This window comes from Chenopodium album, chromosome 3 (assembly GCF_948465745.1).
Source record: "Chenopodium album chromosome 3, dcCheAlbu1.1, whole genome shotgun sequence".
Taxonomy (NCBI): Eukaryota; Viridiplantae; Streptophyta; class Magnoliopsida; order Caryophyllales; family Amaranthaceae; genus Chenopodium; species Chenopodium album.
This window is the reverse complement of record NC_137836.1, coordinates 38,344,039-38,416,127: the sequence shown is the minus strand read 5'-3', so window position 1 is coordinate 38,416,127 and position 72,089 is coordinate 38,344,039.

Genomic DNA, 72,089 nt, shown 5'->3' with positions numbered 1-72,089 from the left:
CGATCAATTGCTGTTTTGCTTGTTTTAGTTAAAACATTCGTTTGGATTGATTAATTAGGTGGATTCTTAATTGATTAATCTTAATTTTTGTTTAATTCTTGGTGGATTTCCTGTATAGAATTAGACTTAAACATATCCCTTGTGTTTTGTTGATTTTCGGATCAATAATTCACATCACAATTTTTCCATTCAAAAAGCATTGTTTGAATGTGTTTGGCTTTCATTTGATTCTAAAAGCTTTTTTTGAATGCATTTGACTTTCATTCGATTTAAAAAGCTTTGTTTGAATGTGTTTGATTTTCATTTGATTTATAAAGCTTTGTTTGAATATAATTGACTTTCATTTGATTCAATTAGCTACGTTGAATGCATTTGACTTTCATTCGATTCAAAAAGCGTTATTTGACTGTGTTTGACTTTCATTTGATTCAAAAAGCTTTGTTTGAATGTGTTTGACTTTCATTTGATTAAATTAGCTTCGATGAATGCATTTGACTTTCATTCGATTCAAAACGTTTCGTTTGAATATTTTTTACTTTCATTTGGTTAAAAAAAGCTTTGTTTGAATGTGTTTGACTTTCATTTGATTAAATAAGCTTCGTTGATGCAAGTCTAAGCATGGAGAACTTCGAAGATTTGCTTATCATGCATCAAGATAGCTTGTCCCTAAACATTGATTCAAGCCAAGCATTGCATGGACACTTTCTTAGATATCAAAGCAAAGCCACGGTTTGCTTAGTGACTTTTCTTGGAGTCTAGTTCACTTTCTTGAACTTTCTTGAATTTTCTTTACTTAGATTTTGCTTACAAGTTTTTACCTTTCACTTGAAAGGGTTTTTCTTGGTTCAAGCATTAGGATCTTTAATCTTTATTTAGTTTTTTTTAAATCAGTTAGTTAGCAAAATAAATCAGTTTAGGCGTGTGCTTGTTCTCCAAGGAGATTGGCATATGCTTGTGCTCCAAGGTGCTTGCTCTTAAAGTAAGTTAGAATTCTAGTTTAATTAGGATTGAATTAGGAACTTGTCCTAATATTCCTAGGTAAACTAAGTCTTATAAATAGGGCTGTAACACACACGAATAAATACATAGATTAATATTCAGATTTATTTCTTAAGTTGCATACTTGAGTTTTGGTTGATTGCGATCAATTGCTGTTTTGCTTGTTTTAGTTAAAACATTCGTTTGGATTGATTAATTAGGTGGATTCTTAATTGATTAATCTTAGTTTTTGTTTAATTCTTGGTGGATTTCCTGTAGAGAATTAGACTTAAACATATCCCTTGTGTTTTGTTGATTTTCGGATTAATAATTCACATCATCTTTGGTATCAGAGCCAGATTACGCAACTTCGGTAAAAATTAAACTGGGAATAATTGGCTGGGAATTTTTACGTGATTCTTTTTGAATTAAACTCTAAAAACATCCAGCTATCACCATATAAAATTTCATAATTTTTAGTTGAGTAACGCGTTTTACACAGCCTCAAACATTTGGTGTTTGTGCACTGATTTGCGGATGGGAGTCCGGTTTTTGTGTTGCCTAGTTTTCCTTCAAGATTCGATCTTTTAATCAAGATTTTTGCATAAACTGACTTGGTTTGTGTAGGAATCATGAGTGACGAGGAGGTTCCACAAGTTCCAAGGGGATTAACCTTAGAACAGGCTCAAAATCTTAGAAGAGACAGGCGAATTGACGAGTTAGCAGCAAGGATGGATGAGATATTAAAAAGGCTTGATACTCTTGCTGGAGATTCTTCAAGGAAAGGGAATTCTAACCATAATTCTGGTTCAAGTGAGGAAGAACAACCAAGGAGGAACCCAAGGAGGCCACGAAATAATTATTCCTCAAGTGATGAATCACCAAGGCCTAGGAGGAGAGATCGACCAAAGGATGATGATAGGAACCTTAGATTAGATCTTCCCGAATTCAATGGGAGTATGAATGAACCTGAAAAATACTTTGAGTGGATTAGAAGGGCCGAGACACTCTTTGATTACAAGGAGTATGATGAAAGGAAAAGATGCAAATTGGCTGAATTAAAACTGACCGGTTATGCTAGTCTTTGGTATGATAATCTAAAGAAGAAGAGGCATAAGGAGGGGCGTGCAAGAATCTCAACTTGGGAACAACTCAAGAAGCACATGAAAAAAAGGTTCGTACCTAGTGATTATATTCAAGATGTTTATCTTAAGATGCAACTTTTTAAACAAAATTCTATGACTGTTGAGAATTATATTGGTGAATTTGAAAAGTTATGCATGCTATGTGGCTTAGAAGAGATTGTTGAGCATAAGATTGCTAGATTTATTTCGGGGTTGAATGATAATATTGCTGAAAAAGTTGAATTACAACAATATTGGTCCTTTGATGATGTTTGCAAGGTAGCTTTGAAAGTTGAAAAACAGATAAAGGGGAAGAAAGGGACGTACACTAAGCCCTTTGTAAAAGGTTTCACTAAACCTTTTGAGAAGAACAGCTTGGAGAAAAGTGGTTCTAGTTCGAACTACAAGGAGACTAAATCAAAATTTGAAGCTCCTAAAAAGCTTGTTGAAGATAGGAAGTGCTTCAAGTGTGGTAGTGTTGGTCACATTGCAACTAATTGTCCATCAAAAAGAGTAATGACTGCTCAAGAGTGGGAACAAGAACAAGCTAAGTGTGAGCAAGGTAGTGACTATGAAGAAAAGAACGAAGAGGAAAACTTTGAAGAAGAGGAGGGGCATATTGACGAAATTGATCCCGAGACTCATGGTCAAAGTTTGGTTCTAAGAAGGGCGCTACACTCTAAAACCGTACCTATGGAAAACAATCAAAGGGAGAAAATCTTTCTTACAAGGTGCAAGGTAGAAGATAGGTTGTGTGACATGATCATAGACATGGGGAGTTGCACTAATGTGGTATCTACTACTTTGGTAGACAAATTGAAGTGGCTTACTACTGAACATCCAAGCCCTTATAAGCTTCATTGGCTTAATAATTCGAGTGATGTTAAGGTAACTAAACAAGCCTTAATCTCCTTTTCAATTGGTAAATTTCATGATAATGTTTTGTGTGATGTTTGTCCTATGGATGCTTGTCATATACTATTAGGCCGTCCTTGGCAATATGATAGATTTGTGAAGTTTGATGGAAGGACTAATGTGTATGTTGTGAGAAAAGGAGAAAAAGAGAGACCGGTTGCTTTAAAACCTTTGATAAGCAACAAGTCTTCTAATGTTACCTCTAATTCGAAGAGTTCTTATTTGCTGCAAGATGGTTTTCTTTTCAAGGGAAATCGACTTTGTCTTCCTAAGTGTTCTATTAGAGAGCTAGTTGTTAGAGAAGCTCATGGGGGAGGAATTGCTGGTCACTTTGGCATTACAAAGACCTTGAGTATGTTACAAGAACACTTCTATTGGCCTAAGATGCTCACGGATGTGCAACTAGTTATTTCTAGGTGTGCAACTTGTCAAAAAGCGAAGGCTACTTTTCATCAAGGCTTGTATACTCCTTTACCTGTTCCAAATTCACCTTGGGAAGATATTTCTATGGATTTTATTGTGGGATTGCCGAGAACACAACGGGGGAAAGACTCTATTATGGTTGTTGTGGATAGGTTCTCTAAGATGGCTCATTTTGTTCCTTGTCACAAAGTGGATGATGCTATGAAAGTGGCGGAATTATACTTCAAAGAGATTGTTAGATTGCATGGAATTCCGAAAACTATTGTGAGTGATCGAGATACAAAGTTCATGAGTTTCTTTTGGAAGTCTCTATGGAAGCTTGTGGGAACTAAATTGCTCTTTAGTACATCTTACCATCCACAAACTGATGGACAAACCGAGGTTACTAATCGTACTCTTGGTGCGCTTTTGCGTGGGTTAGTGAGTAAGACACAAAAGGATTGGGACATCAAGTTAGCTCATGCGGAGTTTGCTTATAATAGATCACCTTCATATTCTACCAAACATAGTCCTTTTGAGGTAGTCTATGGAGTCAATCCGAAACTTCCAATTGATCTTGTTCCATTGCCTAAGGGTGAATTAATTCACAAAGATGCCGAGTCTAAGTTGAAGAGTATGCTGAAATTACATGCTCAAGTTCGAACAAGAATAGAGAAAGTAAATGACATGTACAAAGCTAGAGCAAACAAGCATAGAAGGCAACAAAGTTACAATGTTGGAGACTTGGTATGGTTACATTTGAGAAAGGAAAGATTTCCAGGAAAACGCAAGAATAAGTTGATGCCTAGAAGTGAAGGTCCTTTCAAAATTATTGAGAAGATCAATGACAATGCTTATAAGTTAGAACTTCCGGGAGAATATGGAATTAGTGCTACATTCAATGTTGGCGATTTGGCTAAGTATATTCCTGATGAAGAACTTCGAGATTTGAGGACAAATTCTTTTGAAGAAGAGGAGGATGATGCAAGTCTAAGCATGGAGAACTTCGAAGATTTGCTTATCATGCATCAAGATAGCTTGTCCCTAAACATTGATTCAAGCCAAGCATTGTATGGACACTTTCTTGGATATCAAAGCAAAGCCACGGTTTGCTTAGTGACTTTTCTTGGAGTCTAGTTCACTTTCTTGAACTTTCTTGAATTTTCTTTACTTAGATTTTGCAGTTTTTACCTTTCACTTGAAAGGGTTTTTCTTGGTTCAAGCATTAGGATATTTAATCTTTATTTAGTTGCTTTTAAAATCAGTTAGTTAGCAAAATAAATCAGTTTAGGCGTGTGCTTGTTCTCCAAGGAGATTGGCATATGCTTGTGCTCCAAGGTGCTTGCTCTTCAAGCAAGTTAGAATTCTAGTTTAATTAGGATTGAATTAGGAACTTGTCCTAATCTTCCTAGGTAAACTAAGTCTTATAAATAGGGCTGTAACACACACGAATAAATACATAGATTAATATTCAGATTTATTTCTTAAGTTGCATACTTGAGTTTTGGTTGATTGCGATCAATTGCTGTTTTGCTTGTTTTAGTTAAAACATTCGTTTGGATTGATTAATTAGGTGGATTCTTAATTGATTAATCTTAGTTTTTGTTTAATTCTTGGTGGATTTCCTGTATAGAATTAGACTTAAACATATCCCTTGTGTTTTGTTGATTTTCGGATTAATAATTCTCATCATTCGTGGAATTCAAAAAGCTTTGTTTAAGTAAGTTTCACTTTCATTTGATTTATAAAGCTTTGTTTGAATGTGTTTGACTTTCATTTAATTCAATAAGTTTCGTTGAATGCATTTTGACTTTCATTCAATTCAAAAAGTTTTGTTTGAATGTTTTTTACTTTGATTTGATTCAAAAAGGTGTGTTTGAATGTGTTTGGATTTCATTTGATTCAAAAGCTTTGTTTGAATATGTTTGATTTTATTTGGTTCAATTAGCTTCATTGAATGCATTTAACTTTCATTTGATTCAAATAACTTTGTTTGAATGTGTTCACTTTCATTTGATTCAAAAAGCTTTGTTAGAATGTGTTTTACTTTCATTTGATTTAATTAGCTTCGTTTAATGCGTTTGACTTTCAATCAATTCAAAAGGCTTTGTTTGAATACGTTTGACTTTCATTTGATTTAAAAATCTTTGTTTGAATGTGTTTGACTTTCATTTGATTCTATTAGCTTCGTTGAATGCATTTGATTTTCATTTAATTCAATAACCTTTGTTTGAATGTGTTTGACTTTTATTTGATTCCAAAAGCTTTTTTTTTTAATGAGTTTGTCTTTCATTAAATTCAAAAAGCTTTCTTTGAATGTGTTTGACTTTCATTTGATTCAATTAGCTTCGTTGAATGCATTTTACTTTCATTCGATTCAAAAAGCTTTGTTTGACTGATTTTTATTTTCATTTGATTCAAAAAGCTTTTATTGAATTATGTTTGACTTTCATTTGATTTAATTAGCTTCGTTGAATTCATTTGAATTTCATTTGACTTAAAAAGTTTGTTTAATGTGTTTGATTTTCATTTGATTCATAAAGCTTTGTTTGAATATGTTTGACTTTCATTTGATTCAATTAGCTTCGTTGAATGCATTTGACTTTCATTCGATTTTAAAAGCTTTGTTTGAATGTATTTGACTTTCATTTGATTCAAAATGCTTTGTTTAAATGTGTTTAACTTTCATTTTATTCAATTAGCTTCGTTGAATGCATTAGACTTTCATTTCATTCAAAAAGCTTTGTTTGAATGTGTTTGACTTTCATTTGATTTAAAATGCTTTGTTTTAATTGTTTTTACTTTTATTTGATTCAATTAGTTTCGTTGAATGCATTTGTACACAATTACAAGCCTGTCAAAACAGGCAACTCCAAACCTACACAAGACCAAATGGCCACACACACACACCAAGCTTCTAACTCCTTAATTGTCACCTTCTAAGAAGGGTTCAACTTAGAGAGAAAGGAGCAACCTTAACAGAAGCATACTGCTGCCTTCTAGGAAGGATAAAGACACACAACTGAAAAGGGAAATACAAAAAAAAAAAAACCACCCCAACAAAATCAAGACATTCCACTCAGAGCTAAATAAAGACTATCAATATACAAACATCTAAACTCCTAATACAAAACAAGAGAGCCTAACTTGGAATACTATTGCACAGTTCCTGGATCCATTTGCAATGCAATCTACTCCATTTCTTGTTTATAAGCTGCTTGGCTCTATCCATGCTCACTCTGCCAATAGCCTTACAGAGCATGGTAGGGTGAAAAACAGCCTTCTGCTAAAAAGCTGTATTCCTAGCAAACCAAATGTAGTACACAACAGCTGTCAAAATTGCAAGAACAGTCTTCTGCTTCACATTGTCTTTTACTTGTCTGAGCCAACTCTTCCAAACTGCATCAATGCTCAAATTCTAAATTGTCACCTGAAGCCATTGAGCAACTCTCAGCACACATTCTTGACTGCATCTGCAACTAAAGAACAAATGCTGTCTATTCTTAGTTTCAGCACCACACATCAAGCATTTATCTTCAACACAAGCATTATACTTCAAAAGCTTTTCCCTTGTTCTGAGCCTATCATGCATAGCAAACTCTTGTTTGATTCAATTAGCTTCGTTGAATGCTTTTAATTTTCATTCGATTCAAAAAGCTTTATTTGAATGTGTTTGATTTTCATTTGATTTAAAAAGCTTTGTTTGAATGTGTTTGACTTTCATTTGATTCAATTAACTTTGTTGAATGCATTTTACTTTCATTCGATTCAAAAAAGCTTTGTTTGAATGTGTTTGACTTTCATTTGCTTCAAAAATCTTTGTTTGAATGTGTTTTAATTTCATTTGATTCTATTAGCTTCGATGAATGCATTTGACTTTTATTCGATTCAAAAACCTTTATTTGAATGTTTTCAACTTTCATTTATTAAAAATGCTTTGTTTGAATGTGTTTGACTTTCATTTGATTAAATTAGCTTCGTTAAATTCAAAAAGCTTTGTTTAAGTAGGTTTCACTTTCGTTTGATTCATAAAGCTTTGTTTGAATATGTTTGACTTTCATTTGATTTAATTAGCTTCTTTGAATTCATTTGAATTTCATTCAATTGCAAAAGCTTTGTTTGAATGTGTTTTACTTTCATTTGATTCATTTAGTTTTGTTTAATGCATTTTGACTTTCATTTTATTCAAAAAGCTTTGTTTGAATGTTTTTTACTTTGATTTGATTCAAAAAGCTTTATTTGAATGTGTTTGGCTTTCATTTGATTCAAAAGCTTTGCTTGAATATGTTAGACTTTCATTGGGTTCAATTAGCTTCATTGAATGCTATTGACTTTCATTCGATTCAAAAAACTTTGTTTGAATGTGTTTGACTTTCATTTGATTAAAAATGCTTTGTTTAAATGTATTTAACTTTCATTTGATTCAATTAGCTTTGTTAAATGCATTTAACTTTAAATCAATTTAAAACTCTTTGTTTGAATACGTTTGACTTTCATTTGATTCAAAAATCTTTGTTTGAATGTGTTTGACTTTAATTTGATTCAATTAGCTTCGTTGAATGCATTTCACTTTCATTTGATTCAATAACCTTTGTTTGAATTTGTTTGACTTCTATTTGATTCAAAAAGCTTCTTTTTTAATGTGTTTGACTTTCATTAAATTAAAAAAGCTTTGTTTGAATATGTTTGACTTTTATTTGATTTAATTAGCTTCGTTTAAAGCATATTAGGTTCATTCGATACTAAAAGCTTTGTTTAAATGTTTTTTATTTTCATTTGATTCAAAAAAGCTTTTTATGAATATGTTTGGCTTTCATTTAATTAAATTAGCTTCGTCGAATTCATTTGACTTTCATTTGATTTAAAAAGTTTGTTTAAATGTGTTTGTTTTTATTTGATTCATAAAACTTTGTTTGATTATGTTTGACTTTCATTTTATTCAATTAGCTTTGTTGAATGCTTTTGACTTTTATTCGATAAAAAACGCTTTATTTGAATGTGTTTGACTTTTATTTGATGTTAAAGGTTTTGTTTGATTGTGTTTGACTTTCATTTGATTCAATTAGCTTTGTTGAATGCATTTTACTTTCATTCAATTCCAAAATCTTTGTTTGAATGTGTTTAACTTTCATTTGATTCAAAAAGCTTTGTTTGAATGTATTTAACTTTCATTTGATTCATTTAGCTTAGATGAATGCATTTGACTTTTATTTGTTTCAAAAAGCTTTGTTTGAATATTTTTGACTTTAAATTTATTCAAAAAGCTTTGTTTAAATGTGTTGGACTTTCATTTGATTCAAAAAACCTTTGTTTTAATGTGTTTCACTTTCATATTATTTATAAAGCTTTATTTGAAGATTTAACTTTCATTTGATTCAATTAGCTTCATTGAATTCATTTCACTTTCATTCGATTCTAAAAGCTTTGTTTGAATGTGTTTGATGTTCATTTGATTCAAAAAGCTTTGTTTGAATATGTTTTACTATCATTTGATTTAATTAACTTATTGAATGCATTTGACTTTCATTCGATTCAAACGGCTTTGTTTTAATGTGTTTGACTTTCATTTGATTTAAAAAACTTTTTTTGAATGTGTTTGACACATTTATTTTCGTTTAATGCATTTGAATTTTATTCCATTCAAAAAGCTTTATGTGAATGTGTTTGACTTTCATTTGATTCAAAAAGATTTTTTCTGAATGTGTTTGACTTTCATTTGATTAAATTAACTTCGTTGAATTCAAAAGGCTTTGTTAAAGTAGGTTTTACTTTCATTTGATTTAAAAAGCTTTATTTCAATATGTTTGACTTTCATTTTAATTTAATTAGCTTCTTTTAATGCATTTGACTTACATTCGATTCAAAAAGCTTTGTTTGAATGTGTTTGACTTTCATTTGATTCAAGTAGTTTCGCTGAACGCATTTTGACTTTCATTCGATTGAAAAAACTTTTATGTGTTTGTTTTTCATTTGATTAAAAAAGATTTAATGTGTATGAGTTTCATTTGTTTTAACTAACATCGTTGAATTCATTTTACTTTCATTCAATTCAAAAATCTTTGTTTGAATGTTTTTGACTTTCAATTAATTCAAAAAACTTTGTTTGAATGTGTTTGACGTTCATTTGATTCAATTATCTTCGTTGAATACATTTGACTTTCATTTGATTCAAATAGTTTCGCTGAATGCATTTTGACTTTCATTCGATTCAAAAAGCTTTGTTTAAATGTGTTTAACTTTCATTTGATTAAAAAAGCTTTGTTTGAATCTTTTTGCATTTCATTTTCTTCAAAATGCTTTGTTTGAATGTGTTTGACTTTCATTTGATTCAATTAACTTCATTGAACGCATTTGACTTCTATTCGATTTAAAAAGCTTTGTTTTGAAAGTGTTTGACTTTCATTTGAATGAAAAAGCTTTTTTTGAATGTGTTTGACTTTCATTTGATTCAATTAGATTTGTTAAAAGCATTTGACTTTCATTCAATTCAAAAAGCTTTGTTTGAATGTGTTTGACTTTTATTTGATTCAAAAAAGCTTTGTTTGAATGTGATCCGCTTTCATTTGATTGAATTAGCTTTTTTGAATGCATTTTACTTTTATTTGATTCAAAAAGCTTTGTTTGAATATGTTTGACTATCATTTGATTCAAAAAGCTTTTTTTCAAGAGAAAATTTGTGTGAGTCTTTTTCACATGAGTCCGGTTTATAATGCTTACTTTCATCCCATACCCACTCTCACTGCTCAACCCCTGCCGGCGGCCGGTGAGCTTCTCCCTCCTATTCCCTGGTGCCGGCGACCCTCCCCTACCCATACCCCAGCGTCGATGACCTTGCAGTGACATCAGAATCCTTGCCTTCGACAATTCAATTTTCACCTCAACTCCTCAACAAATGTAAAAGGAGAAGGATAAGATGATTGAAAGCTTTTGTATATCATACAAGCTTTAAAATTAGAGATCAAGATTTTTAATTATAACTAGCAAGAAGCTTAACACATTAACTTCAAATATGTTTTACCATATATAATGGGAAAAGTTTGTACAAATGTGTTAAACCACTAAGAAGTTGAGCAGATGTCAAGAGATCGAACATGGTGAGCACCTCGTTGGAGAAGTTTGAGACAAAAAGTTGCGCCGACGAAGCCTAAACCGCCGGTGACGACCATGGTCTTCCCTACAATTCCTTCAATCTCGCTATAATGCATTTCTCTCAAGAAATTCAACTAAATAGAGATAATAACGACAAAAGATGATATCTGATATATCTGATATTTATAAGCTAATTTCTGACAATTAAGACCTAATATATGACAATTATAATCTAATACCTGATAAGTATTTTTTAATATCTGACCATTATTATCTAATTTCTAACACTTACTATCTAATTTCGGATAATTAAGATTTCTTTTCTTTAAATTTTTTTTCCAGTTATATGACTGGACTCACGTGAGTCCGTTTTACACAATACTTTGTGTTCTTTGAATGTGTTTGACTTGCATTTGATTTATAAAGCTTTGTTTGAATTTGTTTAACTTTCATTTGATTCGTTTAGCTTCATTGAATGCATTTGACTTTCATTTGATTCAAAAAGCTATGTTTGAATGTTTTTAACTTTCATTTGATTTATAAAGCTTTGTTTGAATGTGTTTGACTTTCATTTGATTCAATTAGATTCGTTAAAGGCATTAGACTTTCAATCGATTCAAAAGGCTTTGTTTGAATATGTTTGACTTTCATTTGATTCAAAAAGCTTTGTTTGAATGTGTTTGACTTTCATTTGATTCGATTAGCTTCATTGAACGCATTTGACTTTCAATTGATTCAATAACTTTTGTTTGAATGTATTTGACTTTCATTTGATTCAAAAAGCTTTTTTTGAATGTGTTTGACTTTAATTTGATTCAAAAAGCTTTGTTTGGTTGTGTTTGACTTTCATTTGATTCAAAAAGCTTTGTTTGAATGTGTTTGACTTTCATTTGATTCAAAAAGTTTTGTTTGAATGTGTTTGAATTTCATTTGATTCATTTAGCTTCATTGAATAGTTTGACTTTCGTTCGGTTTAAAAAACATTGTTGGAATGTGTTTGACTTTCCTTTGATTCAAAAAGATTTGTTTGAATGTGTTTGACTTTCATTTGATTCAATTAGCTTCGTTGAATGCGTTTGACATTCATTCAATTCAAAAAGCTTTGTTTGAATGTGTTTGACTTTTATTTGATTTAAAAAGCTTTGTTTTAATTGTTTTTACTTTTATTTGATTCAATTAGTTTCGTTCAATGCATTTGTCTTTCATTCGATTGAAAAAGCTTTGTTTGAATGTCTTTGATTTTCATTTGATTCAAAAAGCTTCGTTTGAATGTGTTTGACTTTCATTTGATTCAATTAGCTTCGTTGAATGCATTTGAATTTCATTCGATTCAAAAAGCTTTGTTTGAATGTGTTTGACTTTCACTTGATTCATAAAGCTTTGTTTGAATGTGTTTGACTTTCATTTGATTCATAAATCTTTGTTTAAATGTGTTTGACTTTTATTTTATATAATTAGCTTCGTTGAATGCATACCCTACATTCTCTCACATTCTCTCACATAAGAGAAACACCTGATCTCGAAATCCGAGAAGATCTCACTTTATTTTTCCGCACTTTCCCCTGCTCATATTCAAGTACTAACTTGACCGTTAGAGGTGGAGCTCTAAACCTCCGGAGTCTCCGTTGTTTTGCAGGTACATGTGCAGTCAGATAAGTACTCGAGCTGCAACTCTCCCGAGGGACAAAACACCCAAAACATTTGGCGCCGTCTGTGGGGAGTGTACCTCAAGGATGGTTCAAGAGTCTGTACCACCTCCTAACCACCCGGTGAATCAGCCAGAGGTCTTTACAGACCATGAGGATGATGATCCTCAGGTCGAAACCTACAAAGCAAAGGATGGCTCTGTGATCACTAAGCGCATCCGTCCCAGAGACACTTTGGAACGGGGTGCAAGCCAGGCGGGTACAAGCAGGCCTTCTGGCCAGCCGGAAGGAGAAACCCACACGGCCAGCGGATCCGCCCCAGTCACCCGGGATAAACTCATGAAATTCATGACCAGTTCAGGGGTGAAATCAAGGATCTGGTCACCAAAAGCAAGGCTGGCCAAGCAAGGGTCAGACGTCAAGGATGATGCAAGTCTAAGCATGGAGAACTTCGAAGATTTGCTTATCATGCATCAAGATAGCTTGTCCCTAAACATTGATTCAAGCCAAGCATTACATGGACACTTTCTTGGATATCAAAGCAAAGCCACGGTTTGCTTAGTGACTTTTCTTGGAGTCTAGTTCACTTTCTTGAACTTTCTTGAATTTTCTTTACTTAGATTTTGCTTACAAGTTTTTACCTTTCACTTGAAAGGGTTTTTCTTGGTTCAAGCATAAGGATCTTTAATCTTTATTTAGTTCTTTAATTTTTATTTATTTATTTAGTTGCTCTAAAAATCAGTTAGTTAGCAAAATAAATCAGTTTGGTGTATGCTTGTGCGCCAAGGTGCTTGCTCTTCAAGCAAGTTAGAATTCTAGTTTAATTAGGATTGAATTAGGGACTTGTCCTAATCTTCCTAGGTAAACTAAGTCTTATAAATAGGGCTGTAAACACACGAATAAATATATAGAGATTAATATTCAGATTTATTTCTTAAGTTGCATACTTGAGTTTTTGTTGATTGCGATTAATTGTTGTTTTGCTTGTTTTAGTTAAAACATTCGTTTGGATTGATTAATTAGGTGGATTCTTAATTGATTAATCTTAGTTTTTGTTTAATTCTTGGTGGATTTCCTGTATAGAATTAGACTTAAACATATCCCTTGTGTTTTGTTGATTTTCGGATCAATAATTCACATCAAAGGAAGACTCCTTCAGAGAAGAGAAAACTAGTTAGGGACATGCAACCCACTCCGCATCCAAAGGACAAGGCAACCGGGACCATTGACTGGTCCAAGATTCTTTTGCCCCAGAAGAATACAAGAAACCCCCGCCGGAGTGAACAGCCGGTGGGTAATAAAAAACTAACTCCTGATGCTCGGGAAATCATCACCCGCAGGAGAAGTCAGCAGTTGTTTGAGTCAGCCTCTACCTCGAGCTTTCTAGACAGCTTCAAGAATACATCTGCGGGGAATACTCAATCCTTGCATGAAAGCCGTACAAGCGGTAATACCGTTCACTCTAGCCCTCAAATGATTGGGAATGCATCGTATGTACCCACTATGTTCTACGACTAGTATTCTCCTCACTTCATGCAGCCAACCCTCTTTGGGGGTCAGGCGGCATATAACGTCCAGCCTTTGGACTAGCAACTTTGACTGCTCAAACTTGGTGAACAAACTTCTTCATTCACCAAGGAGATAACCGAGGCAGCACAGCCGTCCAAGGTTAAGAATGTGTTGGTGGGTGCTTACAATGGTACCACCAACCCGGAGGACCACCTCATGGCCTATTCTAATCTCATGCACGTGCAGGGGTTGGAGGATGCCATGTGGTGCCGATGCTTCCCCGCTACGTTGAAAGGCATTGCCCAATAATGGTTTGACAACTTGCCAGTAGGGTGCATTGATAGTTTTAGGATGCTTGCCTTCCTATTTGCCTCCAACTTCTCGATGAACATCCCTGCCAAAAAGACAAGTCTCAATTTGAGCACCATTCGGCAGGGAGGTAGAGAAGGGCTTCGCTCCTATGTCGGGCGGTTCAACTTGGTAAGACTTCAAATCCAGGGGTTGTCTGACGAGGTAGCTTATACATACTTCTATGAGGGTCTGAAGGACGGGTCGACTTTTAAGTTTGAACTTGTTCGAAAGAGGGTCTTCACCCTTCAAGAGGCGATGATAGAGGCGAAGAGCTTTATTCAGGAAACCGACCTTTGCTCGTCCAGCAATCAGTCGGACTCCTAGAAGTCCGACAAGCAAAAAGAGAGTCGGTCTACTCAGCCGGCTTAGATAACTGAAGAGAGCAAAAAGAGAAAAGAAGTTTGGGCGGTTGAGGAACCTGATCAGCTGTCCAAGAAGAAGAAGAAAGAATTCAAATCGTATATCTCACGGTATGAATTCAATAAATACTGTTACACCATCTTCACAGAGGTGAAGGACCGGCTAACCATTGAGAAGTTGAATCCTATAAATAGTTTCGTTCAGTCGCGGAACAAGAATAAATTCTGCCACTTCTATCAGGAGGTGGGCCGTGACACCAACGACTGCTATAGCCTCAAGCGGACGTTTGACCGTCTAGGTGACAAGGGCTTACAAAAGTCCTATGTCTTGAAGTGCAAAGTGACTTCTAAGACGAATCCGAGGCAGTCATAAAAAACTATCCAGCCTACTAGTAGCTCGAATACCGACAAGGACCGGTCTACACAATACCATCGGGGCACCAAGGATCATCTGAAGAGGATGATCCATTCAGTGGATGATGGACAGGCGTCCTCAAGCGGAACTTTCCCAGACGTCCTCATCACAAAGAAGGATTGGGGCAAGGTTCGCCAACCACATGATGACCATTCATCATTGAATGCAAGGTCGCCAACCACCTGGTTGGCAAGATCCTCAAGGACCCTGATTCACCCCCCCAGCAGCCGCAAAGAAGAGAAAAACTGAAAAGCTGGTGGAGGTGAAGAAGGAAAAGAAATAGCAATCACTAACCGGGGAGCGGTCAGATGATCTCCGTCCCCAGCCGGCTGGTGAGCACATTGATATCCCTCTGAACGACAGCCGTCTACAACGGACGGTTAAGGTGGGGACGGCTGCCTTTGAAAGGCTTGGTGCAGACTTGCACCTTCTGCTAAAGGAATTCAAATACATTTTTGCCTTTGAAGTGGAGGAGATGTCAGGCATCAGCCCGGATCTCGCATTTCACAAACTTGCTGTGGATCCAAAAAAGGAGCCCATCCGGTAAAATGAAAAAAATCACGGCGAGGAAAGAACTCAGGCAGAAGCTGCCGAGGTAAAAAAAAACTATTAGACGCCTGTAGGCGTCGTTTAAAGTGCGCCTACGTTAAAGCATGTGGTGAATATGCTTGGCACTCATAGGAAGTGGGAATTGACATTACGATTAGGGACAAGGAAAGTAGGGAGCCGCCAACAAGTTTTTAAGGAACTTGTAAATCGTTCACGGATCATAAAAGGCAACCACGATAAAGGGACAACGAAGGCAACAACGATTGACCCGTGAAGGTTACACCCCATTCATAATCCATGAGATTACTAACTCCATATGGTTCGGAACCACGAAAGGAGGATCGGGGATGATGGTACGAAGTGAGTCATGGAGTCACATTCGCCCGTATTGGCCTCTACTCGATTCTTATAGTGAAAAGTATTCCTGTGACCTCAAAGGCATACAAACAATAATTCAATTCGCTCCAAACTGTTATTTGGCTAAATTGGTTGAATATTAATGCAACACATTATTCTAAAATATTGTGATCACTTGATTTAATAACAAGATTAAAAAGGATTCTAAACCGGTTGTCCAAATTATCTTATTAGGCGTGATTTTCAATTACATATTCCCTTTAACATGTAATATGGTGATCATAAATAGAATAACATTAATATTAAAACCCATTTAATCACAATTCCAACAACATAAAATCGTTAGAAAAATAATAAAAATAAAACGAGCATGATCCTTACTTTGATTCTGTTTGTTTGCAACTACAAAATAATAAACGAGTTAGTAACTTCAAGGAAACAAATAAACAATAATGAAATTAAATTAAATAAAGTATAGTTGATTTTGGGGCCAAACCCTCAAACAATTCTACCTTTCACGCCTTGGCTTAAGGATAGAACCACGAGTAAAGTATGGACTCCTTTGAGTACTTGAAGAAGGAATTTTGAAGTAGAAAAGGGTAGGCTAGTGTTTAGGCTAAAGCATAGAAGAGAGGAGAAAATAAAATGAGAGAATTCCTCGGTGCCCCGTACATCAGAAATGAGGGGGTATTTATAGGGAAAATGTGCTGAGGGAGCACACGGAACCCTAAGATGATAAAAACCCTAAAAAAGTATCCCGTGACACGGTACATAATTGATGTGACGCGGGAAATTTTCAGAAGACGGGATAAAAAACGCGTTAAGGGTTTGCGCGGAAAAGACAAGGAATGTCCCGTGTCACGGCAGACTTCCCGTGTCACGGCAAACTTCCCGTGTCACGGGAAATCCTACCGTCAGACGGGAAGGATTCCCGTGACACGGTGGCAGTCTGCCGTGGCGCGGGAATTTCCAATCCATTTTCCGTCTAAATACATTTTTAACCCTAATTTCCTTCGGCTTTGTAAGTGCCGATTGATAATTTCGGGCCTTTTCTGACTTTTATTATTCGGGCTAAAATAAGAAAATAATTAAATAAAAATAAATAAAAGGTTTGGGCCAAAAATAAATAATAAAACAATAAAATAAAAAAGGTTTGGGCTTAAAATTAATTAATAAGTTTGGGCTGAAATTAAAACTATGCTTTTACCAAACATCAAGACTAATCCATGGACTGTTCAAAATATGAAATTAATAAAATATGATTTTTTAAGCACTCTCGGGATTAAATACTAAACCCGACCAATAGTGGCGGTGAAAGGTTGTTCATCATCGGGTTTGGTTTTGGGGAGACATTTTTAGGTGTCTACAACGCTGGGTTCATTCGCCATGTAACTTCCCTGATTAGGTTGCAAATGTGGTGCTTGTAAAGAACCCGAATGGTACTTGACGCATGCGTGTAGACTACACTGACTTGAACAAGGCATTTCCAAAGGATAGTTATCCGCTCCCAAAGACCAACAACCTTTTTTACTCTACAGCCGGGCATGCCTTGATGAGTTTTATGGATACCTACTCCGGCTTCCACCAGATACCCCAGTGGAAAAAAGATCAAGAGAAGACGACCTTCATCACTGATCAGGGGCTATTCTGTTATACGGTTATGCCGTTTGGCTTGAAGAATGCGCCGGCTACTCTCTAACAGATGATTAATATAGTCTTCATTAATCAGATTGGGAGGAATGTAGAGGCGTATATTGATGACATGATAGTCAAATCCAAGCTACAATCGGATCACTTGCTGAAATCCGAGAAACCTTTACCACACTCAGGCCGCATAAGGTCATGTTAAATCCCAAAAAGTGTGTTTTTGGTGTTGAGTCTGGGAAGTTTCTCAGATTCCTAATTGATCAAAGGGGGATAGAGGCTAACCTGGAGAAGATACAGGCGGTGATTAATGTTTAGGGTGATTTTGTCCCTTGGGAGAGTTACGTCACGAAGTCTGATCCGGCTGAGTTGTACCTGCAAAACAACGGAGACTCCGGGTGGTTGGAGTTCCGCCTCCGACGATCAAGTTAGTAACTTGAAAGAGAGTAAAGAATGCGGAAATTTAGGTGGGGATCTGCTTGGATTCCAAGCTCAAGTGTTTCTCTGATGTGAGAGAATGTAGGTGTAATAAATGATTGAATGTGTCCCCAAAATGGGGAAATATCTCCCTATTTATAGGGTCGTTTGTTGTAGCTAAGCCTAACAACTTGGTTATGGACGTTTCTTTAGTTCAAGACGTAGCATCATGCATTGGTGCTATGCGTTCTATTCATGTGCAGCAAGATATTCAATCCTTTGAGTTTCTTGTTGTTCTTATTAACTAGTTCATTCTAGTTCATTTTATGCTTTGAATAAATTGTAAACTTTAGTCTTATTTTAAGTTTGCAAATTAGTTTCATTTTCTTTAGTTTTCTTTAGCTTGTTAAAGTTCGAAAATATAGTGTCACATTCACATGAAGTACAAGTACAAGATACAACAAGAAGGCAGCCGTTTAGCTTGGGAAAAACATAGAATCCGAAAATTCCTTTTGGAGGAGTTTCAAAGGCTTTAACTTGGGTGTTACAATCAGTTTCAATGAGGAGTTGCAAGCTGTCAATTGAGCCTTCAAGTGGGCGTCATTTCATTCAGCATTTGAGCATCAAAAGGCGTCCAAATACACTCTTGTCTACATACATTCAAGCTTGATCCAAGGCTTGAATCAAGGAGGAGTTACACTTCTTTTTGCTGTTTGAATTGGGCGTGAATTAAGGGGCTGTTTTGCTTCTTACTTGCTGCTTGGTTGAGGCGTGATTCTAGGGAAGGTTATGCTCTTACTTGCTGCTTTGATGGGCGTGAATCAAGGGAGAGTTATGCTCTTTATTTCAGATTTGATGAGGCTTAATTGAGGAGGTTGTGGCCGCCACTTTTTAAGCTTATGTATCTAGTTAAGCATAGCTTCTTTTATTGATGTATCTAGACACAAAATCTGTTTTTGATGCTTAGCTTAGGCATGTAACAAGTGAGCTGAAATTTCACTTAGTTTAGCTTGTACTTAAGGATGCTTGTTTACTATAAATAGCAAGCAAATGTGAATGAGAAAATCAGATTATTCAAACATAAAAAAAACTTGTCTTACATTCGTTTCTTGGATTAGAAACAAAACCTGAAATTCTTGGATTTGGAATTTCGTTTCCTTTGCTTAGTTAGATAGTTTAGGCTACTAGTTGGCTTGTGATCTTAGGAATCCAAAACATTTCTTAGTGGTGTGACTTTATCTAAGAAGCCTTTGGTTCTTAGCCTTATCTATCCCTTGGTTTATCCCTTGTGTATTTCGAGTGTTACTCCAAATATACAACATTTGGCGCTAGAAGGAGGGGGCTCTAGCAAAACAAATACCCAAACACATACCCCAAACACATACCCAAACACATACCCCAAACACAAACCATGTCCGACATCCCACCCCCTAATTGGCAAGAATATGTCAATAAGGTTGCACAAGAGAAAGAAGATATGGAGCAACGAATGCAATATTTGCAAGATCAGTTAAAAGATCTTTCTACTAAGTTGCGCCATCAAAAAGAGGGCTCACCCAATCATAGTGATGAAGAATTGAGTGAATCTAATTTCAATCACAATGATAGACCTTCTCATGAAAGAGAAAGGTCACGGCCTAATAATGACATAAAAGCAGACATTCCTGAATATGATGGCAAACTCGATGCTGATGAGTTTGTAGAATGGTTAAGAACGGTGGAGAGAGTGTTTGACTATAAGCAAACACCGGAAGAGAAAAAGGTGAAAATTGTGGCCTTGAAGCTACGAAAATATGCCTCAACTTGGTGGGCTAGTGTGTGCGCCAAGAGGGAAAGGCAAGACAAAGACAAAGTGAGATCATGGGTTAAGATGAAGAAATTGTTGAAACAAAAGTTTCTTCCCACATACTATGTGCAAGAAAACTTTTCAAAATTCCATAACCTTAAGCAAGGTACGAAATCAGTAGAGGAATATGCTAGGGAGTTTGAAGGATTTGTTATGAAGTGTGGAGTAGAGGAAGATGAGCCTCAAACTTTGGTTCGGTTCCTAGGCGGACTTGACCCAAAAATAGCCAATGTGGCCGAACTACACCCTTACACCACCCTTGAAGAGCTCATTATCTTAGCACATAAGATTGAGCAGCAGCAAAAAGCAAGAGGCAAAAGTGAATCATCACGTTTTGCATCTCAAACCTCATTTCCCCAAAGAAAGCAAACATCCAATTTCCCACCTTTCAAACCCACATCCAATCAGCCTACTTCTAAACCACCTTCACAAAACACCCAAAATTCCAACCCAAAACCAGCCCCAAAAAGATGCTTTAGGTGTCAAGGCCTTGGACATATGGCTAGTGATTGTCCAAATAAAAAAATTGTTACTTTGGTAGAGTATGAAGAGGAGAACGAATTAGAGGTTGAAGAGGACAGCAATCTTGAAGAGAATGATGAGTATGCGTGCCTAGGTCCGGATGAAGGAGAATGCTTGGTGGTTCGACGTACGCTTAGCAATATGTTGGACCAAGAAGGGAGCTTGCAACGTGAGGCAATCTTTCACACTCGTTGCACCATTGGTGGAAAGGTATGCACTTTGATTATTGATGGAGGTAGTTGTACCAATGTAGCTTCGCAAGTTATGATAGACAAGTTGAAAATGAAAAATATCCCTCATCCTAAACCATATAAAATTCAATGGTTAAGTCATAGTAAAGGGATTCATGTCACACAACAAGTCTTGTTATCATTTAGCATTGGTAAAACTTATGAGGAAGAATTATGGTGTGATGTTGTGCCTATGGATGCATGTCATGTTTTACTTGGTAGACCTTGGTTATTTGATAGGCGTGTGATGCATGATGGTTACAAAAACACCTACTCCTTTTCTAAGGATGGAAAGAAAATTGTCCTTACCCCTTTAATCCTCAAAAATGATCACCCCATATCCACGCCTCCCACTTCTCTCACCACTCTCATAAAATCTGAATTCCATGAATATAGAGTTCACAAACACTTCATTTTGAGCCAACTTGATACCCCCTCTCAACCGTCCAAAGAAGAAAACCACCCACTCCTCACCTCTCTTCTCAAAACCTATTCCCATGTTTTCCCCAAAGATATCCCTCACGGACTACCCCCAAAGCGTGACATCCATTACAAGATTGATCTTGTACCCGGATCAATGCTCCCAAACAAACCAGCCTATAGAACCAATCCCAAAGAAACCGAGGAAATTAGAAGACAAGTGGAGGAATTGTTATCAAAGGGTCTTATTCGTAAGTCTCTTAGTCCATGTGCTTGTCCTACTTTGCTTGTACCTAAGAAAAATGGAGAATGGAGAATGTGTGTTGATAGTAGGTCAATCAATAAAATCACTATCAAGTACCGGTTTCCTATTCCAAGGTTGAATGATTTACTTGATGAATAAAATGAGAGAATTCCTCGGTGCCCCGTACATCATAAATGAGGGGGTATTTATAGGGAAAATGTGCTGAGGGAGCACACGGAACCCTAAGATGATAAAAACCCTAAAAAAGTATCCCGTGACACGGTACATAATTGATGTGACGCGGGAAATTTTCAGAAGACGGGATAAAAAACGCGTTAAGGGTTTGCGCGGAAAAGACACGGAATGTCCTGTGTCACGGCAGACTTCCCGTATCACGGCAAACTTCCCGTGTCACGGGAAATCCTACCGTCAGACGGGAAGGATTCCCGTGACACGGTGGCAGTCTGCCGTGGCGCGGGAATTTCCAATCCATTTTCCGTCTAAATACATTTTTAACCCTAATTTCCTTCGGCTTTGTAAGTGCCGATTGATAATTTCGGGCCTTTTCTGACTTTTATTATTCGGGCTAAAATAAGAAAATAATTAAATAAAAATAAATAAAAGGTTTGGGCCAAAAATAAATAATAAAACAATAAAATAAAAAAGGTTTGGGCTTAAAATTAATTAATAAGTTTGGGCTGAAATTAAAACTATGCTTTTACCAAACATCAAGACTAATCCATGGACTGTTCAAAATATGAAATTAATAAAATATGATTTTTTAAGCACTCTCGGGATTAAATACTAAACCCGACCAATAGTGGCGGTGAAAGGTTGTTCATCATCGGGTTTGGTTTTGGGGAGACATTTTTAGGTGTCTACAACGCTGGGTTCATTCGCCATGTAACTTCCCTGATTAGGTTGCAAATGTGGTGCTTGTAAAGAACCCGAATGGTACTTGACGCATGCGTGTAGACTACACTGACTTGAACAAGGCATTTCCAAAGGATAGTTATCCGCTCCCAAAGACCAACAACCTTTTTTACTCTACAGCCGGGCATGCCTTGATGAGTTTTATGGATACCTACTCCGGCTTCCACCAGATACCCCAGTGGAAAAAAGATCAAGAGAAGACGACCTTCATCACTGATCAGGGGCTATTCTGTTATACGGTTATGCCGTTTGGCTTGAAGAATGCGCCGGCTACTCTCTAACAGATGATTAATATAGTCTTCATTAATCAGATTGGGAGGAATGTAGAGGCGTATATTGATGACATGATAGTCAAATCCAAGCTACAATCGGATCACTTGCTGAAATCCGAGAAACCTTTACCACACTCAGGCCGCATAAGGTCATGTTAAATCCCAAAAAGTGTGTTTTTGGTGTTGAGTCTGGGAAGTTTCTCAGATTCCTAATTGATCAAAGGGGGATAGAGGCTAACCTGGAGAAGATACAGGCGGTGATTAATGTTTAGGGTGATTTTGTCCCTTGGGAGAGTTACGTCACGAAGTCTGATCCGGCTGAGTTGTACCTGCAAAACAACGGAGACTCCGGGTGGTTGGAGTTCCGCCTCCGACGATCAAGTTAGTAACTTGAAAGAGAGTAAAGAATGCGGAAATTTAGGTGGGGATCTGCTTGGATTCCAAGCTCAAGTGTTTCTCTGATGTGAGAGAATGTAGGTGTAATAAATGATTGAATGTGTCCCCAAAATGGGGAAATATCTCCCTATTTATAGGGTCGTTGGAGAATGTGCCCCCATCTAGGTCACTTGACCTAGACTTTAGTGGGCTGCGCCGTTTTACGGCGCTTCTTGGATTTGGGCCCTTGAAGGCCGCCATTTCAGAGATGTATCCAAGGGGGCCATGTGTCAAGAGGATATTAAGCCACTTGGGCCATCCTGAACTCAACACGTGGCCTCCTCTCATTGGTCCACGGGTCTAGGGTATTTTTACCCTAATCTTTTGCCCCTCACAGGGCTCATGTGCATATCACGTGAGGCCTGTGACACGTTTCCACCTTTCAAAGGTGAACGGTAACGGGTAGTAAAATTTGAATTTCAAATCAAAATTTCCCCCCTGCTTTCACCTTCTATAAATAGAAGTTTACCCCCCCTTTCTCTCACCTTACATTCATTTGACTTTTTAGAGAGAGAAAGAGAGAGCTTTTTAGAGAGAGATTCTCTATCTCCGTCTGCATCACAACAAGTTCAAGTTTCCGTGTGCTAGCAGTTCAACACCCAGTTTTACCGACTGTAGCGGTTTTCAGATTTTTTCAGAGTAAAAAAGGTAACCGCCTGTACCATTTTTAGCTTTTCTCTTTTTCAACTTGTATACAATTATTTCTCCGCCTGTATACATAGTCTTAGAAAATAAAAATGGGTTCTCCATCTACTCACTCGGCACTGCCTAGGACACTCAGTCGGTCCCCTGGAACGGCTGAGTCTAGAATAGGGGGTGCCTTTTCTAGACTATCAGAACCGATGTGCTCATCTCCGAATTCCTCCCTGTCTGTGTCTGTGCAGGACACAATGGCCAGAGTCAAACACACGGCCAGAAAATCTAGGAGCCGACGCACTATAGAAGTGTTAGCCGATGAGGTTGTCCTAGACGGGGAACAGAGGGATTTGGAGGATAGTGGTTCTGATGAAGAGGCTCCCTCTACTTCCGAGAGCTCGGGAGTACGAGAGGTAGATGGCAAGGGAGCCGCCTCCTCTGATGAAGCCGGCGATGCTGAGGCCGGCGAAGGGTCAAGGGCCGAATCTTCAGGCTCTGACCAAGATAATTTTGCGGCTGACTACCAGCAGCCGCCTAAAGTTGCTGACCACCCTAACCCAAAAAGGACTAGAATGCTGCCGGGTGACATTGCCCTACTGAGAAGCGGCTTCAGGGCCTTTAAAGAGAAGCACCCCTTTGGGAAGGGGTGGGATATCATCGTTCCGCCTGCTGACGCAGTAATGGCGTGGGACGATGACATTGATAATGCAGACCATTATTTTGTCTGCTACGAGGCGGTAATAGAAGCCGGACTCCGGTTCCCCCTCCACCCCGGGATTAGGAAAATCCTAAAGGGTTACGATGTAGGAGTTTGGCAGCTCACCCCCAATTCGTGGGCGAACATTCTAAGTTACATCGCCGCCTGCGAGTTCCAAAATATAAATCCAAGCTTCTCCGCCTTCGCTCACATGCATTATTTGAGCAAGGCCCTAGGCGGCCATGGGGCATGGTATACTCTGAGTACCTTGCCCCAATACTTGTTGACTTTGGACAAAGTGTCCAAATGATCCAGGTGGAAGGACATATTCTACTTGATTTCTTCCCCCACTCTAAGACACAACCGGACTCTCCGCCGGTATAACACAAAGCCGGCTCTTCTAGGAAGGAAATGGCCTCTCCCGGAGCTATCGACTAGGGCCCGGGAGCAAATAATAGAGCCGGGCTTCTTTGAGACCACAACTGAGCCCATGGGGGATGGGACTCACGTTATAGTTCCTAAAAAATGGATCCCCCATCCGGACTATTTCAAGGATGAATGCTTCTTGTCCGCTTGCGGGCTGAGCACCATGTTTCCCAAGGGTAGATTACCTCACATCTGGAGTATTTGTTATTTTTACTTTTATTGCAAACTTGCCGCAATTTCTTCTAAGATTGGATTCTGTTCATGCAGCCGATGCCTTGAAGATGGTTGACCCGACAAAGACACCAGCTAAGTCGGCGGCGCTGCTTTGCAAAGAGGCTGCCATAGCCAAGAAAGTATCCGTCAATGCAAAAGAAGCTAAGAAAGGCGGGGTAAGACCGCTTGACTTTATATGTATATATATACATTTTTTTACTAAGGCAATTTGTCGGTTGGGTATACTGACCCTTGTTCATTTCTCAGGACTCTGCAAAGCGAGTGCCACGATCCTTCTCCCAGCTTCTCAAAAGGCAAGGAGAAGATCTGGAGAGAGCTCCGGCTGCGAAGGCCGCCAGGAAGGAACCCCCTCCCCGGACAAACTCTGCTGCCCAATCCGACCGTCCAACGACCGGAGGCAAATCTCCTTCTGTTATGAAAATTCTGAGCGAAAGCTCGCAACAGAAAGCACCGGATGTCTCTACGGCATCAAAGGGTGGCGAGCCACCTAATGTTGCAGAAGGTGCGGCAACAACCGGGGGGGGGGGGGGGGGAGCAGACGCCTAAGCCCCATCCGGATACACAAGGTAAGGGAAGGATTGGAATACCTTGGCCACTTGACTTCATGAGAGTCAAGACTATGGTTGATCCCTCTGGGGGTTCAGTCAGCTGCCGGCAACGGATGAATGCCAACTATGCTGCATCTTTCTTACATAGTACTACTTTTGATGCAGATCTGACATCCTACGAGCCGGATCTTGTGGGCTTCACAAAATGGATGGTGAGGACCCTCACCCGGTCAGAGAAGAACTCCATACCTGATCTCCAGGTGGTGGACTTCGACCGGATAATGGGCCAACTGGCTGAGGTAAGGAATCCCACAACCTTGATATCTTTTACCTTTAATTCTACTAAGTAACTCATAATCCGGCTGCTCTCTTTCTCAGGTAATGCTGAGAGTGGACGGGCTCGTGGCCCTTCAGGCGGAAGCAGAAAGAGGTAAATGACGCCAAACAGAGGGCCCTTGAAAACCTCAACTCTACTGAATATGCTAATTATATGTGTGATTTAAAGATTAAAGCAGTAGAGTTGAAACAAAAGGAGCTGATCCGGAGCTTGACGGCTGCGAACGATGAAGCCAACAGCCGGGCTGATGACCTTGAGCAAAAACTGAAGGATGCCAAATTTGAGCTCAAGGCATTGGAGGACGCTGATCAAGAAAACACTCAGCTCCGAGCAGACGTTTCCCGCCTGGGGATTGAGCTTGTCACTCAGCGAAACAAGCAGTCGGATGAGCTCGCCCAAGAGCAAAAACGCTGATAGAGGAGAATGAGCGTGACAATCTGGCTCGGCTGAAGATCACTTGGAGCCTCCTCTACCCAGATATAGACTTTGAGGTCTATAAGCTAAGGTATGATTACACCACTGAGGTGTATGATGCCCAAGTACTGGATGAGGCTCCTCCGCCTCGTTTCAAAGGTTGGGCAGTGTTTGGGGTAAAATTACCCTCTATATGTGGACCAATGCCACCGCGACACGTGTCCGCAAGCTCAGCTCTCTATGAGCCAATTAGAGCATGACACGTGTCACTCAATGATAGAAGAGTGATAATGGGCTCCAAGCCCATAAACCTAGAGCCTTTTAGGTTAAATGACCTAAAAGGCACATATCCCAATGCTCTATAAATACTGATCATTACATCAGTTTCAGGGGATCCAATTCTCCAAGGGCCATGCCCCCCACAATCACTCTCCCTTCTCTCTATTTTATTCTCTAAAAATACATTACATCGATCACTGACTTGATCGTCGGAGGCGGACCTCCGGCCCCCCCGGGGTCCGTTGTTTTGCAGGTGTCCGGGCCGTTCGAGTGTTGCATTGCGGATCTGTCTCCCGAGGGACGTACACGCCCTCCATTCGGGTACGTACAAAAAACCCCAAAACATTTGGCGCCGTCTGTGGGGAGGCACATCTGTAATGGCACAACGGTGGATCACCGACTCAATAGGGGGAACCTCCTTTAGGAGGCAGCAGGCGTCCTAAGGCCGGATGCTGAGTACATCTGGTGTCATGAGGCCGAATGCCAAGAGTCAGACGGTCAAGAAGGCCTGTCAGACTAAGTCATGCATATTTTATTCTCTCAATGTAAGGTTAAAAGGCAATGCCATTTGATCTAAGTTGGAGGATGGTACATTAGGGGTGAGACGGCTAAATTGGCCAACTCCACTATTTTAATCTGACTCATTTTATGAGTCGGCCGCATGCTTAGGCCACCTCAACCAGCCGGATGCATACAAGCAATAGCCGCATGCTATTTTAATCATTGCTCATTTACTGAGCCGGCTAGATGCAACATTCGTACTCCACCATGAGACCAAGACATCTAGCAAAATTAATTCAAGCCTATCCAAGATATTTGCTTGAAGATAGGACAGGCGGCATCCGTATGAAATAAAGCAGGCGGCATGCGGCCAATCACTGTGATTGATAATTTGATACTATCAATATCACATATATATATATATATATATGAATAATTGTATTATACAAATTGTTTTTTCAAGAATAAACTCTTGGAATTAGTGGGGAACATGCGGCCAAACTTAAGCATCCACTCTCCATGAATATGGCACCCCGCAAGTACAAGCTATTTGCTGAAGAATGTGTGGGGCGGCAGCCGTATGTGTCTAGCAGGCGGCATCAAAATTAATTTACCAAGTCGGCAAAGCTCCATTTGAGTGAAGCTGTGAGTGTTGTTGTTATCAATAGGGCCAGATGGCACTTGATGGCCGGATGATCATGAAGATGGTGAATGTCGCATGTGTGGGTAAGTGCAGCAAACGCAAACGACTCTATAGTCAACTCAAGCGGTATTAACTACCGGCACTTAGACTGATCGATCAAGCGACACCATTGAGCTGCTCTGCTGCTATTATATTGAGTTTGCCTTTAGTTATTCTCATGAGTAACAATAGTATACATACGGCTGGTATTTTACACAAGTACTGCAACCGGCCTAATGTAATCAACAAGCTGGCATTGAGCTACAAGTGCGTACAACCGGATCATACAACCGGCCTTCATGCTATCTTTGATTGATAGTTTGATACTATCAACATCACACCAATTGTATTATTATTTTCATAATATTATACAATTGCTTTTCAAGAGAAAACTCTTGTAATTAGTGGGGTATATGCATGCGGCAAGTGTACTCATGCATTTCCACACTCCCAAATTTTTGACAGCCCTCAAGTTTAATTTATTAAACTCCATTTCTATTCTTGCATTGCCTCAAGAGAATGATATAGGCGGCTTTATAGTCGACTCAGGCGGTATTTATTTAATACCATATCTGGAAGCTCACATGCATAAGTAGAGATAGGCGACTATATGAGCACTTATTTGTGAGAGCAAAAGTCGCTCTTTCATGTACGTGGAACATCACTATCTCAACTGGCAATCATTCAAGAGATTCCTTGGGGTACAACGATCAGGCGGTATCCATGCCCAGCCGTATTCAAGCGGCTCCAATGTCAAGTCGGTTGGTTCATGTGCGTAAGCCAGGGTTGCTTGGTACCTATTGTCATCCAACAACTCGCTTATAATCATAGGAAACAAGCGGCGAATATGCCGACTCGTATCATAGCAGCCGGTTACCATTATCAATGCCTCAATGGTGTCAGCCGGGTTGCGCTTGATAGTAAGAGCCCGATTGAAAGTAATTTCAGGCGGCAGCCAAATGCAGGTGGCATGGGTCAGTTTTGCTCCAATGTTGTCAGCCGGTGATTGCTCACAATGGTGGCTGCCGGTCAGAGCCATGAACGGTTCATCGATAAAACGGCTGCCATAGCTACATTACGCTTCAATTTATCCCGGCTGTAAGGACAGCCTTACTCACCAACTAAGCTAGCCTGCACGGCTGCTTTGTGCCACTATTAGGCCCGGCTGTGGGCTGCTTAGTTCATTCTCAACCACAGCCGTAGGGGCTGCCTCGTTCTTCATTAAGTCCGAAGGTATCCTTGGCTCATTGAGCTTGATGAAGGGCTGCCTTGTTCATTGATACCTCCGGATGGTCTGATCAACATCATCATTATTAATCATAATAATAATGTTCATTATTATGATTATGATTGATTTATGCAAAAAACAATCATTATAAGTTATTAGAAAACTTGAGTTCTTGGCCTCAAGCTACTATGACACCAGTCATGCGGCATCAAAGCCCATGCAAGCGCTATCTTATGATTAAGCTAAGGCTCCTCCATGTTGATCGAATACCAAGAATTATATTTGAATGAATATATCATCAAAGGGGTCAAGCGGCAACTAAGTGCCATGCTAAACTCAAATACAAGCGGCATAAGAGCCGAGTGAAATGAGCAAGCTCCCCTTAATGTGAGGGAAACCTCAATCTCTTGTATCCGAGCAGCAACATACATACATAGTCATCTCTTAGCTTAAAAGCCGAGAGGTCGATACGTTGTGCAAGGCCCCCGGCCATGGAGCCGAGTGTGATGCCAAGAGTTTGCTCAAACATGTGTGACATGGCTGGACAGCTACTTGGTTGAAAGACCGCATGAGTATTATGCGAATCAATAATTATCATTATTATGATTAAAAAAAAAAAAAAAAAAAATTATTATGAGCTTGGTCAAGCAGCAACTAAGCCAAACAAAGCTACAGACTCAGTGACACAATGGTCAAACGGCTGCTTTGTTCTTCATTAAAACCGGCTGATGACCTGCTTCTTGCCTCAACCAAGCTCGACTGTGTGGTTTCTTGGTGCCTCAACCAAGCACGGCTGAGGGGCATCTGTGTTCCTCAATCAAAGCCGGCTGTAGGGGCTGCTTGGTTCATACTTGGTTCATACTCAAGCCCAGCCGCAAAGGTAATTTGTTCTTCGGATACATGGCTCAACTTCTCATCAATTTATCCCGGCTGTATGGGTAGTTTTTCTCGTCAGTTAGGCCGGCTGCAAGGGCAGCTTTGCTCACCAATTAGGTCCGCCTGTAGGGCTTCCTTGTGCATTAATTGTACCCGGCTGTCTGATGCTTTGTTAATTCTCAAAGACCAGCCGTATGGGTGCTTTGTTCTTCGTTAAGCCCGGATGAGGGGCTGCTGCCTGCCTTGATTAAGTCCGGTTGTGTGGTTCTTTCTTGCCTCGATTAAGCCGGCTGCCATGGCTGTATTGTTCAAGCGGCATGAAATGACAAATGCCGCATGGTACTACAATAAGGAGCCTGCGACATCTCCGGCTCCGATTTTTAAGCTTTCAAAGCAATTCAAAGCCACACCAAGCGTTTGAACATTGGAGGTAATGATACGATTCTATTCCCTCCAATACTATTAACGCATTAAGATAGTAATGATAGCCTTCATTATTATTGTTATTATTATAATCGTTATTATTGGTTCATTGATTGAATTTCAATATAATCTGACGGATCGTCCAAACTCCAATAATAAACTAAGTATGAAACTTAGTAGCTAAACAAACGTCCAAGTGACGTGAGGCCAATGGCCGGATAACAAACTAAGTATGAAACTTAGTAGCTAAACAAACGTCCAAGTGACGTGAGGCCAATGGCCGGATAACAAACTAAGTATGAAACTTAGTAGCTAAACAAACGTCCAAGTGACGTGAGGCCAATGGCCGGATAATAAACTAAGTATGAAACTTAGTAGCTAAACAAACGTCCAAGTGACGTGAGGCCAATGGCCGGATATTATTAGAGGCCGACGGCCACAGTCTGCTCCAACATGAGTATGACCGTCTGCTCCAACATGAGTCAGATAACCGGCGACGTCCATTCGGGCGAATTCGTCGAGGAGAAGCATCTCCCATTTGGGTGGCACATTGCTCTACTAAAACATCAAGCGGCCCTACCGAATGCTAAGGCAGCACTCGCAGTTGTTTGATTTAATCTAAACTGAAATATAAAAAGCATAAAGTTTTCCAACTGTTCTAGTACAAATGGAAAACAGCTACTGTTTCATGATTAGAGGCTATCGAGGCCAATGGCCGGATAATAAACTAAGCTAAAAACTTAGTGGATATACAAACCGTCTTAAAAAGACATGAGGCTAATGGTCGGATGGTTATCTGTTTTCTATAAATTTGTCTGCTCCAACATGAGTATGACCGTCTGCTCCAACATGAGTCAGATAACCGGCGACGTCCATTCGGGCGAATTCGTCGAGGAGAAGCATCTCCCATTTGGGTGGCACATTGCTCTACGAACACATGCAGACGGCAAAGATTGAACGACCTAATTGGTCAACTCATAGTCGCCTGACCTGGGTAACCTAAAGAACGACTAAGTTTTCGGGAACCGAATGTCTAAAAGACATCAGTAGGTGACCGGCCGAAGTTCTTACTTAGATTACCTTCAGAAATTATACAAGTCCTCCCAATGGGGTAAAAGGACATTGAAAGTATAATTACAAAACTTTCCAGGCGGCCAGCCTCCTGTCTTGTCAGGCGGCCATTCGCCTCCTGCCTTATGAGATATCAAACGTCTCGAAAATATCCTACCATAGTGGGGCATAAAGAAATGAAAGTCGTCATCTGTCTAGTTCAAGCGGCAATCATTATTATGATTGATTAACTTAGAAAATGTCATACCATATAAGGTATCAAATTTTCCAAGTTAATCAGATCTCTCTTTTTTTGACCTAGACACATGCCGACCAAAGAGCTTTTGAACAGGCGGCAAAGCCTTGATTTCGAAAGATGCAATTCCTCTTGAAAGAGAAATTACCCCTTCCGAGGGGCTAATGTTTGGGGTAAAATTACCCTCTATATGTGGACCAATGCCACCGCGACACGTGTCCGCAAGCTCAGCTCTCTATGAGCCAATTAGAGCATGACACGTGTCACTCAATGATAGAAGAGTGATAATGGGCTCCAAGCCCATAAACCTAGAGCCTTTTAGGTTAAATGACCTAAAAGGCACATATCCCAATGCTCTATAAATACTGATCATTACATCAGTTTCAGGGGATCCAATTCTCCAAGGGCCATGCCCCCCACAATAACTCTCCCTTCTCTCTATTTTATTCTCTAAAAATACATTACATCGATCACTGACTTGATCGTCGGAGGCGGACCTCCGGCCCCCCCGGGGTCCGTTGTTTTGCAGGTGTCCGGGCCGTTCGAGTGTTGCATTGCGGATCTGTCTCCCGAGGGACGTACACGCCCTCCATTCGGGTACGTACAAAAAACCCCAAAACAGGCAGCTGAGCAGGGATATGAAGTCTCTGACAACGAGGAACCGGCGGCGGATGATTAGGATGAAGGCCAAACCAGCCACAATCAGCCGGAGCAGCAGCATCCACCTCAGCATTAGGCGAGCCTCCCACTTTCTACGGCAATATGCCATTATGTTTCTTTACCGGCTTGTATGCCGTGTATTGTTGTGTCTTTACCAACCATGGGGTTGGGTTAACAATTAATTTAGTTTCTTCACCGGATGTGATTCCGGTTAACACTTGTTCTGGCCTTTGTGCCATTTGGATATTTTATGCAGTAATCCGACTCAGTCGGTGTTTATATATGTTTGAATTTTTCAATTTAAATTTTACGTATGTTTGCAATTCTTTAATATTTTGCCTAACTTAAAAAAGCATGCGGCAATTTGCAATCCGGGTGCTCTTGCCCCAGGGCGGCTGTGTGGTTTGTTTTGTTTTAAATTGATTGATTGGCTTGAAAACACTTGATACTAGGAGAAGTATGGAGTGTTTTTAGACAATAAATCACAATGGTGACTGTTGTAGCCAAGCCTAACAACTTGGTTATGGACGTTTCTTTAGTTCAAGACGTAGCATCATGCATTGGTGCTATGCGTTCTATCCATGTGCAGCAAGATATTCAATCTTTTGAGTTTCTTGTTGTTCTTATTAACTAGTTCATTCTAGTTCATTTTATGCTTTGAATAAATTGTAAACTTTAGTCTTATTTTAAGTTTGCAAATTAGTTGCATTATTAGTTGCATTTTTCTTTAGTTTTCTTTAGTTTGCTAAAGTTCACATAAAGTTCAAGTACAAGATACATGAAGAAGGCAGCCATTTAAGCATGGAAAACAACATAGAATCCGAAATTCTTTTGGAGGAATCTCAAGGCTTCAAATGGGTGTTACAAGCAGAATCAATGCAGGAATTATAAGCCATCAAGTGGGCATTCATATGGGCGTTTCTTGCTGCCAGCATTGAGCATCAAAAGGCGTCCAAATACACTCTTGTCTACATACATTCAAGCTTGATCCAAGGCTTGAATCAAGGAGGAGTTACACTTCTTTTTGCTGTTTGAATTGGGCGTGAATTAAGGGGCTGTTTTGCTTCTTACTTGCTGCTTGGTTGAGGCGTGATTCTAGGGAAGGTTATGCTCTTACTTGCTGCCTTATTGGACGTGATTCTAGGGGAGTTACACTCCTTTATTTCAGATTTGATGAGGCTTAATTGAGGAGGTTATGGCCGCCACTTTTTAAGCTTATGTATCTAGTTAAACAAGGCTTCCTTTAATTGATGTATCTAGACACTAAAGCTGACTTTGATGCTTAGTTTAGGCGTGTACAAGTGAGCTGAAAAGTCACTTGATTTAGCTTGTATTTAGGATGCTTGTTTACTATAAATAACAAGCAAATGTGAATGAGAAAATCAGATTATTCAAACATAAAAAAACTTGTCTTACATTCGTTTCTTGGATTAGAAACAAAACCTGAAATTCTTGGATTTGGAATTTCGTTTCCTTTGCTTAGTTAGCTAGTTTAGGCTACTAGTTGGCTTGTGATCTTAGGAATCCAAAACGTTTCTTAGTGGTGTGACTTTATCTAAGAAGCCTTTGGTTCTTTAGCCTTATCTATCCCTTGGTTTATCCCTTGTGTATTTCGAGTGTTACTCCAAATATACAACATTTGGCGCTAGAAGGAGGGGGATCTAGCAAAACAAATACCCAAACACATACCCCAAACACATACCCAAACACAAACCATGTCCGACATCCCACCCCCTAATTGGCAAGAATATGTCAATAAGGTTGCACAAGAGAAAGAAGATATGGAGCAACGAATGCAATATTTGCAAGATCAGTTAAAAGATCTTTCTACTAAGTTGCGCCATCAAAAAGAGGGCTCACCCAATCATAGTGATGAAGAATTGAGTGAATCTAATTTCAATCACAATGATAGACCTTCTCATGAAAGAGAAAGGTCACGGCCTAATAATGACATAAAAGCAGACATTCCTGAATATGATGGCAAACTCGATGCTGATGAGTTTGTAGAATGGTTAAGAACGGTGGAGAGAGTGTTTGACTATAAGCAAACACCGGAAGAGAAAAAGGTGAAAATTGTGGCCTTGAAGCTACGAAAATATGCCTCAACTTGGTGGGCTAGTGTGTGCGCCAAGAGGGAAAGGCAAGACAAAGAAAAAGTGAGATCATGGGTTAAGATGAAGAAATTGTTGAAACAAAAGTTTCTTCCCACATACTATGTGCAAGAAAACTTTTCAAAATTCCATAACCTTAAGCAAGGTAAGAAATCAGTAGAGGAATATGCTAGGGAGTTTGAAGGATTTGTTATGAAGTGTGGAGTAGAGGAAGATGAGCCTCAAACTTTGGTTCGGTTCCTAGGCGGACTTGACCCAAAAATAGCCAATGTGGCCGAACTACACCCTTACACCACCCTTGAAGAGCTCATTATCTTAGCACATAAGATTGAGCAGCAACAAAAAGCAAGAGACAAAAGTGAATCATCACGTTTTGCATCTCAAACCTCATTTCCCCAAAGAAAGCAAACATCCAATTTCCCACCTTTCAAACCCACATCCAATCAGCCTACTTCTAAACCACCTTCACAAAACACCCAAAATTCCAACCCAAAACCAGCCCCAAGAAGATGCTTTAGGTGTCAAGGCCTTGGACATATGGCTAGTGATTGTCCAAATAAAAAAATTGTTACTTTGGTAGAGTATGAAGAGGAGAACGAATTAGAGGTTGAAGAGGACAGCAATCTTGAAGAGAATGATGAGTATGCGTGCCTAGGTCCGGATGAAGGAGAATGCTTGGTGGTTCGACGTACGCTTAGCAATATGTTGGACGAAGAAGGGAGCTTGCAACGTGAGGCAATCTTTCACACTCGTTGCACCATTGGTGGAAAGGTATGCACTTTGATTATTGATGGAGGTAGTTGTACCAATGTAGCTTCGCAAGTTATGATAGACAAGTTGAAAATGAAAACTATCCCTCATCCTAAACCATATAAAATTCAATGGTTAAGTCATAGTAAAGGGATTCATGTCACACAACAAGTCTTGTTATCATTTAGCATTGGTAAAACTTATGAGGAAGAATTATGGTGTGATGTTGTGCCTATGGATGCATGTCATGTTTTACTTGGTAGACCTTGGTTATTTGATAGGCGTGTGATGCATGATGGTTACAAAAACACCTACTCCTTTTCTAAGGATGGAAAGAAAATTGTCCTTACCCCTTTAATCCTCAAAAATGATCACCCCATATCCACGCCTCCCACTTCCCTCACCACTCTCATAAAATCTGAATTCCATGAATATAGAGGTCACAAACACTTCATTTTGAGCCAACTTGATATCCCCTCTCAACCGTCCAAAGAAGAAAACCACCCATTCCTCACCTCTCTTCTCAAAACCTATTCCCATGTTTTCCCCAAAGATATCCCTCATGGATTACCCCCAAAGAGTGACATCCAACACAAGATTGATCTTGTACCCGGATCCATGCTCCCAAACAAACCAGCCTATAGAACCAATCCCAAAGAAACCGAGGAAATTAGAAGACAAGTGGAGGAATTGTTATCAAAGGGTCTTATTCGTAAGTCTCTTAGTCCATGTGCTTGTCCTACTTTGATTGTACCTAAGAAAAATGCAACTAATAATGCAACTAATTTGCAAACTTAAAATAAGACTAAAGTTTACAATTTATTCAAAGCATAAAATGAACTAGAATGAACTAGTTAATAAGAACAACAAGAAACTCAAAAGATTGAATATCTTGCTGCACATGGATAGAACGCATAGCACCAATGCATGATGCTACGTCTTGAACTAAAGAAACGTCCATAACCAAGTTGTTAGGCTTGGCTACAACAGTGACTGCCCCAAACCAAGTGCACAGCCGCCCATTAGAGTGGGTGCTTTAAGCTTCTTACCCAGGCGGTTATATTCCGCCTGGGGTTATTACATAGCCATTACACAAAATCTTTTGCCCCAATTGGGAGAGAAAGTGCAACTTTGGAATAAATAACCTAAGTGAGAACTTCAGCCGGATACCGACTGATGCCTCGGGCCATCCGGTATTCGATAACTTAATCGTTCTTCATAGATTATTCTGGTTAGACGGCTATGAGTTGACCAATTTGGTCGTTCAATTTTCGCCGTCTGCGTAGGTACGTAGAACCAACGAATAGTCTTTTCTCTGCGAGGATTGCACCCAGAGGGGTGTCGCCGGACGCCTTTGTCCATGTTAGGACAGGCGATTTTATAACATAAGCAACCATCCGGCCATTTTGGCCTTTTGGTCTTGTTTGAGACCGGTTGTATAGCCACTAAGCGTTTTTGTGCCCAGTTTTTAATCAGACCATCGGCCGAGCGTTATTACAAAAGTGAATTTACGCTAAGTGTCGAACTTAGTTAGTTAAAGAAATAGTCCATCTGAGCGTTACCTAGACGGACAAGCAATTATTGAATTACACTAAGTATCAAACTTAGTTAGCTAAACAAAGGGCCCGTCTGGGTATTACCCAGGCGGACAGGCAATTATTAGATTATATACCAAGTGTCAAACTTAGTTAGATAAACAAAGGGTCTGTCTGAGTATTGCCCAGGCGGTCAAGCAATTATAACTGTTTTGGGTGTTTTTGTCCCTTGGGAGAGTTACGTCACGAAGTCTGATCCGGCTGAGTTGTACCTGCAAAATAACGGAGACTCCGAGTGGGTGGAGCTCCGCCTCCAACGATCAAGTTAGAAACTTCAAAGGGAATAAAGAGAACGGAAATATAGGTGGGTATCTGCTCGGATTTCGAAGCTTAGGTCTTTCTCCGATGTGAGAGAATGCAGGTGTAATAAATGATTGAATGTGTCCCCCAAGTGGGGAAATATCTCCCTATTTATAGGGTCCTAGGAGAGCGTGCCCCTATCTAGGTCACTTGACCTACTTTCAGTGGGCTGCGCCGTAAAACGGCGTCTAGGGATTTGGGCCCTTGAAGGCCGCCATTTCAGAGGTGTATCTGAGGGCGCCAAGTGTCAAGAGGATGTTAGGCCACGTGGGCCATCTTGAGCTCGACACGTGGCTTCCTCTCATTGGTCCACGTGTCTAGGGTATTTTTACCCTAAACATTTGCCCCTCATAGGTTGCACGTGCATATCACGTGGGGCCTGTGACACGTGTCCACCTTTCATGGGTGAACAGTGACGGGTAAAATTTTTGAATTTCAAGTCAAAGATTTCCCCCCGCTTTCACTTTCTATAAATAGAAAGTTATCCCCCCCCCCTTTTCACACCTTACGTTCACATTTGACTTTTTAGAGAGAGAAAAAGAGAGATTCTAGAGAGAAGTTCTCTGCTTTCGTCTGCGTCACAGCAAGTTCAAGCTTCCGAGTGCTAGCAGTTCAACACCCGGTTTACCGACTGTAGCGGTTTTCAGATTTTTCAAAGAAAAAGCGAGGTAACCGCCTGTACCATTTTAGCTTTCCTCCCTTTCAATTTGTATACCATTTTTTCTCTGCCTGTATACCTAGATTTTTAGAGAATTTAAATGAGTTCCCAATCCACTCACTCGGCACTGCCTAGGACACTCAGCCGATCCCCCGGAACGGCTGAGTCTAGAACAGGGGGTGCCTCTTCTGGACTGTCGGAACCAATATGCTCATCTCCGAATTCCTCCCTCTCTGTGTCTGTGCAGGACACAATGGCCAGAACGAAACAGACGGTCAGACGGTCTAAGAGCCGGCGCACTATAAGAGTGCCAGCCGATGAGGTTTTCCCGGACGAGGAACAGAGGGATTGGGAGGAGAGCGGAACTGACAAAGAGGCTCCCTCTACTTCCGGGAGCTCCGGGGTACGAGAGGTAGACGACGAGGGAGCCGCCTCCTCTAATGAAGCCGGCGAGGGAGCCGCCTCCTCTAATGAAGCCGGCGATGCTGAGGCCGGACAAGGGTCAAGGGCCGAATCTTCCGGCTCTGACCAGGACAATTTTGCGGCTGACTATCAGCAGCCACCCAAGGTCGCCGACAACCCCAACCCTAAAAGGACCCGGATGATGCCGGGTAACATCGCCCTCCTCAATAGCGGATTTAGGGCCTTTAAGGAAAAGCACCCCTTTGGAAGGGGTTGGGAGATTATCGTTCCTCCGGCTGACGCTGTAATGGCCTAGGGCGATGATATTGACCATGGAGACGACTACTTCATTTGCTACGAGGCGGTTATCGAAGCCGGCCTCCGGTTCCCCCTACACCCCGGAATTAGGAAGATTCTCAAGGGGTACGATGTAGGGGTTTGGCAGCTCACCCCCAATTCGTGGGTGAATATTCTAAGTTACATCGCCGCTTGCGAGTTTCAAAATATAAACCCCAGTTTTTCCGCCTTCGCTCATATGCACTACTTGAGCAAGGCCCCAGGCGGCCATGGGGCATGGTATACTCTGACTACCTTGCCCCAATACTTGACGACTTTGGACAAAGTGTCCAAATGGTCCGGGTGGAAGCATAAGTTTTATTTGGTTTCTTCCCCCACCTTAAGACACAACCGGACACTGCCCCGGTACAACACTGAGCCGGCTCTTCTTGGACGTAAATGCCCTCTCCCGGCGCTATCTACTAAGGCCCGGGAGCAAATAATGGAGCCGGGATTCTTTGAAACAACAACTGAGCCCATGAGGGATGGGACTCACATCATAGTACCCAAAAACTGGATTCCCCATCCGGACTTCTTCAAGAACGAGTGCTTCTTGTCCGCCTGCGGACTGAGTACCATGTTTCCCAGGGGTAGAATACTTCTCATCCGGAATGATTTTTATTTTACTTTAATCGCAAACTTGCCATAATTTCTTCTGACCATAAATTCTTGTTCTTGCAGATGAAGCCTTGAGAATGGTAAACGAGGCGAAGACACCGGCTAAGTCTGCGGCGCTGTTGCGCAAAGAGGCGGCACTTGCCAAGAAGGCAGCCGTCGAGGCTAAAGATTCCAAGAAAGGCGGGGTAAGACCGCCTGACTTTATGTGTTTTCATATTTCCTTTTTTTTTTTTTTTTCAATTTTGCCGGATGGGTATACTTACCCTTTGTTTATTTCTCAGGAGTCCGTCAAGAAGATCCCACGATCTTTCTCCAAGCTAATCAAAAGGCAAGGAGACGATCTGGAGAAAACTCTGGCTGCTAAAGCCGCCAGGAAGGGCCCTCCTCCTCCCCAGAAACAATCATCTGCCCAATCCGATCGTCCAACGACCGGGGGAAAATCCCCTGCTGTGCTGAGAAAACTGAGCGAAAGCTCAGAACGCTCGCAGCAGAAAGCGCCGTATGTCTCTACGGCATCGAAGGGTGGCGAGCTACCTAATGTTGCAGGCGGTGCAGCAACGCCTGGGGAGGAGCAGAAGCCGGAGACCCATCCGGAAGCCCAAGGTAAGGGACGGATTGAAATACCTTGGCCACTTGATTTTATGAGAGTCAAGACCAAGGTTGATCCCTCTAAAGGGTCGGTCAGCAGCCGGCAACGGATGAATGCCGACTACGCTGCCTCTATCTCACAAAGTATTACTTTTGATGCAGATATGACTTCTGACGAGCCGGATCTTGCGGGTTTTGCAAAACGGATGGTGAGGACCCTCACCCGGACTGAGAATAACTCCATACCTGATCTGCAGGTCGTGGACTTCGACCGGATAATGGGTCCATGATGAGTGGCATTTATGCCACTCTTTTATCCTTTTTCTCTAAGGATTCTCCCCTCATTTGCACTTGTTTGGCCCTTTTTCTAAGCATTTTTACTTAGTTTTGCTTCCTCTTTTCTTTCTCCTTTATTCTCCCTCTTCTTAGTCTTCCTGCTTTGTTCTTATTGTGATTTTCATGCTTATGCTTTGTAGGAACCATCGGGATTTTCAAGAGGAGGAAGCTAAGCTCAAAGGAAGCTAGAGGAAGCATGATTCAGAAGAGGTTCGGCCGAACCTCCTGATGGTGTGGCCGAACCAAGGTGTGGCCGAACCTGCTCAGCGGTTCGGCCGAACGTTGAGGCAGGGGCAAGATGAAAATTGCAGGAGTGGCCGAACCACAGGAGTTCGACCAGTCCAGGATCAGGGAGGTTCGACCGAACCTACCCATGGTTCGGCCGAACCTACCCTGTAGTCCGGCCGAACCTTCCTATTTGTTCGGTCGGACCTCTCCTTTTATCAGCTGGCTCTGTACGGACTATATAAGTCCCATCTTAAAACGTTTTGAAGATTAGATAGACTTAGTTTTAATTTTTCTACATTTTAGCTTAATCTAGAGAGGGAAACACTATTAGTCTTCATTGGTAGAGAGAGAAAGTGTGGTTTTCTTCATTGATGAACTTGGATTTTGAAGAAGGAGTTTTATTCAATCCTTTGTAGACCTTCATCTTCAATTAATGAGCAATCTCTTACTCTTTCTCTTTACCTTTGTTTTTGATTTTGCTTATTTGCTTTGATTTTTCTTCTTTGCTTATTAATCATGTTGATGCTTATTGATTTGATGATTGATATTGTTTTCAATATGATTTGTGAGTAGTCACCTAGCCAAGGGTGTGGGGATGGTGTAGTTGCTAATTGTTCATGCTTATAATGTTGGGGTTATGTTAATGGTGATTAAAGTCTTTGCATGCTTGATATTCTTTGGTCTTTCTTGCAAGTGCAGATTGTTAGTTGATCAAAGATGAGTCTTTACTAACAAGTAACGGAAGTTGACTTAGTTGAGATTCATTATTATCGATAATTCTTTGTTTGCACCTTCTAATATATGGTTCTAATGTGGAAACATAGAGGCTATGTTAGGAGAAACCAATTAACCCCGGAAGACGGTTAGATTAGACCCCTTTACTTCGGTATTCGTGCATGTTTAGTTTACCATTGATATGCTACTTTGTTATTGCATGATCAAGTGTCAACTTCACCTACCCATTTCCCTTGGTGCCTAGCTATATTAATTTTAATCCATTTTGTTCTTAGTTTAACCTTCTAGTTATTCACACTTCTTGTTCCGAGATAGCTTAGACCCTAGGTAATGAATGCAGTGCTTAAGCATTTCTCCCTGTGGTTCGACCCCTCTATTTACCCTATACACGTATTAGGTCGGTAGAGCGTTATAAATTCATTTTATTTAGGTGTAGTCGCTCAATGACACGATTATTGCCTTGTCAGTCCACTGGCTGAGGTAATAAACCCCTCAACCTTGATATCTTTTATCATTAATTCTGCTAAGTAACTCATAAACCGGCTGTTATTGTCTCAGGTGATGCTGAGAGTGGACAGCCTCCGGGGCCCCTTCAAGCGAAAACAGGAAGAGGTAAATGACGCCAAACGGAGGGCCCTTGAAAACCTCAACTCTGCTGAATATTCTGATTATATGTGTAATTTAAAGATTAAAGTAGTAGAGTTGAAACAGGAGGAGCTGATCCGGAATTTGACGGCTACAAACGACGAAGCTAACAGCCGGGCTAATGACCTTGATAAGCAGCTGAAGGATGCCAAATCAGATCTCAAGGCATTAGAAGATGCTGATAAGGAGAACGCCCAGCTCCGAGTAGACGTTACCCGCCTGGGGGTTGAACTTGTCAATCTGCGAAACAAGCAGTCGGACGAGCTTGCCCAAGAGCAAAAACGGCTGACAGAGGAGAATGAGCGGGACAACTTGGCCCGGCTGAAGATCACCTGGAGCCTCCTTTACCCAGAAATAGACTTTGAGGTCTATAAGCCGAGGTATGATTACGCCACTGAGGTGTATGATGCCCAGCTACTGGGTGATGCTCCCCCGCCTCGCTTCAAGGATTGGGTTGTTGAGCAGGGATATGATGTCTCTGATACTGAGGAGCCGGCGGATGAGCATAACGAGGGCCAAACCAACCAAACTCAGCCGGGGCAGCATCAACCACCTCAGCCTTAGGCGTGCCTCCACACTTTCTGCGGCAGTATGCCATTGTTGTTTCTTTACCGGCTTGTATGCCGTGTTTTGTTGTATTTTTACCAACCATGGGGTTGGGTTAACAATTTATTTTTTGTTTCCTAACCGAATGTAACTCCGGTTAACACAACTTATGGCCTTTCAGCCATTTTTAATATTAATGAAGTATTCCGACTCAGTCGGTTGTTTTATACCTGTTTGTGTTTGAGTTTTTTCAATTTGAATTTTGCGTATGTTTGCAATTCTTTAATATTTTGCCTATCTTAAAAAAGCATGTGATAGTTTGCAATCCGGGTGCTCTTGCCCCTACGCGGCGGTGTGGTTGGTTTTATTTCAAATTGATTGATTGGCTTGAAAACACTTGATACTAGGAGAAGTATGGAGTGTTTTTAGGCCAATCAATCACAATGGTGATTGCCTCAAACCAAGTGCACAGCCGGCCATTAGAACGGGTGCTTTGAGCTTCTTGTCCAGGCGGTTGTATTCCGTCTGGGGTTGACGCGTAGCCATTACACAATCTTTTGCCCCAATAGGAGGAGTAAGTGCAACTTTGGAATAAATAACCTAAGTAAGAACTTCAGCCGATGATCGACTGATGCCTCAGGGCATCCGGTTTTCGATAACTTAATCGTTCTTTAGATTATTCCGGTCAGACGGCTATGAGCTGACCAATTTGGTCTTTCAATTTTCTCCATCTGCGTTGATACATAGAACCGACGAATAGTCTGTTCTCTGCGACAATTGCACCCGGAGGGGTGTCGCTGGATGCCTTTGTCCATGTTGGGACAGGCGGTTTTGTAAAATAAGCAACCATCCGACCATATTAGCCTTTGGTCTTGTTTGTGACCGGTTGTATAGCCACTAGGCGTTTTTGTGCCAAGTTTACGTGAACTTAGTTGGTTGAACGAATAATCCGTCTAAGCATTACCCAGACGGATAAGCAATTTATAATTTACACCAAGTATCAAACGTGATTAATTAAACAAAGAGTCTGTCTGAGCTCTACTCAGGAGGACTAGCAATTATTAAATTACACCAAGTATCAAACTTAGTGATTTAAACAGAGAGTCTGTCTGAGTTTTATCCAGGCGGACTAGCAATTATAATGTTCAACTAAACTAAGTATTAAACTTAGTTAGTTAAACATAGGGTCCGTCTGAGCATTGCCTAGACGGACGAACAATAATAATGGCGAAATAAATCTGCAAACAAAGCCTGAATTTTCATTAATTGACTTACTGTTTACAAAAAATATACATTTTTAGAAGTAGTACTTCTTCAGATTATCTACATTCCAAGTTCTAGGCAGGCGGCGACCGTCTAGGGTTTCTAGACGGTAGGTGCCGTTCCTGACTTCTTCATAAATCCGATAGGGGCCTTCCCAATTAGGGGTTAGCTTCCCAGCCTCATTGGCCCTACCAGTTGCCTCCATTTTTCGTAACACAAAGTCATCCACTTTAAGAGGGCGCTTGTGCACTTTCTTGTTATAAGCTCTGGTCATTCTCAGATGGTATATCTCATGGCGCAGGGCAGCGTTGCCCCTGCGTTCCGGAGGGAGTCCAATGCCAGCCGCATGGCCTCCCAATTTGCCTCTTCATCATAGAGCATAACTCTGAGAGTTGGCTCGTAATGCTCAATGGGCAAAACAGCTTCAGCACCGTATACAATAAGAAATGGGGTTTCTCCGGTTGCCCCTTTAGCAGTAGTCCGGATGGCCCATAGGAAATGAATTAACTCTTCTGCCCATAAACCACCGGCTCTTTTAATTTTCTTTTTTATGCCGTCTGAGATGAGTTTGTTGAAGGCCTCAACCTGGCCGTTTGCTTGGGGTCGGCCGACTGATGCAAAACAGTGTGAGATACCCTGATCTCCCAACCAAGTCTTGAGCTATGGGGTCTCAAACTGAGGGCCATTATCAAACACCATAGACATAGGTACCCCAAACCGGCTGATGATGTTCTTCCAGATGAAAGAGATGACATCCTTTGTCTTGATGTTCTTAACCGGCTCAGCTTCTACCCATTTGGTAAAATAATCCACAACCACCAAAATGTAGCGCTTTCCGCCTGGAGCAGGCGTATAAGGTCCTAAGATATCCATGCCCCATTTGGCAAATGGGACTGAGCTGTGGATTGCTGTCAGATCAGTAGCCGGGCGGTGAATAAGAGGGCCAAACCTTTGGCATTTGTCACATCTTTTGACTAACTCTTTAGCATCTGCTTCAAGAGTAGGCCAAACGTAATTCCGCCTGGCTCTGACGGCTAAGGACCTGCCGCCTATATGAGAGGCGCAGTACCCAGCATGCAATTCTTTAAGAACTTCTTTCCCCTTTTCTAGGGTAACACACTTCAATAGAGGTTTGAGGAAACCCGCCTTGAAGAGTTCTCCGTTTCTCAACTCGAAGTTTACTGCTCGCTTTTTCATGACGGCTGCCTCCTATGGTGAATCAGGAAGCTTGTCGTCTGCTAAATATGCCTGGATGCCATCCATCCACGTAGAACTTCGGTCCAAGATTCCAATGGGCTCTTCATGTATGCTTCTCTTTTCAAGAACTTCCCAAAAGACCGACCGAGGAGTATCACAGCAGGCGGATGAAGCCAATTTGGACAACGCATCCGCCTGGTTGTTGTCTGACCTAGACACTTGATTCAGAAGGAATTCCTCAAGTGCCCCAGCCTCTTCTTTGACTGCCTGAAGATATTTGATCATAGCCGAATGAGTTGCCTCATATGTTCCCTCATACTGGCTGATGACCAACTATGAATCAGAATAGGCGTCAAATTTAGTTGCCCCCGCTGCCTTACACATGCGGATTCCGGCTAGCAGGGCTTCATACTCCGCCTCGTTGTTTGAGGCTTGAAACTTAAAACGCAGTGCATATTCAAATTTGTCCCCTTCAGGAGACTCATATATAATTCCTGCACCACAGCCGTTCTTCGTCGAGCTTCCGTCTACATACACTTTCCAAACCTGGTCAATATTATCCGGTTGCACCGGTCGATTCATTTCAACAATGAAGTCGGCAAACGCCTGACCTTTCACTGCCTTTCTAGGTTCAAAAGTGATTTCAAGACTTTGCATTTCAATAGCCCATTTCAACATTCTGACGGATGACTCCAAAGTAGACATTGGCCGCTTGAGTGGCTGGTCGGTGTAGATTACCACCTGATGAGCCAGAAAATAAGGTTTCAATTTCTTGTAAGCCATATACAGGGCAAGGCCAAATTTTTCTACCATGGGGTACCGGAACTCAGCATTTTTTAGAACATGTCTAATAAAATAGACCGGAAGCTGAACACCGTCTCTCTCAGCAAGGAGAACGGCACTGAGGGCATGATCCGAGACGGCTAGGTACATGTATAACACCTCTCTAGGCAGTGGGCTAAAAGGCCTTGGCAAAGAGTGCAAGTGTTCTTTCAGCCGTTGAAAGGCCGCCTCAGCATCATCCCCCCATTCAAATTTGGTCTTCTTCCTGATTGCTTGGAAGAAGTAAAGGCATTTGTCACCTCACCGGCTGAGGAATCTCCCCAAGGCGGCCAGGCAACCGGTTAATCTCTGTGCTTCCTTGACAGTGCGGGGCGACTTCATGTCAATCACCGCCTGTATCTTCTCAGGGTTAGCCTCTATCCCCCTTTGATCAATCAGAAATCCGAGAAACTTCCCAGACTCAACACCAAAGACGCATTTCTTAGGATTTAACATAACCTTATGCCGCCTGAGTGTGGTGAAGGTTTCTCGGAGATCAGCAAGGTGATCCGCCTGCTGCTTGGATTTGACTATCATGTCATCAATGTACGCCTCTACATTCCTCCCAATTTGATTAATAAAGACCGTATTAATCATCCGTCGGAACGTAGCCGGCGCATTTTTCAAGCCAAACGGCATCACAGTGTAGCAGAATAGCCCCTAATTAGTGACGAAGGCCGTCTTTTCTTGATCTTTCTTCCATAGGGGTATCTGATGGAAGCCGGAATAGGCATCCATAAAGCTCATCAAGGCATGCCCAGCTGTCGAATCGACCAGAATGTCAATCTTAGGAAGCGGATAACTGTCCTTGGGACATGCCTTGTTGAGATCTGTGTAATCAACACACATACGCCAGGTACCATTCGACTTCTTTACAAGCACAACATTCGCCACCCAGTCGGGGAAATTACATGGCCGAATGAACCCAGCATCCAACAGCTTTTTAACTTCGGCAGCTTTCGCCTGACTTCTTTCCTCGCCGTGATTTCTTTTCTTCTGCCGGATGAGCTTCTTTTTAGGGTCCACGGCGAGTTTGTAGACAGCAAGATCCAGGTTGACGCCTGGCATCTCTTCCACTTCAAAGGCAAAAATGTCTTTGAATTCTTTCAGCAGAAGGTGCAAGTCTGCACCCAACTTAGCAAAAGCAACCGCCCCAACCTTCACGGTACGCTCCGGACGGCTGTCGTCCAGAGGTATATCAATGTGTTCACCAGCCGGTTGGGGACGGAGCTCATCTGACCGTTCACCAGTCAGTGATTGCTATTTTTTCTCTTTCTTCACCTCCACCAGCATAGGTGCCTTTCTTTTCTTCCCGGCTGCTGGTGGGGCTGGTACTGGATCAGCATCCTTGACATTGTTAAGGTCTATTAGTTCCTGGCCGTCTTGGGCCACATTATCTTTGACGGCTGAGAGATAGCACTCCCGGGTCGTCTTCTGATCCCCATTCAAGGAACCAACAGAGCCGTCAACCCTCTCATACTTGATGAGCATGAGGGAAGGGATGATTACAGCCTTGGATTCGTTGAGGGTTGGCCGGCCCAAGATAATGTTGTAGGTGGTCAACTCCTCAACGACCAAAAACTTGACGACCAGGTGTCGCCCTTTTCCTTTCTCACCCAGCCGGATGGGTAGATCGACCCTTCCGACTGGGTAAACCATTCCACCCCCAAAGCCAACTAAGGGGTGGGTAGCCGGATGCAAGCTGCTGTCATTGTATTTCAGCTTCTGCAAGCACCGGAGACTGATGATGTCTGATGAGCTACCGGTGTCAATAAGGATCCGTCCAACCAGTTGGTTGGCAACCTTACATTCAATGACGACCGGGTCATCATGTGGGCGGCGAACACTGCCCCTATCCTTCTCGGTGATCAGAACATCCGGGAAGGAGGAGCTTGCAGACGCTTACCCATCATCATCTTTGTCCATCTTTCGAAGATCGCTCTTGGTGCCCCGGATGGTAGGGCCACCACATGAGAACCCGCCTGCTATTGTGTAGACCGGCTCCTTGTCGGTATCCGAGCTACTAGCAGGCTGGGGGGTAGTCTTAGAGGACTGACCCTTATTCTTCTTCTTTGTCCCGGCTGGGGACTTAGAAATGTAGGACTTCAGCATTCCCTTGTCAGCCAGACGGTCCAACGCCCGTTGAAGGCTGAAGCAGTCGTTGGTGTCATGGCCGACTTCCTCATGGTATTGGCAAAATTTATTTTTGTTCCTTGATTGAATGGAACTTTTCATTGGATTCGGCTTCTCTAGGGACAGCCGGTCCTTAATCTCCATGAGGATGGAGTTGCAGTCCTTGTTAAACTCGTACTTGGGGACGTACGGTTTAAATTCTTTCTTCTTCTTCTGGGACGGCTGGTCAGAATCACTAACCGCCCAGATTTCTTTTCTCTTCTTGCTCTCTTCTTTCTTTTTGGCCGGCTGGGCAGGTCGGCTGTCTTTCTGCTTGTCGGACTTCTTGGAGTCCGACTGGTTACCAGGCGAGCAGAGGTCAGTAGCTTGAATGTAGCTTTCCGCCTCCCTCAGAGCCGCCTGTAAGGTGAAAGCCCCTTTTCTGACTAGGTCGAACTTAAAAGTCGACCCGTCTCTCAGACCTTTAAAAAAGTCTGTAAAAGCTACCTCGTCAGACAGTCCTTGAATCTGAATTCTAATCAGATTGAACCGCCTGACATAGGAGCGCAGCCCTTCTCTCTCCCCCTGTTTAATGGTGCTCAAGTCCAAGCTTGTTTTCTTAGCAGGGATGTTCATTGAGAAGTTGGAAGCAAATAGGAAGGCAAGCTTCCTAAAACTATCGATAGACCCGGCGGACAGATTGCCAAACCATTGTTGGGCAATGCCCTTCAATGTAGCCGGGAAGCAACGACACCAAGTGGCATCATCCAACCCTTGTAGATACATGAGGTTGGTGTAAGCCATGAGGTGGTCTTCCGGATTGGTGGTACCATCATAGGTACCAACCAATACATTCTTAACCTTGGTCGGCTGGGCCGCCTCGGTTATCTCCCAGGTGAATGCAGAAGGTTGTTCACCCAGGCTGAGCAGACGAAGCTTCCAGTCCAGTGGCTGGACATTGTGTTATGCCTCTTGACCTCCGAAGAGAGTCGGCTGCATATAGTAAGGTGTGTACTGACCATAGACCTGAGAAGGTACATATGGTGCAGCCCCAATCATCTGAGGGCTAGAGTGGACGGTATTACCGCCTGTCTGACTCTCATGCAAGGAAGGTGCGTTCCCCGAAGAAGTATTGTTAAAGCTGTCTGGAAAATTCGACGTAGAAGCCGATTAAGACAACTGCTGATTTCTCTTCCAGTTGATAATCTCCCGGGCATCAAGAGTTGATTTTTTACTTCTCGCCGGCTGCTGAGTCCGGCGAGTGGTGTTGGTATTCTTCTTTGGGAGAAGAATTTTCGACCAATCAATGGTCCCGGCTGCCTTCTCCTTTGGATGAGGAGTGGGCTGCCACTCTCTGACTGACTTCCCCTTTTCCAGAGGAGTCTTCTTGGCCGACTGACCTTTACTTGGGCCAGCCTGGCTCTGGGTGATCAGCTCTTTAATTTCACCCTTGAAACTTGTCATGAACCTCATGAGTTCGTCTCGGGTGACAGGTGCTGATCCAGCAGCCATATGGGTTCCCCCTTCGGCTGCCTAGGGGGTCGACTTGTACCCGCCTGGGAGGCACCCCGCTCCAGAATATCTCTAGACCGGATGCTCTTGATTCTGAGCGAGCCATCATCGGCTGTAAAGGTTTCGACCTGAGGATCCTCATCCTCCTTGTCTGTAAAGACTTCTAGGTCATCGCCTAGACAGTTAGGGGGTGGTAAAGACTCTTGAACCATCTTTGAGGTACTCTCCCCACAGCCGGTGCCAAATGTTTTGGGTGTTTTTGTCCCTTGGGAGAGTTACGTCACGAAGTCTAATCCGGCTAAGCTGTACCTGCAAAATAACGGAGACTCCGAGTGGGTGTAGCTCCGCCTCCAACGATCAAGTTAGTAACTTGAAAGGGAATAAAGAGAACGGAAATTTAGGTGGGATGATGCAAGTCTAAGCATGGAGAACTTCGAAGATTTGCTTATCATGCATCAAGATAGTTTATCCCTAAACATTGATTCAAGCCAAGCATTGCATGGACACTTTCTTGGATATCAAAGCAAAGCCACGGTTTTCTTAGTGGTTTTTCTTGGAGTCTAGTTCATTTTCTTGAACTTTCTTGAATTTTCTTTACTTAGATTTTTGCTTACAAGTTTTTACCTTTCACTTGAAAGGGTTTTTCTTGGTTCAAGCATTAGGATCTTTAATCTTTATTTAGTTCTTTAATTTTTATTTATTTATTTAGTTGCTTTAAAAATCAGTTATTTAGCAAAATAAATCAGTTTAGGCGTGTGCTTGTTCTCCAAGGAGTTTGGTGTATGCTTGTGCGCCAAGGTGCTTGCTCTTCAAGCAAGTTAGAATTCTAGTTTTATTAGGATTGAATTAGGAACTTGTCCTAATCTTCCTAGGTAAACTAAGTCTTATAAATAGGGCTGTAAAACACACAAATAAACATACAGAGATTAATATTCAGATTTATTTCTTAAGTTCCATACTTGAGTTTTGTTGATTGTGATCAATTGCTGTTTTGCTTGTTTTAGTTAAAACATTCGTTTGGATTGATTAATTAGGTGTATTCTTAATTAATTAATCTTAGTTTTTGTTTAATTCTTAGTGGATTTCCTGTATAGAATTAGACTTAAACATATCCCTTGTGTTTTGTTGATTTTCGGATCAATAATTCACATCATCTTTGGTATCAGAGCCAGGTTTGCGCAACTTCGACAAAAATTAAACTGGGAACAATTGGCTGGGAATTTTTGCGTGATTCTTTTTGCATTGAACTCTTAAAACGTCCAGCTATCACCATATAAAATTTCATAATTTTTAGTTGAGTAACGCGTTCTACACAGCCTCAAATGTTTGTTGTTTGTGCACTGATTTGCGGTTGGGAGTCCGGTTTTTGTGTTGCCTAGTTTTCCTTCAAGATTCGATCTTTTAATCAAGATTTTTGCATAAATTGACTTGGTTTGTGTAGAAATCATGAGTGACGAGGAGGTTCCACAGGTTCCAAGGGGATTAACCTTAGAACAGGCTCAAAATCTTAGAAGAGATAGGCGAATTGACGAGTTGGCAGCAAGGATGGATGAGATATTAAAAAGGCTTGATACTCTTGCTGGAGATTCTTCAAGAAAAGGGAATTCTAACCCTAATTCTGGTTCAAGTGAGGAAGAACAACCAAGGAGGAACCCAAGGAGGCCACGAGATAATTATTCCTCAAGTGATGAATCACCAAGGCTTAGGAGGAGAGATCGACCAAAGGATGATGATAGGAACCTTAGATTAGATCTTCCCGAATTCAATGGGAGTATGAATGAACCTGAAAAATACTTTGAGTGGATTAGAAGGGCCGAGACACTCTTTGATTACAAGGAGTATGATGAAAGGAAAAGATGCAAATTGGCTGAATTAAAACTGACCGATAATGCTAGTCTTTGGTATGATAATCTAAAGAAGAAGAGGCATAAGGAGGGGCGTGCAAGAATCTCAACTTGGGAACAACTCAAGAAGCACATGAAAAAAAGGTTCGTACCTAGTGATTATATTCAAGATGTTTATCTTAAGATGCAACTTTTTAAACAAAATTCTATGACTGTTGAGAATTATATTGGTGAATTTGAAAAGTTATGCATGCTATGTGGCTTAGAAGAGATTGTTGAGCATAAGATTGCTAGATTTATTTCGGGGTTGAATGATAATATTGCTGAAAAAGTTGAATTGCAACAATATTGGTCCTTTGAGGATGTTTGCAAGGTAGCTTTGAAAGTTGAAAAACAGATAAAGGGGAAGAAAGGGACGTACACTAAGCCCTTTGTAAAAGGTTTCACTAAACCTTTTGAGAAGAACAGCTTGGAGAAAAGTGGTTCTAGTTCGAACTACACGGAGACTAAATCAAAATTTGAAGCTCCTAAAAACTTGTTGAAGATAGGAAGTGCTTCAAGTGTGGTAGTGTTGGTCACATTGCAACTAATTGTCCATCAAAAAGAGTAATGACTGCTCAAGAGTGGGAACAAGAACAAGCTAAGTGTGAGCAAGGTAGTGACTATGAAGAAAAGAACGAAGAGGAAAACTTTGAAGAAGAGGAGGGGCATATTGACGAAATTGATCCCGAGACTCATGGTTAAAGTTTGGTTCTAAGAAGGGCGCTACACTCTAAAACTGTACCTATGGAAAACAATCAAAGGGAGAAAATCTTTCTTACAAGGTGCAAGGTAGAAGATAGGTTGTGTGACATGATCATAGACACGGGGAGTTGCACTAATGTGGTATCTACTACTTTGGTAGACAAATTGAAGTGGCCAACTACTGAACATCCAAGCCCTTATAAGCTTCATTGGCTTAATAATTCGAGTGATGTTAAGGTAACTAAACAAGCCTTAATCTCCTTTTCAATTGGTAAATTTCATGATAAAGTTTTGTGTGATGTTTGTCCTATGGATGCTTGTCATATACTATTAGGCCGTCCTTGGCAATATGATAGATTTGTGAAGTTTGATGGAAGGACTAATGTGTATGTTGTGAGAAAAGGAGAAAAAGAGAGACCGGTTGCTTTAAAACCTTTGGTAAGCAACAAGTCTTCTAATGTTACCTCTAATTCGAAGAGTTCTTATTTGATTAGTGAGAGGGAATTAGAAAAAGAGATTTGCAGCAACAATGTGGTATATATACTTGTTTCTAATGAGATTCGAATTGATCAAGATAAACAAGCAAAGAGGCCGTATGAATTGGAATCTGTTTTTGAAGAATTCAAGGATGTCTTTCCTAAGGAATTACCTCCGGGACTACCTCCTATTCGTGGGATAGAGCATCAAATTGACTTGATTCCGGGAGCACCATTACCTAATAAGGCAGCCTATAGAAGTAATCCGGAAGAAACAAAGGAGATGCAAAGGCAAATTGAAGAGCTTATGGCTAGAGGATACGTGAGGGAAAGTATGAGCCCTTGTGCCGTGCCTACTTTACTTGTCCCAAAGAAAGATGGGAGTTGGCGCATGTGTATTGATAGTAGGAGTGTGAATAACATCACTATCAAATACCGATTTCCTATTCCAAGGTTAGATGATCTACTTGATGAACTACATGGTTCAAAGTTGTTTTCTAAGATTGATCTTATGAGTGGTTATCATCAAATTCGAATGAGAGAAGGAGATGAGTGGAAAACAGCATTCAAGACTAAGTTAGGGTTGTATGAATGGCTGGTGATGCCGTTTGGACTCACTAATGCACCTAGCACTTTCATGAGGTTGATGCATGAGGTACTTAAACCTTTCCTTGGCAAGTTTGTTGTTGTTTATTTAGATGATATTCTGATATACTCTAAAAATTTGCATGATCATCTAAATCATCTAACAAGTGTGTTTGAAGTGTTAAGAGAGAAGAAACTCTATGCTAAGCTTGAAAAATGCTACTTCTTAGTGCCTAGTGTTACTTTTCTTGGTTATGTTGTATCAGAAGATGGAGTTTCAGTTGATCATTCGAAAGTAGAGGCTATTAAAACTTGGCATATTCCTACTAATATGAGTGAAGTAAGGTCTTTTCATGGTCTAGCTTCGTTCTATAGAAGATTTGTCAAGAATTTCTCAAGTATTGTGGCGCCTATGACCGAATGTTTGAAGAAGGACAAGGGTAAATTCGAATGGACTAAAGAAGCTCAAAGTGCGTTTGAGTTGGTTAAAAAGAAGCTATGTGAAGCACCTATACTTGCGTTACCAGATTTCTCAAGTCCTTTAGAAGTTGAAACCGATGCTAGTGGAGTTGGAATTGGAGCAGTTTTACTCCAAAAGAAGAGACCTATTGCATATTTCAGTGAGAAATTGGGAGGAGCTCGATTGAACTATTCTACTTATGATAAAGAGTTCTATGCCATTGTTAGAGCTTTAGATCATTGGAGTCATTATCTCCGACCTAATCACTTTGTGTTGCATTCTGATCATGAAGCATTGAAGTACATACATGGACAACAAAAGCTCAATCCTAGACATGCTACGTGGGTTGAATTTTTACAATCATTTAATTTTTCTTCAAGGTACAAAGAAGGGAAATCGAATGTTGTGGCTGATGCATTATCTAGAAGATACACTTTGGTTGGAATTCTAAATAGCAAGCTACTTGGTTTTGAATTGATCAAAGAATACTACAAAGGTGATGATGATTTTGCTACATTGATTGAAGAGTGTTCTAAAGGAGCCGTGGGTTCTTATTTGCTGCAAGATGGTTTTCTTTTCAAAGGAAATCGACTTTGTCTTCCTAAGTGTTCTATTAGAGAGCTAGTTGTTAGAGAAGCTCATGGGGGAGGAATTGCTGGTCACTTTGGCATTACAAAGACCTTGAGTATGTTACAAGAACACTTCTATTGGCCTAAGATGCTCACGGATGTGCAACTAGTTATTTCTAGGTGTGCAACTTGTCAAACAGCGAAGACTACTTTTCATCAAGGCTTGTATACTCCTTTACCTGTTCCAGACTCACCTTGGGAAGATATTTCTATGGATTTTATTGTGGGATTGCCGAGAACACAACGGGGGAAAGACTCTATTATGGTTGTTGTGGATAGGTTCTCTAAGATGGCTCATTTTGTTCCTTGTCACAAAGTGGATGATGCTATGAAAGTGGCGGAATTATACTTCAAGGAGATTGTTAGATTGCATGGAATTCCGAAAACTATTGTGAGTGATCGAGATACAAAGTTCATGATGTGAATTATTGATCCGAAAATCAACAAAACACAAGGGATATGTTTAAGTCTAATTCTATACAGGAAATCCACCAAGAATTAAACAAAAACTAAGATTAATCAATTAAGAATCCACCTAATTAATCAATCCAAACGAATGTTTTAACTAAAACAAGCAAAACAGCAATTGATCGCAATCAACCAAAACTCAAGTATGCAACTTAAGAAATAAATCTGAATATTAATCTATGTATCTTTATTTGTGTGTTTACAGCCCTATTTATAAGACTTAGTTTACCTAGGAAGATTAGGACAAGTCCCTAATTCAATCCTAATTAAACTAGAATTCTAACTTGTTTGAAGAGCAAGCACCTTGGCGCACAAGCATACACCAAACTGATTTATTTTGCTAACTAACTGATTTTTAAAGCAACTAAATAAATAAATAAAAATTAAAGAATTAAATAAAGATTAAAGATCCTAATGCTTGAACCAAGAAAAACCCTTTCAAGTGAAAGGTAAAAACTTGTAAGCAAAATCTAAGTAAAGAAAATTCAAGAAAGTTCAAGAAAGTGAACTAGACTCCAAGAAAAGCCACTAAGCAAACCGTGGCTTTGCTTTGATATCCAAGAAAGTGTCCATGCAATGCTTGGCTTGAATCAATGTTTAGGGACAAGTTATCTTGATGCATGATAAGCAAATCTTCGAAGTTCTCCATGCTTAGACTTGCATCATCCTCCTCTTCTTCGAAAGAATTTGTCCTCAAATCTCGAAGTTCTTCATCAGGAATATACTTAGCCAAATCGCCAACATTGAATGTAGCACTAACTCCATATTCTCCCGGAAGTTCTAACTTATAAGCATTGTCATTGATCTTCTCAATAATCTTGAAAGGACCTTCACTTCTAGGCATCAACTTATTCTTGCGTTTTCCTGGAAATCTTTCCTTTCTCAAATGTAACCATACCAAGTCTCCAACATTGTAACCTTGTTGCTTTCTATGCTTGTTTGCTCTAGCTTTGTACATGTCATTTACTTTCTCTATTCTTGTTCGAACTTGAGCATGTAATTTCAGCATACTCTTCAACTTAGACTCGGCATCTTTGTGAATTAACTCACCCTTAGGCAATGGAACAAGATCAATTGGAAGTTTCGGATTGACTCCATAAACTACCTCAAAGGGACTATGTTTGGTAGCATATGTAGGTGATCTATTATAAGCAAACTCCGCATGAGCTAACTTGATGTCCCAATCCTTTTGTGTCTTACTCACTAACCCACGCAAAAGCGCACCAAGAGTACGATTAGTAACCTCGGTTTGTCCATCAGTTTGTGGATGGTAAGATGTACTAAAGAGCAATTTAGTTCCCACAAGCTTCCATAGAGACTTCCAAAAGAAACTCATGAACTTTGTATCTCGATCACTCACAATAGTTTTTGGAATTCCATGCAATCTAACAATCTCTTTGAAGTATAATTCCGCCACTTTCATAGCATCATCCACTTTGTGACAAGGAACAAAATGAGCCATCTTAGAGAACCTATCCACAACAACCATAATAGAATCTTTCCCCCGTTGTGTTCTCCGCAATCCCACAATAAAATCCATAGTAAACAACTTTGAACCATGTAGTTCATCAAGTAGATCATCTAATCTTGGAATAGGAAATCGGTATTTGATAGTGATGTTATTCACACTCCTACTATCAATACACATGCGCCAACTCCCATCTTTCTTTGGGACAAGTAAAGTAGGCACGGAACAAGGGCTCATACTTTCCCTCACGTATCCTCTAGTCATAAGCTCTTCAATTTGCCTTTGCATCTCCTTTGTTTCTTCCGGATTACTTCTATAGGCTGCCTTATTAGGTAAGGGTGCTCCCGGAATCAAGTCAATTTGATGCTCTATCCCACGAATAGGAGGTAGTCCCGGAGGTAATTCCTTAGGAAAGACATCCTTGAATTCTTCTAAAACAGATTCCAATTCATACGGCCTCTTTGCTTGTTTATCTTGATCAATTCGAATCTCATTAGAAACAAGTATATATACCACATTGTTGCTGCAAATTTCTTTTTCTAATTCCCTCTCACTAATCAAATAAGAATTCTTCGAATTAGAGGTAACATTAGAAGACTTGTTGCATATTAAAGGTTTTAAAGCAACCGGTCTCTCTTTTTCTCCTTTTCTCACAACATACACATTAGTCCTTCCATCAAACTTCACAAATCTATCATATTGCCAAGGACGGCCTAATAGTATATGACAAGCATCCATAGGACAAACATCACACAAAACTTTATCATGAAATTTACCAATTGAAAAGGAGATTAAGGCTTGTTTAGTTACCTTAACATCACTCGAATTATTAAGCCAATGAAGCTTATAAGGGCTTGGATGTTCAGTACTTGGCCACTTCAATTTGTCTACCAAAGTAGTAGATACCACATTAGTGCAACTCCCCGTGTCTATGATCATGTCACACAACCTATCTTCTACCTTGCACCTTGTAAGAAAGATTTTCTCCCTTTGATTGTTTTCCATAGGTACGGTTTTAGAGTGTAGCGCCCTTCTTAGAACCAAACTTTGACCATGAGTCTCGGGATCAATTTCGTCAACATGCCCCTCCTCTTCTTCAAAGTTTTCCTCTTCGTTCTTTTCTTCATAGTCACTACCCTGCTCACACTTAGCTTGTTCTTGTTCCCACTCTTGAGCAGTCATTACTCTTTTTGATGGACAATTAGGTTCAATGTGACCAACACTACCACACTTGAAGCACTTCCTATCTTCAACAAGCTTTTTAGGAGCTTCAAATTTTGATTTAGTCTCCTTGTAGTTCGAACTAGAACCACTTTTCTCCAAGCTGTTCTTCTCAAAAGGTTTAGCGAAACCCTTTACAAAGGACTTAGTGTATGTCCCTTTCTTCCCCTTTATCTGTTTTTCAACTTTCAAAGCTACCTTGCAAACATCCTCAAAGGACCAATATTGTTGCAATTCAACTTTTTCAGCAATATTATCATTCAACCCCGAAATAAATCTAGCAATCTTATGCTCAACAATCTCTTCTAAGCCACATAGCATGCATAACTTTTCAAATTCACCAATATAATTCTCAACAGTCATAGAATTTTGTTTAAAAAGTTGCATCTTAAGATAAACATCTTGAATATAATCACTAGGTACGAACCTTTTTTTCATGTGCTTCTTGAGTTGTTCCCAAGTTGAGATTCTTGCACGCCCCTCCTTATGCCTCTTCTTCTTTAGATTATCATACCAAAGACTAGCATAACCGGTCAGTTTCAATTCAGCCAATTTGCATCTTTTCCTTTCATCATACTCCTTGTAATCAAAGAGTGTCTCGGCCCTTCTAATCCACTCAAAGTATTTTTCGGGTTCATTCATACTCCCATTGAATTCGGGAAGATCTAATCGAAGGTTCCTATCATCATCCTTTGGTCTATCTCTTCTCCTAGGCCTTGGTGATTCATCACTTGAGGAATAATTATTTCGTGGCCTCCTTGGGTTCCTCCTTGGTTGTTCTTCCTCACTTGAACCAGAATTAGGGTTAGAATTCCCTTTCCTTGAAGAATCTCCAGCACGAGTATCAAGCCTTTTTAATATCTCATCCATCCTTGCTGCCAACTCGTCAATTCGCCTGTCTCTTCTAAGATTTTGAGCCTGTTCTAAGGTTAATCCCCTTGGAACTTGTGGAACCTCCTCGTCACTCATGATTCCTACACAAACCAAGTCAGTTTATGCAAAAATCATGATTAAAAGATCGAATCTTGAAGGAAAACTAGGCAACACAAAAACCGGACTCCCAACCGCAAATCAGTGCACAAACACCAAATGTTTGAGGCTGTGTAGAACGCGTTACTCAACAAAAAATTATGAAATTTTATATGGTGATATCTGGACGTTTTTAGAGTTCAATGCAAAAAGAATCACGCAAAAATTCCCAGCCAATTGTTCTTAGTTTAATTTTTTCCGAAGTTGCGCAAACCTGCTCTGATACCAAAGATGATGTGAATTATTGATCCGAAAATCAACAAAACACAAGGGATATGTTTAAGTCTAATTCTATACAGGAAATCCACCAAGAATTAAACAAAAACTAAGATTAATCAATTAAGAATCCACCTAATTAATCAATCCAAACGAATGTTTTAACTAAAACAAGCAAAACAGCAATTGATCGCAATCAACCAAAACTCAAGTATGCAACTTAAGAAATAAATCTGAATATTAATCTATGTATCTTTATTTGTGTGTTTACAGCCCTATTTATAAGACTTAGTTTACCTAGGAAGATTAGGACAAGTCCCTAATTCAATCCTAATTAAACTAGAATTCTAACTTGTTTGAAGAGCAAGCACCTTGGCGCACAAGCATACACCAAACTGATTTATTTTGCTAACTAACTGATTTTTAAAGCAACTAAATAAATAAATAAAAATTAAAGAATTAAATAAAGATTAAAGATCCTAATGCTTGAACCAAGAAAAACCCTTTCAAGTTAAAGGTAAAAACTTGTAAGCAAAATCTAAGTAAAGAAAATTCAAGAAAGTTCAAGAAAGTGAACTAGACTCCAAGAAAAGCCACTAAGCAAACCGTGGCTTTGCTTTGATATCCAAGAAAGTGTCCATGCAATGCTTGGCTTGAATCAATGTTTAGGGACAAGTTATCTTGATGCATGATAAGCAAATCTTCGAAGTTCTCCATGCTTAGACTTGCATCAGTTCATGAGTTTCTTTTGGAAGTCTCTATGGAAGCTTGTGGGAACTAAATTGCTCTTTAGTACATCTTACCATCCACAAACTGATGGACAAACCGAGGTTACTAATCGTACTCTTGGTGCGCTTTTGCGTGGGTTAGTGAGTAAGACACAAAAGGATTGGGACATCAAGTTAGCTCATGCGGAGTTTGCTTATAGTAGATCACCTACATATGCTACCAAACATAGTCCTTTTGAGGTAGTCTATGGAGTCAATCCGAAACTTCCAATTGATCTTGTTCCATTGCCTAAGGGTAAGTTAATTCACAAAGATGCCGAGTCTAAGTTGAAGAGTATATTTAAATTACATGCTCAAGTTTGAACAAGAATAGAGAAAGTAAATGACATGTACAAAGCTAGAGCAAACAAGCATCGAAAACAACAAAGTTACAATGTTGGAGACTTGGTATGGTTACATTTGAGAAAGGAAAGATTTCCAGGAAAACGCAAGAATAAGTTGATGCCTAGAAGTGAAGGTCCTTTCAAGATTATTGAGAAGATCAATGACAATGCTTATAAGTTAGAACTTCCGGGAGAATATGGAGTTAGTGCTACATTCAATGTTGGCGATTTGGCTAAGTATATTCCTGATGAAGAACTTCAAGATTTGAGGACAAATTCTTTCGAAGAAGAGGAGGATGATGCAAGTCTAAGCATGGAGAACTTCGAAGATTTGCTTATCATGCATCAAGATAGTTTATCCCTAAACATTGATTCAAGCCAAGCATTCCATGGACACTTTCTTGGATATCAAAGCAAAGCCACGGTTTGCTTAGTGGTTTTTCTTGGAGTCTAGTTCATTTTCTTGAACTTTCTTGAATTTTCTTTACTTAGATTTTTGCTTACAAGTTTTTACCTTTCACTTGAAAGGGTTTTTCTTGGTTCAAGCATTAGGATCTTTAATCTTTATTTAGTTCTTTAATTTTTATTTATTTATTTAGTTGCTTTAAAAATCAGTTATTTAGCAAAATAAATCAGTTTAGGCGTGTGCTTGTTCTCCAAGGAGTTTGGTGTATGCTTGTGCGCCAAGGTGCTTGCTCTTCAAGCAAGTTAGAATTCTAGTTTAATTAGGATTGAATTAGGAACTTGTCCTAATCTTCCTAGGTAAACTAAGTCTTATAAATAGGGCTGTAAAACACACAAATAAACATACAGAGATTAATATTCAGATTTATTTCTTAAGTTGCATACTTGAGTTTTGTTGATTGTGATCAATTGCTGTTTTGCTTGTTTTAGTTAAAACATTCGTTTGGATTGATTAATTAGGTGGATTCTTAATTGATTAATCTTAGTTTTTGTTTAATTCTTGGTGGATTTCCTGTATAGAATTAGACTTAAACATATCCCTTGTGTTTTGTTGATTTTCGGATCAATAATTCACATCAGTATCTGGTCGGATTCCAAGCTCAGGTCTTTCTCCGATGTGAGAGAATGCAGGTGTAATAAATGATTGAATGTGTCCCCCAAGTGGGGAAATATCTCCCTATTTATAGGGTCCTAGGAGAACGTGCCCCTATCTAGGTCACTTGACCTACTTTCAGTGGGCTGCGTCGTAAAACGGCGCTTCTAGGGATTTGGGCCCTTGAAGGCCGCCATTCCAAAGGTGTATCTGAGGGCGCCAAGTGTCAAGAGGATGTTAGGCCACGTGGGCCATCCTGAGCTCGACACGTGGCTTCCTCTCATTGGTCCACGTGTCTAGGGTATTTTTACCCTAAACTATAACCTTACTAAGTATCAAATTTAGTTAGTTAAATGAAGAATCCGTCTGAGTATTACCTAGGCGGATAATAAAAAACAACAAGACAATTTTGCAAACAAAGTCTGGATTCTCATTAATTGACTCACTGTTTACAAAAAATTTACATTCTCAGAAGTAGTACTTTTTTAGGTTATCTACATTCCAAGTTCTAGGCAGGCGGCGGCCGTCTGGGGTTTCCAGACGGTAGGTGCCGTCCTTGACATCTTCATAAATCCGGTAGGGGCCTTACTAATTAGGGGTTAGCTTTCCAGCCTCATTGGCCCTACCAGTTGCCTCCATTTTTCGTAGCACAAAGTCGTCCACTTTCAAAGGGCACTTGTGCACTTTCTTGTTGTAGGCTCTGGTCATTCTCAGACGGTATATCTCATGTCGCAGGGCAGCGTTGCCCCTGCATTCCGAAAGGGAGTCCAATGCTAGCCGCATGGCCTCCCAATTTGCCTCTTCATCATAGAGCATGACTCTCACAGTCGGCTCGTAGTGTTCAATGAGCAAGAAGGCTTCAGCACCGTATACCATGAGGAATGGGGTTTCACCGGTTGCCCCTTTGGCAGAAGTCCGGATGGCCCATAGGACATGAATTAGCTCTTCTGCCCATAAGCCACCGGCTCTTTCGATTTTCTTTTTTATGCCGTCTGAGATAAGTTTGTTGAAGGCTTCAACTTGGCGGTTTGCTTGGGGTCGGCCGACTGATGTAAAACAATGTGAGATGCCCTGATCTCCCAACCAAGTCTTAAGATGAGGGGTTTCAAACTGAGGGCCATTATCAAAGACCATAGACATAGGTACCCCAAACTGGGTGATGATGTTCTTCTAAATGAAAGAGATTACATCCTTTGTCTTGATATTCTTGACCGGCTCAGCTTCTACCCATTTGGTGAAATAAACCACAGCCACCAAAATGTAGCGCTTTCCGCCTAGAGCAGGCGTATAAGGACCCAAGATATACATGTCCCATTTAGCAAACGGGACTGGGCTGTGGATTGCCAACAGGTCAGTAGCCGGGCGGTGAATAAGCTTGCCAAACCTCTGGCATTTGTCACATCTCTTCACCAACTCTTTAGCGTCTACTTCAAGAGTAGGCCAAAAGTAATGCCGCCTGGCTCTGACGGCTAGGGACCTGCCGCCTATATGAGAGGCACAGTACCCAGCATGCAATTCTTCGAGAACTTCTTTCCCCTTTTCTAGGGTAACACACTTCAATAGAGGTTTAAGGAAACCCGCCTTGAAGAGCTCTCCGTTTCTCAACTCGAAGTTTGCTGCTCGCTTTTTCATGACAACTGCTTCCTGTGGTGAATCAGGAAGTTTGTCGTTTGCTTAATATGCCTGGATGCCATCCATTAGTTAGAGCTTCAGTCAAGAATTCCAATGGTCTCTTCATATATGCTTCTCTTTTCAAGAACTTCCCAAAAGACCGCCCGAGGCGTATCACAGCAGGCGGATGAAGCCAATTTGGACAACGCATCCGCCTGATTGTTATCCGACCTGGGCACTAGATTCAGACGGAATTACCCAAGTGTCCCATCCTCTTCTTTGACTGCCTGAAGGTATTTGATCATAGCCGGATGAGTTGCCTCATATTTTCTCTCATACTAGCTAACGACCAATTGTGAATCAGAGTAGGCGTCAATTTTAGTTGCCCCTGCTGCCTTACACATGCGGATTCCGGCTAGCAGGGCTTCATACTCGGCCTCGTTATTCGAGGCTTGAAATTTAAACCGCAGTGCATATTCAAATCTGTCCCCCTCAGGGGACTCATATAAAATTCCTACACCGCATCCGTTCTTCGTTGAGCTCCCGTCTACATACACTTTCCAAACCTGGTCAATGTTGTCCGGTTGCACCGGCCGTGTCATTTCAACAATGAAGTCGGCAAACGCCTGACCTTTCACTGCCTTTCTAGGTTCAAAAGTGATTTCAAGACTTTGCATTTCAATAGCCCATTTCAGCATTCGGCCGGATGATTCCAAGGTAGACATTGGCCGCTTGAGGGGCTGGTCGGTGTAAATTACCACCAGATGGGCCAGAAAATACGACTTCAATTTCTTGAAGGCCATATACAGAGCAAGGCCAAATTTTTCTACCATGGGGTACCGGAGCTCAGCATTTTTTAGAACATGGCTAATGAAATAGACCGGGAGCTGAACCCCGTCTCTCTCAGCAAGGAGAACGGCACTGAGGGCATGATCTGAGACGGCTAGGTACATGTATAACACCTCTTTAGGCAGTGGACTAACAAGCCTTGGCAAAGAGTGCAAGTGTTCCTTCAGCCGTTGGAAGGCCGCCTCAGCATCATCCCCCTATTCAAATCTGGTCTTCTTCCTGATTGCTTGGAAGAAGTAAAGGCATTTGTCACCTGACCGGCTGAGGAATCTCCCCAAGGCCGCCAGGCAACCAGTTAGTCTCTGTGCTTCCTTGACAGTGCGGGGTGACTTCATGTCAATTACCGCCTGTATCTTCTCGGGGTTAGCCTCTATCCCCCTTTGATCAATCAGGAATCCGAGAAACTTCCCAGACTCAACACCAAAGACGCATTTCTTAGGATTTAACATAACCTTATGCCGCCTGAGTGTGGTGAAGGTTTCTCAGAGATCAGCAAGGTGATCCGCCTGCTGCTTGGATTTGACTATCATGTCATCAATGTACGCCTCCACATTCCTCCCAATTTAATTAATGAAGACCGTATTAATCATCCGTTGGAATGTAGCCGGCGCATTTTTCAAACCAAATGGCATCACAGTATAACAGAATAACCCCTGATCAGTGACAAAGGCCGTCTTCTCTTGATCTTTCTTCCACAGGGGTATCTGATAGAAGCCGGAGTAGGCATCCATAAAACTCATCAAGGCATGCCCGGCTGTCGAATCGACTAGACTGTCGATCTTAGGAAGCGGATAACTATCCTTGGGACATGCCTTGTTGAGATCTGTGTAATCAACACACATACGCCAGGTACCATTCGGCTTTTTCATAAGAACAACATTTGTCACCCAATCGGGGAAATTGCAAGGCCGAATGAACCCAGCGTCCAACAGCTTTTTTACCTCGGCAGCTGCCGCCTAACTTCTTTCCTCGCCGTGATTTCTTTTCTTTTGCCGGATGGGCTTCTTTTTAGGATCCACGGCGAGTTTGTGGACAGCAAGATCCGGGCTGACGCCTGGCATCTCTTCCACTTCAAAGGTAAAAATGCCTTTGAATTCTTTCAACAGAAGGTGCAAGTCTGCACCCAATTTAGCATAAGCAACCGTCCCAACCTTTATGGTACGCTTCGGACGGCTGTCGTCCAGAGGTATATCAATATGTTCTCCAGCCGGTTGAGGACGGAGCTCATCTGACCGTTCACCGGTTAGTGAGTGCTATTTTTTCTCTTTCTTCACCTCTACCAGCAGAGGTGCCTTTCTTTTCTTTCCGGCTGCTGGTGGGGCTGGGTCGGCATCCTTGACATTGTCAAGGTCTATTGGTTCCTGGCCATCTGGGGCCACAGTATCTTTGACGGCTGAGAGATAGCACTCCCCGACCGTCTTCTGATCCCCATTCAAGGAACCAACAGAGCCGTCATCCCTCTCATACTTGATAAGCATGAGGGAAGGGATGATTACAGCCTTAGTTCGTTGAGGGTTGGCCGGCCTAGAATAATGTTGTAGGTGGTCAGCTCCTCAACGACCAAAAACATGACGACCAGGTGTCGCCCTTTTCCTTTCTCACCCATCCGGATTGGTAAATCAATCCTTCCGACTGGGTAAACCATTCCACCCCCAAAACAATCAAGGGGTGGGTGACCGGATGCATGCTGTTGACATTGTATTTCAGCTTTTGCAGGCATCGGAGGCTGATGATGTCTAATGAGCTGCCGGTGTCAATAAGGATCCGTCCAACCAGTTCATCGTCTAATGAGACTTGTTTGTGTCGATCAGCTTTTTGCTTATTTCGTCTGTGTCATCAGCTTGCTTTGTTGTGACTTATTTGTGTCGTTCAGCTTATCTATGCTGCGACTTGTTTATGTCGTTCAACTTGTTTATGATGCGACTTATTTATGTCATTCAGCTTGTTTATGCTGCGACTTATTTATGTCATTCAGCTTGTTTATGGTGCGACTTATTTATGTCATTCAGTTTGTTTACTGCCTGCTTACTTCTTTTTGTAAGGGCTTACTGCTTGACTTTCTTCTCCTTTCCTCTCCCCTACTTAAGCTGAACGTGTCAGGCTCCCCCTCAGGCGTCCCCAAGGTGGTGCCCTGTTTTGCTTTTTGCAGGTGAAGTGAGGTTTTAAGGAGGGATGCTTTCACTTTGTCATTTTGCGCTAGAGTGCTTCTTGCCTCTAACACTTTATTATTATTCTTGTTTGATTTCTGCATGTTAGTATATGATGCTTGGGCATAATATATTAAATAAATTTATGCAACATACTCCTCACGCAGAGGCTTGCATTTCATTGAATAAAAATGGCTCAAATGCCTTAGTTAACATAACATGGTATGAATAAAGGTTTATCGACTTGAAACAGCTATGTTTGAGGCTATTTAAACAAAATATTTCTTTAACACATCAGCATTGAAATTGTTTCTTAAGACCTGACCTTCTTGATCTGCAAGGAGGAACGCGCCTAGTCCAACCAGCTCGTGGATGATGAAAGGGCCTTCCCAGTTTGCTGACAGCTTTCCATGCTGATTTCCTCTTCCAACTGTTGCTGTCCTCCTGAGGACTAAGTCTCCTGGCAGGAGCTCCCTGTGCTTGACCCTTTTGTTGAAAGCTTTTGAGATCCTGCTCTTTTAGGCTGCCAGCTTAAGGGCTGCTTTTAGCCTTACTTCTGGCAGGAAGTCTAGCTCTTCCAGCATGCGCTTTTCATTTCCTTACTGCTCATAGTGTTGTATCCTCAGGCTGGGGATTTGCACTTCCACAGGGACAACTGCATCAATCCCGTAGGCCAGGGTGAAAGGGCTTTTACCGGTTGACTCCTTCTCAGTGGTCCTATTTGCCCACAAGACCTCTGGGATTAAGTCTGCCCACAGGCCCTTGTACTCCTCCAGCTTCTTCTGTAGGGCTGTCAGGATCAGCTTGTTTGCTGCTTCTGCTTGGCCATTGCTCTGCGGGTGGCAGACTGAGGCACTTGCATACTTGGTGCCCATATCCCCCAGGTAGTCCTTTATGGTGTCACGGTCAAATTGGCACCCATGATCAAAGACTATGCAATGTGGCACCCCGAATCTAGTGATGATGCTCTTCCATATAAATGTTCTGACCTGGGTTGCCTTTATGTACTTGGTGGGCTCAGCTTTTATCCACTTTGTAAAGTAATCTATTGCCACAATGAGATACTTCCTGCCCGCTAACCCAGTGGTGAAAGGTCCCAATATGTCCATTCCCCACCGAGCGAACGAGATCGGGCTGAGGATTGGAGTCAGATCGTTTGCTGGCTGATTTATGACTAGTGAATATTTTTGACACTTGTCGCATTTTTTAACATATGCTAGTGCGTCTTGCGTGAGAGTTGGCCAATATGCCCCTCTTCTAAGGACCTCTACTCCCAATGCTTTCCCGCCGATATGGTTGGCACATATTCCGGAGTGGGCTTCTTCCATAATGCCCTCCTGCTCCCATTCTAGAATACACCTCAGCAGTGGCTTTGAGAAGCCTTTCTTGTTGAGCTCTCCATTCATCACTACATACAATTTGCGTCTTTCTTCACCTTTTTAGCCTGTACTTCATTATCTGGCAGCGAGCCATGAAGTTTGTACGCCAAGATGTCTGAGAACCAGGCTCTCTGACTCCCAACGCAGTTTACCTGCTCCTTTTCAGCGATGCTGCTTTCCTCTAACACTTCGACCATCACTGTTCTTGTGAGGCTTTGTAAGGTGGAGCTGGCTAACTTAGATAAGGCGTCAGCCTGAGAGTTTACTGCTCTGAGTACCAAGTCTATCTGGAAATGGACTAGCTGGGCTGCCAGTTCTTTCACTTTGGTTACATATTTCATCATAGTGGCTTCCCTTATCTCATACTCCCCCTGCAGTTGACTGGCAACGAGCTGAGAATCAGTTTGTAGGTGTACTTTGCGGGCTCCGGCTCCGAGGCTCATACGCAGGCCTGCCAGCGTCGCCTCGTACTGTGCTTCATTATTAGACGCTTTGAACTTGAACTTGATGGCATACTCAAATACGTTTCCTTCTGGAGACGTCATTATGACTTCTGCCCCACTCCCCGTTTGGGCTGAGGATCCATCCACTTCCACCTTCCAGACCCCAATGTCATCCTCTTTCTTCTCATAGGAGGCTTCCACTATGAAGTCTGCTAAAGCTTGTGCCTTGATGGCTGCTCTGGGATTGACCTCGAATTCATACTCAGAAATCTCGATTGCCCACTTTAAGAGTCTACCCGATGCATCCATCTTTTGTAATGCTTTCTCCAGCGGGTGGTTTGTGAGGACCTCTATTATATGCGCGTCAAAATATGGTTATAGCTTTCTTGCTGCTGTGACCACTGCGAAGGCTAGCTTCTCTACCAGGGGGTATCTTTGCTCTGCCTCGGTCAGCACGTGGCTCACGAAATATTTCGGCCTTTGTTGCTTCTGTCTTTCTACTAGCAGAATGGCTGCGATTGTCAGTATTGACGCTGAGATGTACAACTGTAGTTTTTCCCTCAGCTCCGGGCTGATCATTGTTGGGAGCTTAGTCAGATGCTCCTTAATACCCTCAAAGGCTTCTTTCTCCTTAGTCCCCCACTTGAATTCTCTGTTTCCTTTCAATAGCAGATAGAATGGCAAGGCTTTGTCTGCTGACTTGCTAATGAATCTAGTCAGTGCGGCCATTCTGCCTGTCAACCGCATGATATCTTTGATGCTCTTAGGCTCGGGCAGACTGAGGACTACTTCGACCTTTTCTGGGTTGGCATCTATTCCTCTCTCGCTGATCAGAAAACCCAAGAACTTTCCCGAGCTCACTCCAAAGACACATTTCTTCGGGTTGAGCTTGATTTTATACTTGTTCAGGGTGGCAAATGTTTCCTCCAGATCCATGATATGTCCAGCCTGCGTGACGCTCTTAACAATTGAGTCGTCAACGTATACTTCCACATTTCTTCCCTTCTGGTGAAGGAACACTCTATCCATTGCCTTCTGAAAAGTTGCTCCTGTTTGGGGTAAAATTACCCTCTATATGTGGACCAATGCCACCGCGACACGTGTCCGCAAGCTCAGCTCTCTATGAGCCAATTAGAGCATGACACGTGTCACTCAATGATAGAAGAGTGATAATGGGCTCCAAGCCCATAAACCTAGAGCCTTTTAGGTTAAATGACCTAAAAGGCACATATCCCAATGCTCTATAAATACTGATCATTACATCAGTTTCAGGGGATCCAATTCTCCAAGGGCCATGCCCCCCACAATCACTCTCCCTTCTCTCTATTTTATTCTCTAAAAATACATTACATCGATCACTGACTTGATCGTCGGAGGCGGACCTCCGGCCCCCCCGGGGTCCGTTGTTTTGCAGGTGTCCGGGCCGTTCGAGTGTTGCATTGCGGATCTGTCTCCCGAGGGACGTACACGCCCTCCATTCGGGTACGTACAAAAAACCCCAAAACATTTGGCGCCGTCTGTGGGGAGGCACATCTGTAATGGCACAACGGTGGATCACCGACTCAATAGGGGGAACCTCCTTTAGGAGGCAGCAGGCGTCCTAAGGCCGGATGCTGAGTACATCTGGTGTCATGAGGCCGAATGCCAAGAGTCAGACGGTCAAGAAGGCCTGTCAGACTAAGTCATGCATATTTTATTCTCTCAATGTAAGGTTAAAAGGCAATGCCATTTGATCTAAGTTGGAGGATGGTACATTAGGGGTGAGACGGCTAAATTGGCCAACTCCACTATTTTAATCTGACTCATTTTATGAGTCGGCCGCATGCTCAGGCCACCTCAACCAGCCGGATGCATACAAGCAATAGCCGCATGCTATTTTAATCATTGCTCATTTACTGAGCCGGCTAGATGCAACATTCGTACTCCACCATGAGACCAAGACATCTAGCAAAATTAATTCAAGCCTATCCAAGCTATTTGCTTGAAGATAGGACAGGCGGCATCCGTAGGAAATAAAGCAGGCGGCATGCGGCCAATCACTGTGATTGATAATTTGATACTATCAATATCACATATATATATATATATATATATGAATAATTGTATTATACAAATTGTTTTTTCAAGAATAAACTCTTGGAATTAGTGGGGAACATGCGGCCAAACTTAAGCATCCACTCTCCATGAATATGGCACCCCGCAAGTACAAGCTATTTGCTGAAGAATGTGTGGGGCGGCAGCCGTATGTGTCTAGCAGGCGGCATCAAAATTAATTTACCAAGTCGGCAAAGCTCCATTTGAGTGAAGCTGTGAGTGTTGTTGTTATCAATAGGGTCAGATGGCACTTGATGGCCGGATGATCATGAAGATGGTGAATGTCGCATGTGTGGGTAAGTGCAGCAAACGCAAACGGCTCTATAGTCAACTCAAGCGGTATTAACTACCGGCACTTAGACTGATCGATCAAGCGACACCATTGAGCTGCTCTGCTGCTATTATATTGAGTTTGCCTTTAGTTATTCTCATGAGTAACAATAGTATACATACGGCTGGTATTTTACACAAGTACTGCAACTGGCCTAATGTAATCAACAAGCTGGCATTGAGCTACAAGTGCGTACAGCCGGATCATACAACCGGCCTTCATGCTATCTTTGATTGATAGTTTGATACTATCAACATCACACCAATTGTATTATTATTTTCATAATATTATACAATTGCTTTTCAAGAGAAAACTCTTGTAATTAGTGGGGTATATGCATGCGGCAAGTGTACTCATGCATTTCCACACTCCCAAATTTTTGACAGCCCTCAAGTTTAATTTATTAAACTCCATTTCTATTCTTGCATTGCCTCAAGAGAATGATATAGGCGGCTTTATAGTCGACTCAGGCGGTATTTATTTAATACCATATCTGGAAGCTCACATGCATAAGTGGAGATAGGCGACTATATGAGCACTTATTTGTGAGAGCAAAAGTCGCTCTTTCATGTACGTGGAACATCACTATCTCAACTGGCAATCATTCAAGAGATTCCTTGGGGTACAACGATCAGGCGGTATCCATGCCCAGCCGTATTCAAGCGGCTCCAATGTCAAGTCGGTTGGTTCATGTGCGTAAGCCAGGGTTGCTTGGTACCTATTGTCATCCAACAACTCGCTTATAATCATAGGAAACAAGCGGCGAATATGCCGACTCGTATCATAGCAGCCGGTTACCATTATCAATGCCTCAATGGTGTCAGCCGGGTTGCGCTTGATAGTAAGAGCCCGATTGAAAGTAATTTCAGGCGGCAGCCAAATGCAGGTGGCATGGGTCAGTTTTGCTCCAATGTTGTCAGCCGGTGATTGCTCACAATGGTGGCTGCCGGTCAGAGCCATGAACGGTTCATCGATAAAACGGCTGCCATAGCTACATTACGCTTCAATTTATCCCGGCTGTAAGGACAGCCTTACTCACCAACTAAGCTAGCCTACACGGCTGCTTTGTGCCACTATTAGGCCCGGCTGTGGGCTGCTTAGTTCATTCTCAACCACAGCTGTAGGGGCTGCCTCGTTCTTCATTAAGTCCGAAGGTATCCTTGGCTCATTGAGCTTGATGAAGGGCTGCCTTGTTCATTGATACCTCCGGATGGTCTGATCAACATCATCATTATTAATCATAATAATAATGTTCATTATTATGATTATGATTGATTTATGCAAAAAACAATCATTATAAGTTATTAGAAAACTTGAGTTCTTGGCCTCAAGCTACTATGACACCAGTCATGCGGCATCAAAGCCCATGCAAGCGCTATCTTATGATTAAGCTAAGGCTCCTCCATGTTGATCGAATACCAAGAATTATATTTGAATGAATATATCATCAAAGGGGTCAAGCGGCAACTAAGTGCCATGCTAAACTCAAATACAAGCGGCATAAGAGCCGAGTGAAATGAGCAAGCTCCCCTTAATGTGAGGGAAACCTCAATCTCTTGTATCCGAGCAGCAACATACATACATAGTCATCTCTTAGCTTAAAAGCCAAGAGGTCGATACGTTGTGCAAGGCCCCCGGCCATGGAGCCGAGTGTGATGCCAAGAGTTTGCTCAAACATGTGTGACATGGCTGGACAGCTACTTGGTTGAAAGACCGCATGAGTATTATGCGAATCAATAATTATCATTATTATGATTAAAAAAAAAAAAAAAAAAAAATTATTATGAGCTTGGTCAAGCAGCAACTAAGCCAAACAAAGCTACAGACTCAGTGACACAATGGTCAAACGGCTGCTTTGTTCTTCATTAAAACCGGCTGATGACCTGCTTCTTGCCTCAACCAAGCTCGACTGTGTGGTTTCTTGGTGCCTCAACCAAGCACGGCTGAGGGGCATCTGTGTTCCTCAATCAAAGCCGGCTGTAGGGGCTGCTTGGTTCATACTTGGTTCATACTCAAGCCCAGCCGCAAAGGTAATTTGTTCTTCGGATACATGGCTCAACTTCTCATCAATTTATCCCGGCTGTATGGGTAGTTTTTCTCGTCAGTTAGGCCGGCTGCAAGGGCAGCTTTGCTCACCAATTAGGTCCGCCTGTAGGGCTTCCTTGTGCATTAATTGTACCCGGCTGTCTGATGCTTTGTTAATTCTCAAAGACCAGCCGTATGGGTGCTTTGTTCTTCGTTAAGCCCGGATGAGGGGCTGCTGCCTGCCTTGATTAAGTCCGGTTGTGTGGTTCTTTCTTGCCTCGATTAAGCCGGCTGCCATGGCTGTATTGTTCAAGCGGCATGAAATGACAAATGCCGCATGGTACTACAATAAGGAGCCTGCGACATCTCCGGCTCCGATTTTTAAGCTTTCAAAGCAATTCAAAGCAACACCAAGCGTTTGAACATTGGAGGTAATGATACGATTCTATTCCCTCCAATACTATTAACGCATTAAGATAGTAATGATAGCCTTCATTATTATTGTTATTATTATAATCGTTATTATTGGTTCATTGATTGAATTTCAATATAATCTGACGGATCGTCCAAACTCCAATAATAAACTAAGTATGAAACTTAGTAGCTAAACAAACGTCCAAGTGACGTGAGGCCAATGGCCGGATAACAAACTAAGTATGAAACTTAGTAGCTAAACAAACGTCCAAGTGACGTGAGGCCAATGGCCGGATAATAAACTAAGTATGAAACTTAGTAGCTAAACAAACGTCCAAGTGACGTGAGGCCAATGGCCGGATATTATTAGAGGCCGACGGCCACAGTCTGCTCCAACATGAGTATGACCGTCTGCTCCAACATGAGTCAGATAACCGGCGACGTCCATTCGGGCGAATTCGTCGAGGAGAAGCATCTCCCATTTGGGTGGCACATTGCTCTACTAAAACATTAAGCGGCCCTACCGAATGCTAAGGCAGCACTCGCAGTTGTTTGATTTAATCTAAAGTGAAATATAAAAAGCATAAAGTTTTCCAACTGTTCTAGTACAAATGGAAAACAGCTACTGTTTCATGATTAGAGGCTATCGAGGCCAATGGCCGGATAATAAACTAAGCTAAAAACTTAGTGGCTATACAAACCGTCTTAAAAAGACATGAGGCTAACGGTCGGATGGTTATCTGTTTTCTATAAATTTGTCTGCTCCAACATGAGTATGACCGTCTGCTCCAACATGAGTCAGATAACCGGCGACGTCCATTCGGGCGAAT